The 72,089-nt window shown below is 35.1% G+C and overlaps 1 pseudogene; it reads left to right on the top strand.

The window, feature by feature from the left end:
* Window positions 1-15,142: 15,142 nt before the first annotated feature.
* On the top strand, window positions 15,143-48,673 carry LOC136120118 (protein lin-28 homolog A pseudogene; annotated as a pseudogene).
* The last annotated feature ends 23,416 nt before the right edge of the window (window positions 48,674-72,089 follow it).

The raw sequence follows: 72,089 nt of genomic DNA, 5'->3' as shown, positions 1-72,089 counted from the left end.
ATATTGTCTTGGATGATCATATTCTTTTACATTGCCATGCATATTGTGAAATCACCAAGTCCACTTCTGGAAAAAAAAAAAAGCTTCTGGGATTTATTTGGGATTTTTTAAATTTCTAGCCTAATCTGGGTAACATTCTTATCATTATAATACTGAGTTCTGATTCATATACTCTGTAAACCCTTTAACATTTTATTTCTTTTTAATATCTCATAACATTTCAAAATGTTCTTTGTAAAGATCCTACACATCTTCTGTTAGATTGTTTCCATGTCTTTCTTCAAGTTTTATAGAGAAATAATTGATATACTTCACTGTGTAAGTTTAAGGTATACAGCAAAAATGGTTTGATTTGCATATATTGTGAATTGATTACCACATTAGGTTCAGCTAACATCCATCTTTTCATACAAATACAATAAAAAAAAGAAGAAAAGGAAAAAAAAAATTCTTCTTGTGATAAAACTCTTAGGATTTACTCTCTTAATTTTCCTACATATCTTATAGCAGTATTAGCTATAGTCACCAAGCTGTATATTACATTTCTAGTACTCTACTTATAAGTGGAGACTGTACCTTTTGACTATCTTTCTCCAATTCCCCCTCCCTTCACCTTCTGCCTCTGGTAACCACAAGTCTGACCTCTTTTTCTATGAGTTTTTATTTTATTTTTTTAAATTCTACATATAAGTGAGCTCATACTGTATTTGCCTTTCTCTATCTAACATATTTAACTTAACATGATGCCTTCAAGATGTCCCCCACTTTTATGGCTGAATCATATTCCAGTGTGTGTATGTGTGAGTGTGTGTGTGTGTGTGTGTGTGTGTGTGTACAACTTCTTTATCCATTCATCTATTGATGGACACTCAGACTCAGCTTGTTTTCAAATCTTGGACATTGTAAGTATTGCTGATATGAACATGGGGTTACAGATATATTTTCAAATCAGTGTTTGCTTCTTTTGGATATATTCCCAGAAGTGGAATTGTTGGGTCAAACTGTAGTTCTATTTTTAAGTTTTTGAGGGTACTCCATATGTTTTACATAGTGGCTGTACAAATTCACAATCCCTCAAACAGTCCACAAGGGTTCCCTTTTCTCCTCATCCATGCCAGCATTTATTTCTTTGATGATGGTCATGCTAATGCGTTTGAGGTAGCATCTCATTGTGGGTTTAATTTGCATTTCCCTAATGACTAGTGATTTTGAGCATCTTTTCATTAACCTATTGACCTTTTATATGTCTTCTTTAGAGAAATGTCTATTCAGATTCTTAGGCCATTTTTTAATTGAGTTATTTGGGGTTTGGAGGTGGGGGTTGTTTGTATGTTTATTATTGAATTACATGAGTTCTTTATATACTTTGGATATTAAACCCTTATCAGATATATGGTTTGCAAATATTTTCCCCATTTTATAGGATGTCTCTTCCCTTTGTTGATGGTTTCTTCTGCTGTACAATAGTTTTTTAGTTTGATGTAGTCCTGCTTGTTTACTTTTTATTTTGTTGCTTGTGCTTTAGATGTAATATCCAAAAAATAATTATGAAGACCCATGGCAAGGAGACTATTCCTATGTTTTCTTCTAGGAGTTTCACAGTTTCAAGTCTTACACTTAAGTCTTTGATCTATTTTGAGTTAATTTTGTGAGTGGTGTAAGAAATGGGTCCAGTTTCTTTATATTACATGTGAATATCCAATTATCACAACACCATTTATCAAACAGACCGTCTTTTCTCTAGTGAGTATTCTTGGCTCCCTTGACAAATATTAGTTGACTCTTTATGCTTGTTTACTTCCGGGCTCTCAGTTCTGTTCCATTGGTGTATTTGTCTGTTTTTATATCAGTGCCATACTCTTTTGATTATTGTAGTTTTATAATATAGCTTGAAATCAGGAATTGTGATGTCCCGTGCTTTGTCCTTCTTTCTCAGGATTTCTTTGGCTATTCGGTGGTCTTTGGTAGTTCCATGTAAACTTTAGAAGTGTTTTTTCTATTTCTGTAAAAAAAAAAAATACCATTGGAATCTTGATAGGGACTGCATTAAATCTATAGATGGCTTTTGACAGTATTGACATTTTAACAATATTAATTCTTCCTATCCATGAATACAACATAACTTATCTTTATTTGTATCTTCTTTGATTTCTTTTTTCAATGTTTTTTAGTTTTTAAAGTGATCTTTCACCGTCTTAGTCAAATTTATTCCTAAGTATTTTTCACACTACTGTAAATGGGATCAATTTCTTTATTTCTTTTTCAGGAAATCCATTGTTAGTGTATGGAAAGACTGATTTTTATATGTTAGTGTTGAATCCTGGATCTTTACTAAATTCGTTTATTTGATCTAACAGTTCTTTGGTTGAATATTTAGGATTTTCTATATATAAAATCATGTCATCTGCAAATAGAGAAAGTTTTACTTCTCCCTTTCCAATTCTGATAGTTTTAATTTCTTTTTCTTGCCTGGTTGCTCTAGCTAGGACTTCCAGTACTATGTTGAATAAGAGTAGTGAGAGTGAGCACTCTTGTCTTATTCCTGATCTTAGAGTAAAAGCTTGCAATTTTTCACCATTTAGTATGATGTTAGCTGTGAACTTGCTATATGTAGCCTATTACATTAAGATATACTTCTTCAGTGGCTAATTTGTTAAGAGTTTTTAAAATCTATGAATGTTGAATTTTGTCAGATGATTTTTCTGCATCTGTTGAGATGATCATGTGATTATTTTTTTCATTTTAGTAATGGGATGTACCAATTTTTTGATTTGTGTATTTTAAACCATCTTTGCATCCCAGGAATAAACCTCACTTGATTGTGGTGAATGAGCCTTTCAATGTTCTGCTGAATTTTTTTTGCTAGTATTTTATTGAGAATCTTTGCATCTATATTCATCTGGGATATTGGCCTATAGTTTTTTTTTTCCTAGTAGTGTTCTTTTTTGGTTTTGGTGTCAGGATGATGCTGGCCTCATAAAATGAATTTGGAATTGTTCTTTCCTATTCAATTTTTTGGAAGAGTTTGAAAAGGATTGGTGTTAATTTTTGAAATGTTTGGTAGAATTCAGCAGTGAAGTCATCTAGTCTTGAACTTTTCTTTGTTGGGAGATTTTTGATTACTGATTCAATCTCCTTAGTAGATATTAGTCTATTTAGATTTTTTATTTCTTATGGATTCAGTCATGGTATGTTGAATGTTTCTGGGAATTTTTTTCATTTCTTTTAGGATGCTCACTTTGTTGACATACAGTTATACATAGTAGCCTCTTAATATTCCTTGAATTTCTGTGGTATCCATTATAATGTTTCCTTTTTTATTTATAATTTTGTTGGTTTGGGTTCTTTCTCTTTTTTCCTTGGTTGATATAAATAGGGTTTGTCAATTTTGTTTATCTTTTCAAAGAACCAATTCTTAGTTTGACTAGTGTTTTCTATTATTTTTATGTTCTATATTTTATTTATTTCTGCTCTGTTTTGTTTTGTTTTTTTTCTTCTACTAACTTTGGGCTTAGTTTGTTTATATGGGATCTTTCTTGCTTCTTAATGTGGATGTATATTGCTATGAACTTCCCTCTTAGAACAGCTTTTGCTATATTCTATAAGTTCTGGTATGTTTTATTTCCATTTTCATTTGTCTCAAGAAACTTTTTTATTTACCCTTTAGTATCTTCTTTGATCCATTGTTGTTCACTAGAATGTTGTTTAATTTCTACGTGTTCATGAATTTTTCAGTTTTCCTCCTGTTGTTGATTTCTAGTTTCATGTCATTGTCGGCAGAGAAGATAGTTGGGATGATTTCAGTCTTCTTGAGTTGGCTAAGTTTGTGGTCTAACTGTGGTCTATACTAGAATATGCTCTATGCATGTTCTGCTGTTATTGTATTCTGTATATGTCTGTTAGGCTACTGTACATAGGGCTATTGAATGGCCTACACAGTTTCCTGAGTTCTCTAGCTAGGTCCCCTGTTCAGACAGGCTTAAGGCTACCCAGAAATGAGTGGGGCTACAAATGAGTGCAGCAGAAGCAGCTCCAAAGCCATTAAAGCTCTTTGTCGTCTTAACTCAAGATGACCCACTCCCCAAGTTCTCTGGCTGAATAAGCCACTGGCTTTGCTTTGCAAACTATCAGCTCTGCCTGCCTTTCCACTTGAGTGCCACTGGGCCACACATGTACCAGGAGTTGTCACCAGTTCTTCTGGTCAGATAGGGCCAGAAGACACTTTTCACAGTGAGTGGAGCTGTGTCTCAGCTCCTAGTGGAGCTATGTCTCAGCTCCCTTGCCTAGGCAGGAGGGTGAAGGTCCACTCCATGTTACTATCAATTTCCCAAAAAATTCTTTCTAGTTGGGAGAGGCCCAGAGTTATCCTTAGCCTTGGCTATGAATTAACTCCCTTGCCTAGGCATAGCACAGGAATACTCCAGTCCTGATACTGAATTTGCTTTGGGGATGATCAACTCTGCCTGCCCTTCTCATGGCTTGAGCACCATTGGGCTGTACAGCTTCCAGGAGTAGTCACCAGCTCCCCTAGTTAGATGGGGTAGGAAGGCACTCTCTCCAGTGGGTGTGGCTGTGACTCAGCTTCTTGCCTGGGTATAGACATCCCAGGCTCTAGGGTCAGCAAAGCTCCTTGTTTGAAGATGTGAACAGGCAGATCTGCATCCTGTCAAGTTTCCTGGTCAAAACGTACCCCTGACTTGGTTCTGCAGATGAGCAAAGCCACTGGATGGGATTACTTACTACTTGGGCACTGCAGGTATGAACTTTGTCAACCAAGATCTGTGTGCTAGTTGTTGCAAGCCCCTCTCCCCTTTCTCCATCACAGTCAGATTCCCAGTAATTGCAACCCACAGGTTCCCCTACCATCCTTGTGGTATGAGACCAGAGCAGGGGCTCCCACAAAGCAACTCCAAAGCTAGGAAGTGTTGGTTGTTCCTCCTGGGTTCTCTTTTCCCATTGGAGGTACTGGAGGCTCAGGGGAGGTCAGGCTATGTGATGCTGCTGCACTGGCTTCAGGGAGGGACACTGTGGTCAGTGTGTAGTCACTTCACTTATCCTTCCACTGCAATCTGTCTTGATCTCTGTACGGAAAGGGTGGTGCTCCATTCTCACCCCTGTGTTCTAGGATTCTCTCAGTGGTGTCTTGTTTCTTTAACAGTTGTTAGCTGTTCTTCTGAGGGAGAATGAAGTCAAGCACAACCCATTTAATCATTTTGGTGATGTCACTCACCCCAATATTATTGACGATAAATAGTGTTATTTTTGACAGTTTTATTTTCTAATATTTTGTTTCCACTATATGGAAAAACAATGCTGATTTTTGTATATTGATTTGGAATTCAGGGACTTTATTGAAATCATGTATTTACTGTTGATTTTTATAATTTAATTGTAGATTATTTTGATTCTATGGTCACAGTTTTTGAAAATAATGATACTTCTATGTAGTTATATGTCTTTGTTAATCCTTTGATTTCTTTTTTTTTCTTATTGCAAAGACTAATACTGTGTGTACAGTGTTTAATGCTGATAAAATTTGTAGATTGTTGAACCCTTATTTGTGCCTGATCTTAAAGGAAAATTTTCAAACTGCTGATAAAAATTATGTAATATAGGTCAGTAACTGATACCTTATTACCAGATTAAAAAATATTTCTTTGGGTCTGAATATCCTAAGATTTTTTTTGAAACACAAATAGATGTTAAAAATTATCAATTTTGTCTGCATATATTGATATAATAACATTTATTTTTAATAATATTAATAGGGTGAATACATTGTTTCTTTGTGGTAAGTGCAACTTGTATTTTGAAATTAAAGTAAAATTGGCCATGACTTAGTCACCATTCTGTGTATCATCTGATTAGGTTTGATAATATTTTCTCAGGGATATTTCATCTATTTATCTTTAAGAATTAAAATGCCCTTCACAGGTTGTTGAATCAAGTTTACTTTGGCCTTATAAAATGAGATTAATAATATGATTCAGCTAAAAATATTTTCTATTTATATTTGAGTACTTTCATCTATGGTTTATCTGGTGGTGCTTTGTTTAATTTCAAACATTTGTAGATTTATTCTTAGTTAACTTTTTGCTATTTATTTCTAGCTTAGTTCCACTATGTATAGAGATCACAACTGTATGTTTTAAAACATTTATAATTAGATAATATCTACTATATGGCTGAAGAAAAGTCAGTTAGAGTAACTATTCTGAGTACATTTGTGTATTTTTTAGTTGTGGAGTGCGTTATTCAATATATGTCAATCTAGGTCGTTTGAGTCATCCATCTTTTTATAATTTGTTAATATACTTGCTTTGTGAGTTTTTAAGAGAGGCATGGTAAAAAATCTAACTTTTTTATATGCTTAAATATTTATCTTTTAGTTATTTCAAACATATATATAAATATTTCCTATATATATATATTAGGACCATGAGCATGCAAAGCTGTGGTATCTCCTAGTGGAATAAACTTTTTTTTTCTTTTTTGGAATAAACTTTTGATCATTAAGACACAACCCATTTTTCCCTCTAGTTAAATTTCTCCTTAACATCTTCTTGATCAGGTATTTTAAGAGTTAAACCATCTTTGATTAATGTCCATGAGCTATATTTCTCCATTCTATTAATTTCTCATTTTTCTTATCTTTTAGTAAAGTTGGTCTCTAATAAATTACATATGGTTGGGTAATGTTTTATATTCCCTCAGGAAAGCTTTGTCAATTTAATTGGATAATTTATTTCATTGAATAGGATGTAATGACTTATGTATCTGAGTAATACTATCTTTTATTTGCCCCACTTGTACCATACTTCTTTTTAATCTTCTTTCTTTTGGATTTTTAAAAATTGCATTTCAGTTCTATATGATTTTGTAGTTATACATTCTTTTACTTTTCTTAATGAGGTTAATTATAGATTATAACATGCATCTATGAGTTTTTTTAACTTCCTGAAAAATTGAAAGATATTAGAACATCTTAACTGTTTTCCATTCCCTCACTGAATATGCTATTATTGTTTTCTGTTACACCTATCTATATATATGCATATGTTTATATGTGTATGCATCTCTGTATATTTGTGTAATGTTATGTAAGTATAATTAAACTCCATAAAGTTTTGACAGTAGTATTCATTTAGAAGTGCCACATCTTAGAGTTTCTATTCCTCTTTATTCCTTCCTGTGTCTCAAAATTTCAATGTTAAATTATTTTTCTTCTGCCTAAAAGTCAACCTTTAAAAATGGTAGTATGAGGGCTTTCCTGGTGGCGCAGTGGTTGGGGGTCTGCCTGCCGATGCAGGGGACGCAGGTTCGTGCTCCGGTCCGGGAGGATCCCACGTGCCCTGGAGTCGCTGGGTCCGTGAGCCATGGCTGCTGGGCCTGTGCATCCGGAGCCTGTGCTTCGCGGTGAGAGAGGCTATAGCAGTGAGAGGGTCGCATACTGAAAAAAAAAAAAAAATATATATATATATATATATATACATATACATATATATATATATATATAGTAGTATGAGACTAAAGATGACAAATGTTCTTTTTTTGTCTATTTCTTTATTTAAAAAAATCTTTTTTAATATCTTTATTGGAGTATAATTGCTTTACAGTTTTGTGTTAGTTTCTGCTGTATAACAGAGTGAATCAGCTATATGTATGCATATATCACCATATCCCCTTCCTCTTACATCTCCCTCCCACCCTCCCTAACCCACCCCTCAGGTGGTCACAAAACACCGAGCTGATCTCCCTGTGCTATGAAGCTGCTTCACACTAGCTATATATTTTACATTTGGCAGCGTATATATGTCCACACTGCTCTCTCACTTCATCTCAGCTTACCCTTCCCCCTCCCCATGTCCTCAAAACCATTCTCTATGTCTGCATCTTTATTCCTGTCCTTCCTCTAGGTTCTTCAGAACTTTTTTTTTTTTTAGATTCCATATATATGTTTTAGCATACGGTATCTATTTTTCTCTTTCTGACTTACTTCACTCTGTATGACAGAATCTAGGTGCATCCACCTCACTACAAATAACTCAATTTCGTTTCTTTTTATGGCCGAGTAATATTCCATTGTTATATATGTACCATACCTTCTTTATCCATTCATGTGTCAATGGACACTTAGGTTGCTTCCATGTCCTGGCTATTGTAAATAGTGCTGCAACAGGGAGATCAGCTCGGTGCTTTGTGACGGCCTGGAGGGGTGGGATAGGGAGGGTGGGAAGGAGGGAGATGCAAGAGGGAAGAGATATGGGAACATATGTATATGTATAATTGATTCACTTTGTTATAAAGCAGAAGCTAACACACCATTGTAAAACAATTATACTCTAATAAAGATGTAAAAAAAATAAAATAAAAAAATAAGTAGTGCTGCAATGAATACTGTGGTACATGTCTGTTTTTGATTTATGGTGTTCTCAGGGTATATGCCCAGTGGAGGGATTGCTGGGTCATATGATAATTCTATTTTTAGTTTTTTAAGGAACCTCCATGTTATTCTCCATAGTGGCTGTATCAATTTACATTCTCCCCAACAGTGCAAGAGGGTTCCCTTTTCTCCACACCCTCTCCAGCATTTATTGTTTGTAGATTTCTTGATGATGGCCATTCTGACTGGTGTGAGGTGATACCTCATTGTGGTTTTGATGTGCATTTCTCTAATGATTAGTGTTGTTGAGCATCCTTTCATGTGTTTGCTGGCAATCTGTATACCTTCTCTGGAGAAATGTCTGTTTAGATCCTTTGCCCATTTTTGGATTGGGTTGTTTGTTTTTTTGATATTGAGCTGCATGAGCTGCTTGTATATTATGGAGAATAATCCTTTGTCATCTGCTGCATTTGCAAATATTTTCTCCCATTCTGAGGGTTGTCTTTTCATCTTGTTTATGGTTTCCTTTGCTGTGCAAAAGCTTTTAAGTTTCATTAGGTCCCATTTGTTTATATTTCTTTTTATTTCCAGTTCTCTAGGAAGTGAGTCAAAAAGAATCTTGCTGTGATTTCTGTCATAGAGTGTTCTGCCTATGTTTTCCTCTAAGAGTTTGTTAGTGTCTGGCCTTCCATTTAGGTCTTTAATCCATTTTGAGTTTATTTTTATGTATGGTGTTAGGGAGTGTTCTAATTTCATTCTTTTAAATGTAGTTGTCCAGTTTTTCCAGCATCACTTATGAAGAGGCTGTCTTTTCTCCATTCTATATTCTTGCCTCCTTTATCAAAGATAAGGTGTCCATATGTGCATGTCTTTATCTCTGGGCTTTCTATCCTGTTACATTAATCTCTATTTCTGCTTTTGTGTCACTACCATACTGCCTTGATTACTGTAGATTTGTAGTATAGTCTGAATTCAGGGAGCCTGATTCCTCCAGCTCTGTTCAGCCAGTCTATGTCTTTTTGTTGGAGCATTTAATCCATTTATATTTAAGGTAATTATAGATATGTATGTTCCTATTGCCATTTTCTTAATTGTTTTTGGTGTGTTTTTGCAGGTCTTTCCCTTCTCTTGTGTTTCCTGCCTAGAGAAGTTACCTTAACATTTGTTGTAAAGCTGGTTTGGTGGTGCTGAATTCTCTTACCTCTTACTTGTCTGTAAAAGTTTTAATTTCTCCATTGAAAATGAATGAGATCCTTGCTGGGTAGAGTAGTCTTGGTTGTAGGTTTTTCCCTTTCAGCATTTTACATATGTCCTGCCACTCCCTTCTGGCTTGCAGAGTTTCTGCTGAAAGATCATCTGTTAACCTTATGTGGATTCCTTTGTATGTTATTTGTTGTTTTTCCCTTGCTGCTTTTAATATTTGTTCTTTGTATTTAATTTTTGATAGTTTGTGTCTTGCCATGTTTCTCTTTGGATTTATCCTGTATGTGACTCTCTGAGCTTCCTGTACTTGACTATTTCCTTACCCATGTTAAGGGAAGTTTTCAACTATAATCTCTTCAAACATTTTCTCAGACCCTTTCTTTTTCTTTTCTTCTCCTGGGACACCTATAATTCGAATGTTGGTGCATTTAATATTGTCCCAGAGGACTCTGAGATTGTCCTCAGTTCTTTTCATTCTTTTTTCTTTATTCTGCTCTGGGGTGGTTATTTCCACTATTTTATCTTCCAGATCACTTATCCGTTCTTCTGCCTCAGTTATTCTGCTATTGATTCCTTCTAGAGAATTTTTAATTTCATTTATTGTGTTGTTCATCATTGTTTGTTTGCTCTTTAGTTCTTCTAGTCCTTGTTACATGTTTCTTGTATTTTATCCATTCTATTTCCAAGATTTTGGATCATCTTTACTATCATTACTGTGAATTCTTTTTCAGGTAGATTGCCTATTTCTTCTTCATTTGTTTGGTCTTGTGGGTTTTTACCTTGCTCCTTCATCTGCTGCATATTTCTCTGTCTTCTCATTTTGTTTAACTTACTGTGTTTGGGGTCTCCTTTTCACAGGCTGCAAGTTCGTAGGCCCCATTGTTTTTGGCATCTGTAACCAGTGGGTGAGGTTGATTTAGTGGCTTGTGTAGGCTTCCTGGTGGAGGCGACTGGTGCCTGTGTTCTGGTGGGTGTGGCTGGATCTTGTCTTTCTGGTGGGGAGGGCCACATCCTGTGGTGTGTTTTGGGGTGTCTGTGAAGTTAGTATGATTTTAGGCAGCCTCTCTGCTAATGGGTGGTGTTGTGTTCCTGTCTTACTAGTTGTTTGACATGGGGCATCCAGCAGTGGAGCTTGCTGGCTGTTGGGTAGACCTAGGTCTTAGAGTTGAGGTGAGGATCTCTGGGCGAGCTCTCACTGATTGATATTAAGTGGGGCCAGAATGTCTCTGGTGGTGGTCCAATGTCCTGAACTTCACTCTCCCACCTCAGAGTCTTAGGGCTAACACCAGATCAGAGCACCGAGACCCTGTCAGCCACATGGCTCAGGGTCGTGAAATAAAAGATTCATTTTTAAAAAAATTTAATGCTATGTGAGTCTGGAATTTTGGAGAAGTTTGTTTTGAAATATGTTTTCTTTGTTTGGGAGGATGAAATTATATGGTTATATACAGTTTTCAATTTATGTTATTCATTCATAAGTCAAGTTAATATTTTTTAAAACAAAAGCAAAATCAATCCTGCATTATTATTCACTATTTGATATTTTAAAGATAAAAAGTTTCATTTATGAAAGAGTTTTGCAAACTGTTATGAAAGTTGGAATGATTGGGCATTTGAAACCAAGAATATTTAAGAATTAAGTTAAAATAAGCCCAAGAGAATGCCATCAAAAGTCCAATATTATTAGAATAGTTGTAAAGGTCATACAGGTCTGCTATTAATTTTACTGGTATTCATTATGTAGCATCTGAAAAAGTAATTTTTCTGTAAAATTTTACTCTTTTTACATTAAATTAACTTGAAGCTAAAAATATATTTCTACATTTAAATATGGGATTTTACACTTCATTTTTTAAGTAATCATATAAAAGTCCTGAAAAAAACACTTATTCTAATTTTAAAAGGTGTACACCTACATATATTCCTGAACATTTTTTTTTTTTTTGTGGTACGTGGGCCTCTCACTGTTGTGGCCTCTCCCTTTGTGGAGCACAGGCTCCAGATGTGCAGGCTCAGCGGCCATGACTCATGGGCCCAGCCGCTCCGTGGCATGTGGGATCTTCCCAGATCGGGGCACGAACCCATGTCCCCTGCATTGGTGGACTCTCAGCCACTGTGCCACCAGGGAAGCCCCCTGAACATTCTTATAATGATAAAATCTTGATTGTCATAGGAAAGTCTAAGCATATTTTAATAGTCCATGGAAGTTATCAGATGTGTAAGTACATGTTATCAAGTAATATTTGATATGTAGGATACAAAAAATGTTGCTGGAAACTTTTTCACTCTGATTTTTAAAAAATCCTATTTTAGTCTAGCTAGTACAACAGTGACATTTCACTTTACACCTTTCCCTTTAATACAAGGTATGTCTTGCCTTCTCTGTTTATAATATTTATAAATATTTTCTTTCTAGCACTATTTTAGGAAATAAATTTAACTGCCAGCTTGGTAATACATTATTTATTAATACTTTTTTCTTTTAGAATAGTTTTAGGTTCACAGCAAAATTTAAGGGAAGGTAGAGAGATTTCTCACATACCCCCTAACCTAACACATGCATACTCTTCCCCATTATCAGCATCACTCATCAGAGTTGTAGATATGTTACAATTGGTAAAGCAACATTGATACATCATAATCTGGCAAAACCATAGTCAACCTTAGGGCTCACTCTAGTTGCTGTACAATTCTTTGGGTGTGGACAAACATATAATGACATAGATCCATCATTATGGTATCACATAGAGTATTTTCACTGCCCTAAAAATCCTCTGTGCTTTGCCTATTCATCTCTCCCTCTACCCAGTCCCTAGCAAACACTGATCTTTTTTACCTTCTCCATAGTTTTGCCTTTTCCAGAATGTCATATTGTTGTAATCATACAATATGTAGCTTTTCAGACTGGCTTCCTACACTTATGAATATTATGTATATTATATGGTATTATAATATATAATAGTATATATTATGTAATATATAATATATACTATATATAATATATATATTATATACTATATATATACAATATTATATATCAGTAATATACATAGGCATAAGTAATATGCATTTAAGATTCTTCCTGTCTTTTTATGGTTTGATAGCTCACTTCTTTTTAGCATTGAATAATATTGTATTGTCTGAGTGTACCACTGTTTTTTTATCCATTCATCTACTGAAGGACATCTTGATTGCATCCAAGTTTTTGGCAATTATGAATAAAGTTGGATTAAACATCCTTGTGTAGGTTTTTGTGTGAAAATACCTTTTCAACTCTTTGGGTAAATACCAACGAGTACAATTGCTGGATCATATGGTAAGAGTATGTTAGTTTTGTAAGAATCTAGCACACTGTCTTCCAAAATGGCTGTATTATTTTGCATTTCCACCAGCAATGAATGAGAGTTCCTGTTGCTCCACATCTTCACTATCATTTGGTGTTGTCAGTGTTCTGGATTTTGGCCATTCTAATAGGTGTGTAATGATATCTCATTGCTGTTTTAATTTTCATTTTTCTTGATGACATATGATGTGGAGCATATTTGCTTATGCTTATTTTCAGTGAGGTGTCTGTTAAAGTCTTTGTCTCATTTTTGGTCCTATGGTTTATTTTTTTATTATTGAGTTTTAAGAGTTCTTTGTATATTCTGGATAACAGTTCTTTACCAGATGTATCTTTTGCAAATATTGTCTCCCAGTCTGTAGCTAGTGTCTCATTCTCTTGACATTGTCTTTTGCAGAGTAGAAGTTTTTAATTTAGTGGAATCCAGCTTATCAATTATTTCTTTTATGGATTATTCCCTTTGGTGTTGTATCTAAAATGTCATTGTCAAATCCAAGGTCATCTAGGCTTCTTTCTATGTTACCTTCTCCAGCTTTTATAGTTTTGCTATTACAGGGCAGTCTGTGATCATTTTGAGTTAATTTTTGTGAAGGACACTAATATAAATTATATTGTGTTTTCAATTTTAGATTCCACTTGTTTATTGCTGCTTTTTAGGAAAGCAATGGACTTTGTATATTAACTTTGTATCCTACAAACTTGCTACACTTGCCTACTTCCAGGAGATGTTTTTGTCTATTTTCTCAGATTTTTCTACATAGACAAGCATGTCAGTGATTTGTTCAGTGGAGTGAGTGATTCAGTGATATCTGAAGAAATCTCACAGCTGCACCTTTCTCTAGAAAATGTACTAACTCTTACTAATTTGCAACTACATAAAGGGGAGCTGTTTTGTCCAAAAGATTATGCTGATGTGTGTGTGTGTGTCTTACCAAGGCATCCAGAGTACTTGCCACTTCCTCTGATCAGGTTTAATTAATATTATATCATAAATATAGAGGATCAATGTGATGTTCTGCAGAATATCTAAGTGTTGTAAGTATGGTGTAAGATAAACCATAAATATACTAAGGGGCCTACCACAGATGTGATATTTCAGGAGTTTTAGTATTTTTGTGGCATGCTGGGATATCCCTTGCAAAGTTAAAGACAAGATAGGACAATCAGTACTTCCTACCACTTTAAAAGAAACACAACACATGGTAGACTTCCTTGAGGTTTGCAGGCAGTATATTTAATGCTTTCAAGAAAACTCTGAAACTAAGATCTATTTATCAGGTTACATGAAGTGTTGCTTATTTTGAATATGGTTCTGAGCATGAAAGGTCTCTGCTGCAAGTCGACACTACAGCCTTGCCACTCAGGCCATGTGAATAAACTGATCCCAAGGTATGAGAGGTATATGTGGTAAGAAGTGAGGCTGGTGAAACCAATGACAAGGCCTAATAAAGAGATTCACACACTGATCCTTAGAGTTCTGGCACAAAGACCTGCCATCTCCAGAAGATAATTATGCACCATTTGAAAAGTATCTCCTTGCAAGAAACTTTACATCAATATACCAAGCAGTCAGGATTGACCACTAAGTTTAAGTTCAGGTGAGCCCAGAAGGCTATAGACTAGAAGTGGTCAATCTAGAACTGGGTTCAAGGGGTCCAGAGGGCACATGTAAACTGCACAAAAGATGATCAAACTCCCATGTTATTTTCCACTATTGTGCTGCTAATTTTTTGTCAAATGACATCTATGACCTTACAGGGATTTCCTATACCTAGCTGATGGAGAATAGAAAAGCCCAAGGTTAATGCAAGGATAAATTAGCTTAGTATGGGTGTGCATGTTATGGTCTGCTTATGTTCTATAGTACTAAGCAAGCTTGGCCCTGAAAGACTGTGGTGAAGGGTGTATTCTCAGTAGGCAGAGTTTGGGCAGTGTTACTGATCATCCACTTTGTATAGAAAGAGAATTGTCCTGAGGAAAGTATATACAAGAGGCATGTGGATGGACCTATAAGACACAAAATATACTGTGTGAATATTTGCATCAAGAGACAATTCCCTTCAGAGAGCATCAACTTCAGAAGAGGCATTAAACCACCAAGTGCACAAGACACCTTATTAAATTAAGTGTCATTAAATGTCAGCCAGTCTTCCTCACTGGGCATCCCAGTGCTTATGCCATAGATCATGAATGGAACAGCCATGGTAATATAGATGGAGGTCCAGCAGCTCGCAATCTTAAACCAGCTTGATGTCGTTCTTGCTGGTGCTGAGTATCTGACCTGTCAGTACCAGAGAACAATGCTGAGTCCACAGTACAGCACAATCCCTCAAGTAGGAGGACCAGTTATTTGGTGGCAATTTGGTTACAATGAACTCCTTAGAATCTGGAAAGGCCAATGACTTATCTTGAATTGTCACTCACTCTAGAAATAGTTTTGCTTTCTATTTGTGCTGTGGTTCAGCCAGCTCCACTACTTAAATACATACTAATGTGGGATCTCCTATAAAATATCCTCAAACTAAAGATTCCTAACAGCAAAAGTACTGCAGCAGCGTGCACATGACCATGGTTCAGCCACAAACTTCACGGTCCTGAAGCTGTTTGTCTGATAAAGCAGGTTCACAGCCTCTTGAAGAAACAGCTGAAATGCCAACTTGAAGACAAATCTCTGAAAGGATGAGATGCTGTCATTCAGTATGTAGAATAATCATTAAAGCAATGGCTGTGATACAGTGTGTTGTTTCCAATAGATGGAGTACATGGGTCTGGAAATGAAAGAATGGAAGGAGCAGTGGTTCCACTCACCAGCATTCCAGTGACTAATTTGTGCTTCCTGTCTCCTCTAGACTCTTTGAGTGTAGAGTAGGTCACTTCCACAAGGAAATACACTAAGATTTTAACTAGGCTTAAAGCTATAACTGCTGCCTGGTGTCTTTGAGCTCTTTATAGAAGTTGATCAGCTGGTTCAGAAGGAAGCTACTATACTACCAAAGGTAATTAACTGTGACTACCAAAGGTAATTAACTGTGACCATCATGAGGGCTGCTGTTTCCATAACAAGGGCAGGGCAAAAGGTACACGGCAGTCAGGAGATCCTGTGGGTATTTCTTGGTACTTCTCTGCTTAACTTTAATTGTAAATGGGTCAGTAAATAGACACACCTGATAAATACACAGTAACCAAGGCTCAGAATCCTTAGGGATCAGAATTTCCACTATGCAACCACAAAGACCAGTAGAAGTACTAGTTAAATGTAAGAGGGGTCTTGATTGGGTAGCAGAAAAACTAGATGATACGTATCAATTACAGCCTTAGACCAACTGCAGCAGCATGTGCTGCAGTTCATTGCAATAACTTTTCTATTGTAAAACTTCTCTTAAGTTGTGACCGATCTTTAGCCTGGATGAAATGAACTAAACGTGAGAAGGAAGCAGATTTGAGCAGTACAATGCATTGACCATGGTGGAGACTAATGATGTTGCCTTTAGATCACTTTTATTAGGACAGTGTATCCTAGCTGTTTTAAGGGTTGTCTGTTACTGGTTCATAGCTTCCTTCCTTTCAAAGGTTTACTGTTGTCCAAATAAAATAGGTTATGCTCGCTGCAGGGGGCAACTACAGTCAATGATTGGTTGACAGGGGTACTTAACGTCTTCCTCTTGCCTCAAGCTGAGGCCAATTTGTTGGACTCTTCATGCTCTGGGACATCTCATGAAATCAGACTGAAGCTACTCCCCTGCTACGATCTCATCCAACTTTTGCCCTCTTCTGTTTATTTCACTCACTTTCTCCTGAGATGAAGAGAGAATTCCTTCAAAAAAACCATGTGCAACTAAAATCCTGTATCAGTTTCTGTTTCCAGGAAAACCAAATTAAGACACTTTGTGACCATGAGATTTTAAATTAAAAGTACGAATTTTTCAGCTTTCTCAGTTGTAATCTATTAAAGGTACAGTTGACCCTTGAACAATGTGGGGGTTAAGGGTCCTAACCCCGGCGAAGTTGAAAATCTGAGTATAACTTTACAGTAGGCCCTCTGTATCTGTGGTTCTGCATCTGCAGGTTCAACTAGCCCTGGGTCATGTAGTACTGTAGTACATATATACTGAAAGCAATCCACATATAAGTGACTCCACACAGCTCAAACCTGTGCTGTTCAAGGGTCAACTGTATATGTTCCTGCTATTGCTCTGTAGGTAGCAGTTTCTACAAAATCAGCCACTCTGTAATTCCTAATACCCTGCCTTCGGTCAGCTGAGTAGTTGAATGTTGCAATAATGGTGTCTTCTATATGTTATTGTATCACACAGTACAATTTTCAAGTGCTGAGAAGAGAGTTAATTTGTTTGGCTCTGATGTGGAATATATATTCTGGCCTTTTTCTAACTGTATCTTGTACCACTGGTTCAGGCGTTTATAGAATAGGGTTATGGTACACCTGATCTCATGTCACTTCTGTAGACCACAGTCCAGGCTCCCAGGACTTTGGACTTCTTACCACAAAACTGAGCTCATCTCTAGGTCTGGCATTGGCTTTGTCCCAAAATGTGTTGCCCTGAGGGCAGATCATGGTACTGGTGAGTTAATTCCTAGGCCTGAGAGAAAGTTATGCAGCTGCTCCTTTGGAAGGTGCTAAAATGTGAGGTGCGGATGTCCACAAAGGCAAGTGCAAAGCCCCTTGTCATATATGGTACAGACCCAGGCTCAGGGTGCTGGCTCTCCTCATATCATGATGTTCCAGGACAGAATTCTTGGAAGTGAGGATTGGAAAATCACACCTGACCTTTCAATGACTGTAAAGATATGTTTTCAAGGTAGGAGAATTGAACATTATTTATTAATGGCTTTAGCTTGTTTAGATATTTTAATTATTTAATCAAATATATATGGATCTTATACTCTTGCAAATGTTAGGTTGGACTTAGTATTGCAATCATTAGTTTAGACCATAATTTCTATATTTGAACCCAGGTAACATACTTGTATAATGAACATTACAATATGTTCAAGTATTCCACATGCACGACTTTTCCCTTTGTTCATCTTCTTTATCTACACATTTTTTATACTTACATGCCTGAATTGTGAGATGCACATTAACTCATCTCTTTAACAAATACATTTCATTTTATTCAATAATATCCCCACTACTAACCTCATTATGTCTATTTGTATTATTTCTCTGTTTTTGACATAGTTTGTAACACCTCTCCATTTTGTATCATATGAGAACCTTATTAATATTCCATTTACTTGCTCTTCTAAAATTCTTAATTAAAATGCTAAACAGGATATTAAATCAGATGGAGGCAAAGAATGACCTCTGTGACAGACCAGAAGACAACTTCCTCAATGTAATATTGCTATTTATCATGTTTCTTGATATATTACTTCAGATAGTTTTCTGTGACTGTGAAATCAATTTAATATTTTCTTAAAATACAGTTTTGCTTTAAAACTTTATTTATGGATCTCAAGGTCATCATTACAACCTGCAAGAAATAGACTTCTTCCATTTTATAAAAATCATTAAATAAATGTTGTATGATGAATACTTGTCTTAATCAGGATTCAATTTAAGAAGTGTTTTGTTTTTCGAAACACTATCATGAGCCATAATTAATGTAGAAAACATAGACTTCTGGTTTAGTATATTTAAAAAATGGGATTTTTGTAGGAAAATATGAAAACCTTGTAGGAATTTGTTCAACACATGTCTATTATGTTCATTCTTTCCTTCTAAGCTCACTGTATTAGGGCACTGAGGCTTTTACTTAACAAACAGAGACTTACTTAACATTTTTAAAAATGGCTGAATAAAACTCACTCACTAACTCAGAAGAAACTTGGAAGATTCTGACACTCATTCAATATAATGTGGAAATCATCATTTCAAAACAGTGGAAAAATTTGAATTGTCTCATGTGTTCATATACGAATTTACTTGAACCACTCACTCCACTGAACAAAACGTATGTTGAAGGCATATTGTCCTCCTTATTTAAAAAATATCTCAACTAAGTATTCTATTTTTTTTAACACCACAAGAGGAGTGGTTTAGGGATGCCACATTTTCTGGTTGTTAGTTTTTCTTTAAATATAATTTGGGGTCATAGGGTACCTAACAACCATTTTTTTACACATTCCAATGTATATTACTACTTTAATATCCCTAAAATATATCAGTTAAACATCCTAACGTGTACAAAATACATTTAAAGGGACAGGGATCAGAATAAAAATGTTAAAAGGCACCCCATAATAATCAACATCTTGAAACATTTACTTAAAATTATTTAATTAAACATTTGCAAAATATAATTATATAATTAAAATGAATGCAATTAAAATAAGTTTTAAGTAAACCATAAAACCTATAAAATTTGAATAATTATAAAACATAGAACACGTATTTTGGAGATTATTGGAGATTATGAATACACATCTTTTCAAAAGCTTATGCCTAGTATTATGGAACACCATTACCATTCCCCATTTAAACCTATGATATATGAAGCTTTTAAAAGTGAATAATGGACACAATAGTGAATAATAAAGGACAATGTTCCTGCCCTCATAGGCCAAAATGGGCAAAATTTTACAAACTAATGAATATTATGAGAATTCCAGAGAGTGAGAGTATTGGAAATATAAGCAGTATAATTGGAGAGGATGTGATTGAGGGACTGAGGGAGTCTGTTTATTTAAGAGGATTAGGAAAACAGATACTTCATCATGATTTTCACCAAACTTCTGGAATTTAATGAGTTGTATGTGTATATCTTACAATGAATGAATCCACTATCTTATAAGAAACTTCAAATTGGACCCCCAGAACAGAGGAAGAGCCTCCAGAACTCTATGGTGATTTATGCAGAAATGTTTCAGCACTTGTCAGAGAACAGAACTAATTTGAGTTATTTTAGTAATTTAAGTTGTGAAAGCTTATTTTACACAATGAAAAGTAGGTAGTATGATACTGACTATGATGATAATTAAGTCTACGTTGAAGTATAGGTTAAGATACTATCTTCTCTGTGTCTATCATTATATGCAAGGTAATATTGTATACATATTTATAACATTTCCTTCTCTGTGTTTAACTATTATAAACATAAATAACTTTTTCAATTTCATCTTAACTCTATTAAATGTCTTCATTCAGTGAATAGTATCTATAAAAATATATGTGTGAAACAAAATAAATTGAAAATAGGTATCATAGTAAAAACAAGCAGAATTGCAATAACAATATAAGATATAGTATAAAAGTATCCCTCAGCATCTTCTCTTTATTTTCGATATATCTATCTTTTGTCACAAAAATAAGAAATTATGTAATAATGATTTACATTTTGTATATCAAAAGTGGAACCTTAAAAAAAGGTAGGTATCTACATTTCAAACTTATTGGGTCCAAAATATTTTGTCAACCCCATTACACTCCTTAAATTAGGTGCCTAATTAAAGTCACAGACACTCTGGCCAGGGCTTCAGAGTGTGCCAGTTATTCTTCCAAATAGATGCCAGTTGTTGAATTATAGATTTGTGCTGTGGAAAATTATTATGTAAGTGGTAGTCATATATTCATTGTCTTTATGTCTAAATGGAAAAACTGAAGGCTATTATACATCTTAAAGTAGGGTGGAAGAAATTATAGAACTTGACCATTCTCTTTTAAAACCAATATTTACTTCATCTTTTTATTGTGTGAATATAGCACCCATAGACTGTATCTGGCATCTAAATGTCAATTTAACCTTCAGGCTTTGCAAATTTCATCCACATTAAACTATATATTGTAAGTGCAGAATGTCACAGAGTCTAAGTGCATGCTCTAGATCTTTACTTATAATCACTCTGCTGTTAGAAAAAAATAGTTAATATTACAATGTTTATATTCTGGACACCTAGGGCATAAATAAATTTTATTTCTTAGATGAGTCACTTAAGAAATGAGCTTGTTCAGGAAATACTGGTTTCAAGTCTATGAAAAAGGAAAAAGAAATGTTTGGAAGGGAATCAGGGTATGGAAAGATCAAAATGAAAGTTCACACTAAATGATGCATCTTTTCATTCAAGTAAATGTCAGCTATCAGTTTCAGAGCACTGTCCTGATTTTTAAGAATAAAGCCACGAATACAGTGGAGAATATGATGAAAATCAAGATCATAAAACTTTGGGAATTAATAAAATTCTTCATTGCAGAAAAGAGGGTGATTTCTTTTAGCACACAGGACGTAGGGGTCATTTTCAGAGGCTGTCTTTGGAAAGGTAGCACTTTAAGTGGCATTTCATTCTGTAATATTAAAAAGCAATTTTTATAGACCAGTTTTTCTTTTATCTGAAGTCAAGTGGAATGTAGAAATAGTTCTACAAAATATTCAGAGAAGAAATATTCTTTTACCTCTTTACCTTTGGGGTAGGCACCCAAAGAGTTTTATTGATCTAAAACCCAGGAGCAATTTGATGGTCCCTAATTAGAGAAGTACAACTGAAACAACTGAACAATAAAAAAAGGTTACTAAGCTACCCTTTACTCCGAAATCATATGGCAGGTTTCCTGCAGGTAATCCGTATTATAAACCATCAGCGTCAGATAGTAAGTTGTACAGGCACTGGGTGTGTAGAAATCTTGCCTGACATGTTTGGATTTTATTTCTGATGCTTCCAGAAATGATATTTTACATCATTTGCAATCCTCATGGAAGCATTGATGTTTTAGATAATTTTGATCTAATAAAAATGTTTTGTAATTCATTTGGTTCATTTTAATTATTGGATAATCTTTTTTTTTTACTTTATTATTTTAATCAAATTAATGGCAAAACAAAGCAAACTTGAAGATTGAAATGCACTTTGTAATCAAGGGTTATCACAGAAAACACATAAGCTTTATATAAGAAAAATTCCCAGAGTAATTACTTTTATTAGAACACATTTGCTTTTGGAGTAAACAGTTTAAAAATCTAAAAATAACATTACATTATGTTTCAACTTAATTTAACATAAAATTTAATATAATTTTAAAAGAGGATGGACTAGTTTATAATTATTACATTTTAACAACATGATCCTACTTGGACCCAAATGTATACAATTCCTGATTAATGCTATCAATTTAGGATATTGATGGGTGTTCGTATTAATATCCCAACTCCAAATGGTTTGAACAGTAAGACATTCATTAGTCTACTTCAAAATCTGAAGGTATGACTATTTAAAGGTAGGTTAATTAAGAGATATAAAAAAAGACATCCATCCACTACACAGGATTTTTTTCATCCTCTACTCTGCCTTCCTCAGCAGTTTGACTTTTGTGCGAAGGAAGAAATTTTCCCCAGAGATCCCCCTGTAGATTCCACCTTGTGTCCTTTGACCAGAATGGCATTATTATATGTCCACTTTTAAATGAACTACTAGCACCCAGAAAGGAATGACCATGATTATTTTTACCTAATGAAAATTAATCACTACCCTTGGGGAGGATGGGGGGAAAGGGTGTGGACAAAGGAAGGGGGCCTCCATAGAAGAAAGGAAACAAGTACTAAGCGATAACGAAGTGTATTTTTCACACCAGTGATACTGGGAACAGTTGGTTTATTAGAAGAAACTTTGTGAATCAGTAAACTGATTTGACCCCTCCTGCAAACCAATAGGAAGGAAGAGAGAGAGAATTATTCAAAATGAGGAGATTACATGTATTTTCTCCAGAAAAGATAGCCTAGCATTGATTTTTAAAAGCTAGCTGGTCCCAGAAAGTAGGGCAGGATTTGAAGATATTTTTAATAATATTCTGTCTGTCATGAATTTGAAAAAAAACAGTACTAAAATATATTTGAGTGATTTGAGCAGTGCTGACATGCCTCCTACTTTTTACTTTAAATGATGACTATCTTTTTTAACCTTTGATTTTAAGTCTTTAAGAGAAACATTTTATATTTACATGGTATATTCAATTTAGGGTTCAAGAAACAGTCCATAAATTGATTTACTAACTATAGACCATGTTCTGCACTTAATTATTCACCATTATATTCCTCTTTGGAGTCTTAGGACAAAAAAATGTAGTTTCTCCCAATACTGAAATAAATTGTCATGTCTGCTGGGCTATTTGGAAGCTATTCAATTGTATAAATTAACACTCAGTAACAGCTTAGAATTGCTCGCAAACATTTTAACTATAGAAACACATAAAAACTCCCTTGCTGATATCTAACTAGGGAGAAGTAAGAGAGGAGAGGAAAGGAGAAGACAGGAGGGGAAGAGAAGTGAGGGGAGGAAAGGGAAAGGGTGGGCAGAAGAAGAAAAGAAATCAAGAAGTGTCTTAAGAAAAGTGAATAAGAAGTATTTTAATCTAGTTTTAAAAGTTCAATGCACTTAAATTAACTACTTTACTTAGAAAAAATCAAGTATGCCACTTTTCTTGTGAATTAAGCTAATTACAGAGCCCCAAAATGTATTTAAAAGGAACTGTCAATTTTGGATTAGAAACACATAATATTCATTATTATAATACTACATCCTTCATCTTTATTCAAGTAATTTCCTGTACTTTTTAATGTGGGCAATAAATTCTAATACAATGGAGCCTCTGAGATTAAAATAAGATCCTATAGTGTTTGAACCAATCAGAAACAAAATCAAATATTACCTCAGATTTAACACAGTTGTGATTTTAAGAAGAGGCAGTGAAGGATTCAGTTCTTAGTAGGCAGAACTTAGTTTGAATGTGCTGCTTGTTCTGCTAAAAAAAATTTTGTTTTTGATGTTGTTTAACAAATCTAAATTTCATTCATTTAGCTGAAGAATAACAATAGTAAAGCATATCTTTGTTAAATCATCTAGATGTACATATATATGTATTGTACACGAGAGAATGTGAGACTGAATATGTGTGTGTTTCTTGTACAGAGGTTTGTATATATACAAATAAACATAAAAATTTAATTCAAAATATGTTATTTTAAAACTGAAATCAGTGTGATTTATATTCATCAGTACCTTTATATTTCTGTCTATTTTCAGTAGTACCTAATAATTTTATAAAGCCTTTTACAGAATATGAAAAATGAATTCAAAATTTATTTTAAGCTTAACTAATATTATCTGAAATTTTCTATATACATACCAAAAAAACCCAAAAAACAAAAAACTAGTACTCAAGAAGAACAAACTAGAAACAAGCAGTTTAAAATGATAAACTATTTTACATAGTTCCAGTTTGCATGGGAAAAAAAATCAATTATTTTTAACTTCAATTTCTAACATGGTTAAGATACATTTAGGAAAATCTAAGAAGTTAGACATATAGTGACTTAATATTCATTTACATTCAATTATAGTATAAATTTGAAAATAACAAAATCAAAACCATGCTAGTATGTTTGCTGTACGTGTGAGAATTTGCAAGTAATATTTCTGGATTTAGATAGCATTAGAATCGATTAAATACTAAATATAAATACCTGTGTTGGAAAAGTTTTTTTTTTTTAAATATTAGTTAAAATGTAGAGAACTTGCTTCATAATCATTGTAATTTATCCAGGCAACATGTACAAACAATATGGGCATACATTGTTTATTGATGATTTTAAATAACTCGATTTGAAATTCAGATAATTTAAGTGGAAAACAGCCATTGACTCAACATTCTTTTATTAAAATTGTGGACATAATGACCAACCCCTGAACTGTCAGCTTCTTGTTGCCTGGTTGTTACACTACTATATGCAAAGGCCCCCCTCTGAATTGCATGTGTAGGTATCTGGTTTAAGCTTATTATTTATAAGTTTGGTTTATAAGTTTGGTAAACATATGCATAAGCTCTGAATTTATTTTTATACTATAGGCCAATTTGAAGCGTCCGAGCCCTATAAGTATGTCCTATAAGTATAATAATTTGTGTATATTAATAAGCCCATGTACCTGAATAATACAATCTGAAACTTTGAATTAAAATCTTGTTTACCAGTAGAGAGGCAAATTCTAGCCTCATTTAGCCATTGGTTTACTAGACATGTGACTCCAAATCTTAAAACCAGAGAAAGCTGAGAAAACTGTGTCGGCCTAGTGCCACATTTCAATGACTGAGTAATAAACTCACTTTGTTTACACTGATATGATGCACTTGAAAAACATGAACACATTTCATATAATCGATAAGTATACCATATGTTTTAGTGAAAATTATCAATAGTTTTCCTGAGATTCAGTTATTCATTCATACAATACATACATAATCAATGCCATATTTGTCAGATATTGTGACATAACAATGAGATACATAGTAATTATTACAGTATTTATTTGCTGATTTTACAGAGTGAGATAGCATCTTGACCAGCTTCACAAAAATAGCATGTACCCAGAAGTGGAACACAGATTTTTTTCCCATCATAGCCAGCAGGATACTTATGTTCCATTTCAGAAACACTGTCTTTAATGAAGATTGAGGAAACATCACTATCATATCAGCACATTTTTAAATGCCCACAATATAAGTGTGGAAATACCTTATTGTCTCTGTAATATAACCCTTTTTCAAATGCTTACAGTATTATTATCACGCTTATAGGAAACTGTAATCATATGTTGCTTTTCATTGTAACTATTCTCTCATAAGTATATGTTTTATTTCACCAAAGCTACAGGTTATCATACTGATAAAATAATGTGTTAATACAAAGTTAGAATTGAGAACTATTCTTTCAAAGACTCTGGTGGGCACTGATTTTTTTTAAAAGGAAATAATAATAAATCAAGAGGGCAGGAAGAAACTTTGAGAGGTGATAGATATGTTTACAGTATAGATTGTGTTGATGGTTTTATGGGTATATATACTTATCTCCAAACTCATCAAGCTGTGTAAACATTAAAAATGTACAACTTTTTGTAATTAATCATATCTCAATAAAGTGGTTAAAAAATTGTTCTTATTCTATTTATCACTTATGGGCCTTTCTTCCATCTCTTGCATAGTAGAGGGATTAACAGTACCCAAAGAACTTAACAAAACTAATTTAGGAATAAGTAAAGTGCTACAGAACAATTATAAGAAAAACTGAAGAACTACTTAGGAAGATTTCCACAAAGAAAGAAACTAGGACAAGGTGAATATCTTCCCAGATTTCATCAAACTCTTAAGGAAAAATGATGCCCATTTTATATCATCTTATCTTTCACATAAATCATCCTTTTAAAAGACGTTATCATTGTTACTTGAAAAAAATAGTACAATGAAAATAAATTATATAGAACCATCTAACTTATGAAGATGAATTCAAAAGCATTAACCAGAATATTGGCAAAGCAAATCTAGCATTAATATAATTTATGAAGTAATAACTTCCATGGTCCTAGTGATTTCCTAATTCTCATGATTAACTCAGAGAAGATATTGTATTATTTCCTTCATAACCTATATTAATGATACATACATTATTTTGTGTTTCAAATTTATATTTGATAAGTTAATAAAGAAAAAATTTGAACATCCTGCTATGAGTAGCTATCATTTATAGTGCTTGATATGTACCCATTTTATAGTAAAATAACGTCAAAAAGATGATCCAAGAGATCAGTGTGTCTTCTAAACTATTAGACAATCTAAAAATCTTATATGATATCATCAAATCAAAACATAAAAAAATTCAAATAACAGCCATAAACAACAACAAAATGAAGAAAATACGGAAAATATGTTTTATCAAGGGCAATCATATCTGCTTTAGAGAGCTATTTTTCACACATAAAAAATTAATAAATACCTAATGCACTTATGTATTCACTAAAACACAAGTTCCAAAATCACTTATTCCTAGTGGCTGGAGGTAATTAGATTCTATTTCTTTTAAATATTAAGTGTAAAGAGTGCTTTCCAAGAATTTAGGTATATACAAGAATTTTGGAGAAATTTAATATCCACTAGTTCACTAGGGTCACTGTTTAGACATGAATAACTGAAAGACCCACCCAGCAATGACTCATTATATGAAAAACGCCTAAACAAAGCACAAGCTTGGTTCAAGGAAGAGTGTCAAAGGGGCAGGTATCAAAGGAATGATTCTAAGATGCTCAGAACCTAGTATTCAGATTGTCTTTTTCCTTAGTACACAGTCATTATCAGACCTATGCCTGTGTCTCTTGCTGGTAGAAAGATCTACGATAAAAAGTGAACAAAAGGTAAATGTAGCTCTTTGAATAAAATATTTTGGGGGCAGTGCTATCAAAGATAAAAAGTATCTGTATTGTCAGCCAAAGCTGCAGCAGTGTCTGAAAACTGGATCCTCTACAATGAGCTGGAATTTTGGAGGGAATATAGAGGAATGGTGCCATTCTATAGCAAACATGACTTACACACACTATTGCACTGAGAGCAGCAGTGGGTAGTGTGACAAGTCTGAAAGAGAGCAATATATTGAAGGTCAAACCATACCCAAATGGTGATTGATCTTTCTTCAAACTTGATACCTTGTTTGTGGCTCTAATAGCTACTCAGTGTTTGGTAAAAGCTAACTATTTCTACATTCAAAATAATCTAAATGCATAATATTTTTATACACATATTATTATACTATAGGTATATTTTAGCCATCTATAATGGAAACTACAAGAAAATTACTTTTGACTTTACATTTTTACCTTTATTCTTTTTTTTTAAAAAAAAGGCTATGCCAGTCAAATGTCAAATAAAAGTGATCTTAAAGTAATTTTGTAGTTTATGAATTTTAGAGTATATATGTATATGAGGTATAACTGAATAGTACTTTCACAAATTATATCATTTGCAAAAGCATTTCAGGTGTATATGTGTTTACTCTTATAGCTTCATTTTATAATTATTCTATATTTATTATGAATCATTTAGTAATGATATAACAGCTTTTTGAACAAGACATTACATATATAATTAATAGAGATATGGAAAAATGTCTATGCATACTTGGCTTATATCATTTTTATTGTTGTTTTAATCTTTTATGTATAAAATTCTCTCAGTTAATATTCCTTTAAATTAGAGTTTTGAAAGTTTTTTCATCTCAGAAGCTTTTTATATTCTTAAAGAGAAAAAAATGATCCCAAAGATGTGATTTTTAATGTGAGATATATATATATATATGTATATATATATATATATATATATATATACATATATATATATATATATGATTTGTATTGTATTAGTAAATAAACGTGAGGAAGTTTTTAAATTTATGATTTAAAACTGATCTATGAATCAGTTTTAGAATACCAAGAATAAACCCATTACATACTAATGAAACTGCAGTCCTTCTCGTGTGGGACTCAAACCCAGCCAAAACTCAGATTGTGACTCGGACCCACAGGTTGGAACTTAACCCACCCGCACCTCAGATTCAGACTTGAACCCATGATCCCTGACTAGGAGACTTGAACCCCCTGTCTTTTGATTAAAACCCGCTCACCTCATGTCAGGATTTACTGAAGCTCAGGTTCTTTTGTCTGGTTACCGAAAGAATTCAGTGGGAGGGAAAGCAGCAGGCAAAGGGCGAGTTTATTAGCATAGGATGTTTGTGAGAGATACAAGCGGGCTGGCAAGGGAGTGCAGCAGCCTGGAGAACAAAGAGGGCTACATTTTTATAATCAAAGAAAAAGCGGGGAGGGGAGAAGACCACCTTCTTCCTCATTCTTGGGCAGACGTCAAGGCTTACATCATTAGTCTCTCCTTTGGCTCTATATGGTATAATGGAGACTGTCATGGTGCTTTTTAAATCATACGTATATTAGCAAAAGGGTGGTAACATATACCAAAATATGGTAATTTATCTCAGATTTTGGTATAATGTCCCCTTTCACCTAGTTTCTTTCCCCTTTCACCTATATTTTTGTCTTGTCTACATCAGAAGTGCTACTTTTCCAGGACTATTAACTCTTTGAATTCATGTAACAAGATTCAGACCCCATATGTATTGTCTTGTGTTTTAATTATCAGGACTTGTGACTTGAAGTGTATATGGAGCTTGGATGCGCCTGGTCTTCTTCAAGGTAGTGTAGATTGTTGTTACATTACTAGATTCTTTTCTCAAGTGGGCATTAGCTTACAACAGTCTCCCAAACTCCCTTAAAATTCCCTTCTGTCCTTAATCCCCTAGTGGGATTTGTAAACTGACTATTTAATTTATCCTACTCTATCCCTATCACTAACACAATCAACACATTAAAAAAATGATGTTCTCTAAAGCAACAGTAAATTACTCAGAGGAATTATATTGTTTTATGTTTTTGCACCTATCTTTAAGTCTGCTTTAATAGAAGATAACTTGACTCCTGTATCTGTTTCTGCATTCAATTTGTTACAAAATGTTTTAGTCAAAGGATATAAAGGAAATCCAAAAAAGGATGAAATCCAGGAAAGGATTAGCAATTAATTAGCTTCTGAGATCATTGTGCATATTCATCCTGATCCAAGCTAAAACAGTATAAGTGAAATATGAAACCATACCAATGAATTTGTCATACTCTACTGAAATCAATGTCTATGTTGTACTGTAAATGGACCTAATACACAAGTATAATTTTGTCCTTTGTTACTTTGGAAAATATTGTTTCAATAGTTATACAGGTCTTCTGAAAGTTGATATACATTTATTAATATTACCATTTATTTCATGGAAAATTCTTTCAGAGTTGAGGAACCATAGCTGACAATTTCTAAAATTCTAATTTTTGCCCCAGAGCATTTATTTTGCTAATAGCAATGATCAGAAAAAGTTGTTTTCCTTAAAGTGAGTGGCTCACTTTGTCTTCTCTGTAAAGTGTTTGCAAAACACCCAGGTCTGAATTACCATGATTTCTGTTCAAGACTTTGTTTTCGGTAAAAATGCTTTCCCTTGAGGAAAAAGAGTATTTAGTTTAGCTCACAACTCAAACAATCACACATATAGTTTTTGCTAGAGGCAAGAAGCAGATGCCCTTAAAGAGGACTTTCATAGTTTCTTTGGTGAGGATAATGGCAGACTCCAGGAGAGCTCACACCAAGGAGTACTTCCCAGACTTCTGCTGCCAGTGTCCTTGTGCCTGTAGTGAGCCACAGCCAGCCCCTGCCTCTGCAGGAGACGCTCCAACACTAGTACCCATGTGGTTGACAGAGTCTTTGTGCTCCAGCCAGGGTCAGGCCTCGGCCTCTTAGGTGGGAGAGCTGAATTCAGGATATTGGTCCACCAGAGACCTCCCGGCCCCACATAATATCAAATGGTGAAAGCTCTCCTAGATATCTCCATCTCACTGCTAGGACCCAGCTCCACTCAAAGACCAGCAAGCTACAACTAGCAAGAGAGGAACACAACCCCAGCCATTAGCAGAGAGGCTGTCTAGAAGCATAATAAGTTCACAGACACTGCGAAACACACCACCAGATATGGTCCTGCCCACCAGAAAGACAAGATGCAGCCTCATCCACAAGAACACAGACACCAGTTCCCTCCACCAGGAAGCCTACACAAGCCACTGAACCAGCCTTACCCACTGGGGACACACACCAAAAACAACAGGAAATACAAACCTGCAGCCTGAGAAAAAAAAAAAAAAACACAGTAAATTAAGCAAAATGAGAAGACAAAGAAATACACAGCAGATGAAGGAGCAAGAGAAAATCCACCAGACCAAACGAAGAGGAAACAGGCAGTCCACCTAAAAAAGAATTCACAGTAATGGTAGTAAAGATGATCCAAAATCTTGGAAATAGAATGGAGAAAATACAAGAAACATTTAACAAGGACCTAGAAGAACTAAAGAGCAAAAAACAATAATGAACAACACAATAAAAGAAATTAAAAATTCTCTAGAAGGAATCAATAGCAGAATAACAGAGGCAGAGGAACAGATAAGTGACGTGGAAGATAAAATATTGGAAATAACTACCCCAGAGCAGAATAAAGAAAAAAGAATGAAAAGAACTGAGGACAGTCTCAGAGTCCACTGGGACAACATTAAATGCACCAACATTCAAATTATAGGGGTCCCAGAAGAAGAAGAGAAAAAGAAAGGGTCTGAGAAAATATTTGAAGAGATTAGAGTTGAAAACTTCCCTAATATGAAAAAGGAAATAGTCAATCAAGTCCAGGAAGCACACAGAGTCCCATACAGGAAAAACCCAAGGAGAAACACACCAACACCTATTGATCAAACTATCAAAAATTAAATACAAAGAAAAAATATTAAAAGCAGCAAAGGAAAAGCAGCAAATAACCTACAAGGGACTCTCCATAAGGTTAAGAGCTGATCTTTCAGGAGAAACTCTGCAAGCCAGAAGGGTGTGGCATGACATATTTAAAATGATGAAAGGGAAAAAACTACAACAAAGATTACTCTACCTAGCAAGGATCTCATTCAGATTTGACAAAGAAATAAAAACCTTAACAGACAAGCAAAAGTTAAGAGAATTCAGTACCACCAAACCAGCTTTACAACAAATGCTAAAGGAACTTCTCTAGGCAGGAAGCACAAAAGAAGGAAAAGACCTACAAAAACAAACCAAAAGCAATTAAGAAAATGGTAATAAGAATATACATATTGATAATTACCTTAAATGTAAATGGATTAAATGCTCCAACCAAAAGACATAGACTGGCTGAATGGATATGAAAACAAGACCTGTATATATGCTGTCTACAAGAGACCCACCTCAGACCTAGGGACACCTACAGACTGATAGAAAAAGATATTCCATTGAAATAGAAATCAAAGAAAGCTGGAGTAGTAATTCTCGTGTCATACAAAATAGACTTTAAAATAAAGGCTATTACAAGGGACAAAGAAGGACACTACATAATGATCAAGGGATCAATCCAAGAAGAAGATATATCAATTGTAAATGTTTATGTGCCCAACATAGGAGCACCTTAATACATAAGGCAAATGCTAACAGCCATAAAAGGGGAAATCGACAGTAACACAATAATAGTAGGGAACTTGAACACCCCACTTTCACCAATGGACAGCACATCCAAAATGAAAATAATTAAGGAAACACAAACTTTAAATGACACATTAAAATGGTGGACTTAATTGATAGTTATAGGACATACCATCCAAAATCAACAGAATGCACTTTCTTCTCAAGGGCTCATGGAACATTCTCCATGATGGATCATACCCTGGGTCACAAATCAAGCCTCGGGAAATTTAAGAAAATTGAAATCATATCACATATCATTTCCAACTACAACGCTATGAGACTAGGTATCAACTACAGGAAAAAATCTGTAAAAACTACAAACACATGGGGGCTGAACAATATGATACTAAATAACCAAGAGATCACTGAAGAGATCAAAGATGAAATAAAAAAATACCTATAAACAAATGACAGTGAAAACACAATGACCCAAAACCTGTAGGATGCAGTGAAAGCAGTTCAAGAGGGAAGTTTATAGCAATGCAATCCTACCTCAAGAAACAAGAAACAGCTCAAATAAACAACCTAACCTTACACCTAAAGCAATTAGAGAAAGAAAAGCAAAAAACCCAAAGTTAGCAGAAGGAAAGAAATCATAAATATCAGATCAGAAATAAATGAAGAAATTAAGGAAATGATAGCAAAGATCAATAAAACTAAAAGCTGGTTTTTGAAAAGATAAACAAAATGCATAAACCATTAGCCAGACTCATCAAGAGAAAAAGGGAGAAGACTCAAATAAATGGAAATTATAATGAAAAAGGAGAAGTAAGGAGTGACACTGCAGAAATACAAAGGATCATGAGAGATTACTACAAGCAACTATATGCCAATTAAATGGACAACCTGAAAGAAATGGACAAATTCTTAGAGAAGCACAACCTTGCAAGACTGAATCAGGAAGAAATCGAAACTAAAAAGAGACCAATTACAGGCACTGAAAAGGAAACTGTGATTAAAAATCTTCCTTGTTTGTTACAAAAGCCGAGGACCGGAAGGCTTCAGAGCCGAATACTGTTAAACATTTAGAGAAGAGCTAACACCTATCCTTCTCAAACTCTTCCAAAATATAGCAGAGGGAAGAATACTTCCAAACTCATTCTACATGGCCAACATCACTCTGATAACAAAACCAGCCAAAGACGTCATAAAAAAGAAAACTACAGGCCAATATCACTGATAAATATAGATTCATAAATCCTCAACAAAATACCTGCAAACAGAATCCAACAGCACTTTAAAGGGATCATACACCATGATCAAATGGAGTTTATTCCAGGAATGCAAGGATTCTTCAATATACACAAATCAATCAACATGATACACCTTATTAACAAAGTGAAGGAGAAAAACCATATGGTCATCTCAATAGATGCAGAGAAAGCTTTTGACAAAAGTCAACAGCCATTTATGATAAAAACCCTGAAGAAAGTAGGCATAGAGGGAACTTATCTCAACATAACAAAGGCCGTATATGACAAATCCACAGCCAGCATTGTACTGAATGGTGAAGATGCGAAACAATTTCCACTAAGATCAGGAACAAGACAAGCTTGCCCACTCTCACCACTATTATACAAAGTAGTTTTGGAAGTTTTAGCCACAGCAATCAGAGAAGAAAAATAAATAAAAGGAATACAAATCAGAAGAAGTAAAACTGTCACTGTTTGCAGATGACATGATACGATACATAGAGAATCCTAAAGATGCTACCAGAATACTACTAGTGCTAATCAATGAATTTGGTAAAGTAGCAGAATACAAAATTAATGCACAGAAATCTCCTGCATTCCTATACACTAATGATGAAAGATCTGAAAGAGAAATTAAGGAAACACTCCCATTTACCACTGCAACAAAAAGAATAAAATACCTAGGAATAAACCTATCAAGGGAGACAAAGACCTGTATGCATAAAACTATAAGACACTGATGAAAGAAATTAAAGATGATACAAACAGATCGAGAGATATACCATGTTCTTGAATTGGAAGAATCAATATTGTGAAAATGACTATACTACCCAAAGCAATCTACAGATTCAGTCCAATCTCTATCAAACTACCAATGGCATTTTTCACAGAACTAGAACAAAAAACTTCACAATTTGTATGGAAACACAAAAGACCCTGAATAGCCAAAGCAATCTTGAGAAAGAAAAATAGAGCTGGAGGAATCAGGCTCCCTGACTTCAGACTATACTACAAAGCTACATTAATCAAGACAGCATGGTACTGGCACAAAAACTGAAAAATAGATCAATGGAAGAGGTTAGAAAGCCCAAAGAAAACCCCATGAACATATGATCACCTTGTCTTTGATAAAGGAGGCAAGAACATACAATGGAAAAAAGACAGCGTCTTCGATAAGTGGTGCTAGGAAAACTGGACAGCTACATGTAAAAGAATGAAATTAGAACACTCCCTAGCACCATACAGAAAAATCAACTCAAAATAGATTAAAGACTTAAATGTAAGTCCAGACACTATAAAACTCTTGAGGAAAACATAGGCATAGACATAAATCACAGCAAGATCCTTTTTGACCCACCTCCTAGAGAAATGGAAATAAAAACAAAAATAAACAAATGAGACCTAATGAAACTTAAAAGCTTTTGCACAGCAAAGGAAACCATAAACAAGGCAAAAAGACAACCCTCAGAATGGGCGAAAATATTTACAAATGAAGCAACTGACAAAGGATTAATCTCCAAAATATACAAGCAGCTCATGCAGCTCTATATCATAAAAACAAGCAACCCAATCCAAAAATGGACAGAAGACCTAAATAGACATTTCTCCAAAGAAGTTATACAGATTGCCAACAAACACATGAAAGGATACTCAACATCACTAATCATTAGAGAAATGTAAATCAAAACTACAATGAGGGGACTTCCCTGGTGGCACAGTTGTAGAGAGTCCACCTGCTGATGCAGGGGACACAGGTTCGTGCCCCGCTCCAGGAGGATCCCACATGCCGCGGAGCAGCTGGGCCCATGAGCCATGGCCGCTGAGCCTGTGTGTCTGGAGCCTGTGCTCCACAATGGGAGAGGCCACAACAGTGATTGGCCCATGTACCACACACACACACACAAAAAAAAAATCTACAATGAGGTATCACCACACACCAGTCAGGATGGCCATCATCAAAAAATCTACAAACAATAAATGCTGGTGGGGGTATGGAGAAAAGGAACCCTCTTGCACTGTTGATTGGAATGTAAATTGATACAGCCACTATGGAGAGTAGCATGGAGGTTCCTCAATAAACTAAAAATAGAACTACCATAAGACCCAGCAATCCCACTACTGGGCATATACCCTGAGAAAACCATAATTTGAAAACAGTCATATACCACATTGTTCATTGCAGCTCTATTTACAATAACCAGGGCATGGAAGCAACCTAAGTGTCCATCGACAGATGAATGGATAAAGAAGATGTGACACATATACACAATGGAATATTACCTAGCCATAAAAAGAAACAAAATTGAGTTATTTGTAGTGAGGTGGATGGACCTAGAGTCTGTCATACAGAGTGAAGTAAGTCAGAAAGAGAAAAACAAATACTGTATGCTAACATGTATATATGGAATCTCAAAAAAAAAAAAAAGTTCTGAAGAACCTAGGAGCAGGATAGGAATAAAGGTGCAGACGTAGAGAATGGACTTGAGGACACGGGGAGGGGGAAGTGTAAGCTGGGATGAACTGAGAGAGTGGCATGGACATATATCCACTACCAAATGTAAAATAGCTAGCTAGTGGGAAGCAGCAACATAGCACAGGAAGATAAGCTCTGGATGATTTTGTCCACCTACAGGGGTGGGGTAGGATTGTGAGAGGGAGACACAAGATGGAGGAGATATAAGGATATATGTATACATATAGCTGATTCACTTTGTTATACAGCAGGAAGTAACACACCATTGTAAAGCAATTATACTCCAATAAAGACGTTAAAAAAAAGAGGACTTTCATTCATTGTAGCATTATTCATGATAGACAAGATATGAAAAGCCAGATATTCATCAATAGACAAATGGATAAAGAAAATGTGGTATGCACATACAATAGAATATCATTCTGCCTTAAAAACGAAAAAAAAAATCCTGGCTCTACCTGTAAAGCATTATGCTAAATGAATTAAGTCAGTCACAGAAGGACAAATACTGTGTTATTCCACTTACAAGAGTTATCTAAAATAGTCAAACTTGTAGAAGCAGAAAATAAAGGATGGTTGCCAAGGCATGGGGAAGGGAAAATAAGAGTTACTGTGCAGTGGGTATAAAGTTACAGTTATACAAGATGGATAAGTTCTAGACATCTGGGGTACAACATAGTGCCTGCAATTAACAAACGGTGGAGTAGCTTGATCAAACACTTAAAAATTTGTTAAGAGGGTAGATTTCATGTTAAGTATTCTTAACATACACACAGAGCATGAGGAAACTTTTGGAGGTGATGTGCATGTTTATTTCCTTAATCTTTGTGATACACACACACACGGTGTATGAATGTAATCAAATTCATCAAATTGTAGACACTAAATTTGTGCTCTTTTTTGTACATCATTTATACCTCAATATAGCTATATTAGAAAGCAATTTGGAAAGATGTGTACTCAGGGTCAAGATATAAGTTAAAAATTGTAAGATGCTTCAGGGACATTTCCATGTATCCTTTGTAAAGGTATAACAATATTTGACTTTTAAAGCACAAACCGTGTCTATGTTTAATAGAGAGGACTCATTTTATCTTTCTTCAGCAACTTTATACATAGATGCTACAAATGTGAGTTGAGAAACCAAGTCGTCTAATCTCCCTTTCTAAGCCAAACATCTATTCTTAACTGCAAGAAAATATATCCTAACTAAAATTCTAAAAAATAAGCTTCAGATACCTAAAAGTTTCCTCAATTTTTAAAAAATATTGCAAGGCAAGAAAACTATGTATTGTTTGTATTTCCACATAAATGCAGAAAAATTGGGGGTTTCCAAATAATGATGAATTATTGGAAAATAATATTACAGAGATCATGCTAGTTATAATTGCACATAGCTAGTAAGAGTATGGCATGAACTCTGAAAAAAAATAGAATTAATCTCTGAAAACAATATATATATATTTCTACCTACATATCATCTACCTATGCACTATTTCAGAATATTCTAGGAAACATAAGAATATACTGTACACAATTCCATTCACATCCATTAGTCATGAGAGCAATTACCCCATCAAAGTCATGTAGCATTTAGATAGCTCCACTCTACAATTATGAGAGAATATTGTTGAAAACAAAAAATAATGTTTTAGCGTTATTTTAGAAATACATTTGACCTCAGGTCTCTCTGAAAGAATTCTGCATCAGACTTGTGAACCACTAATTTATGGAAAAATTTCCATTCCCAGAACGTTTATATTTATTTTAATTTCTAGGAAATGGTTCACGTTGCCAGCTTCCTTTTCCCTTCTCTGATATGTATATGTGTGAATTGAATATAAGTAAAGAAAAAGATAAACATGCTGAACTCTTTCATACAAGAAAGTATGCAAGCATAATATATTTTCTAACTCAGGCACAAAATCACCGAGACTCTGGTTTTATATTTTTACTGATAATAAAATTACACTTTGAATATTTCAAGTATGATAATTTTCTTCTAAGTTTTCAATTCACTTTTCAAATTATTTTTAAGTATTTATTGTTTCTTTTCTGAAATTAGAGTATAAATTGTGTGTTCTATTCATTGTAGAAAAATTGAAAAATAGAGTGTAAAGAATATTAAAATTATCTGAAGACTTGGTATACTCAGTGAATTCCCTTACAATTACAATAATATTATTTATTATTTATAGAACATACAAGAATAACCTCCATTTTAAAGTATTGTTATACTCTAGGGGTGTGTGTGTGTGTGTGTGTGTGTGTGTTTGTATAGGTTTGTGTGTGTATGAATGTCTGAGTATGTGGATATTCTCTTACATTTGTATTCAACAAAATGCTCTACAACTAGGTTCTCTATTATTTTCATTGATCTAATAGGTTTATTTTTTTGTTCTAGTACATCATTACTTTACCTTTTATAAAGAAATAACATATTTAAACATAAGATAGTAAAACTAGCCCACATTTTTTCAAATATGTTTGACATCTAGTATTTCTTTTGGGTTTGTGTTGAAATTTTGGAGTAACTTTATGTAATTGAAAAACAGGCTTATGGTGATAGAGTACATTTAAATAGAAATCTTACTCAGAATCATTTATAGTATTAATTTAGACAAGTATTCAATCATATTGTGTATTATATTTTGATCAGTATTGAATATTTATAATGGAATTAACTTCTAGGAAACTTTTAGGAAATAACGTGTCATTTGGGTTATTTGGTGAAATGGAATATTCATTCTATTTTAGTTTCTATCTTGTTCTAAACACATATAATTTCTATCCTATAATCGTTGATATATATGAGAGTTACTGACTTCTATAATTTTATGTTGTAGCAGAGTAGTGTGTCCAACTCTTATTGTATATGTTCTAATGATACGTTAGCTTCCTATAATCTTTCCAAGTAGAAAGTCACATCCTCTCTTAGTTAGAGCAACTAGCCAAAATCTATCAGTCTTTTCCATTGTTCTTCCTCTTCTTGCAGGACATCATTAAATAACTGTGGTGGGCATTCCCTTCTTATTTTCAAGTTTTTAGTAAACTGCTGCTAGTGATTTACCATTAAGTATGTTACTGCTTAATAGGTTGATTTAATCATCATGTTCAAGATTCTCTTTTATCTCAAATTATGGTATTTTCTTTTCTAAAATAACCCATTCCTTTATGTTTGAATATCTTTTCAGAAGTTCCCTGGTGATATGTATCATACAATTAATTTTCAGATAAAGTGAGATTAACCATAGTGTTGTATTTCCCAAAGGACAGCGTGTGAAGCCTGAACTTGGCTTAGATTTAACTTCTAGTATTACAGTGGGATCCTTTATTAAACTATAATTGTTGGGCAGGTTTAGATGCAGCCAATTAAGTTTGTACTTTTTAGCATTGTCCAGACATGCACTATTAAGATACTACTAAAATCACTATACTACTGCTTCATTTTCTAATTCTCTGAGTTGATAAAATACATGAGAAAATGCAATCCTTTGATACCCTGCTCCTAGGAATCTTCCTCTTTGTGCTGCTACCTCTTAATTTAATTAATATTTCTATAAATCTCACCATCCCCTACCTCTGCTTTGCATTCTTTTCCTTGGAAATTGCCATTTCTGAATAGGTTAATTTAAAATGATTTCAGTCACTATTCATTGTTTACTATTATTCAATAACCTGCAGGGGAGAAATAGCATCTGAGTGATTGAAAATCAACTTACATTGCAAAAAGATGGCCACTTAAATGTTTGGTTAGTATAATTTTATTCTTTTTGGTTAGAAGACTGAATGGTGAGGTGTAAATCATGACTCTTTCCCTTGTTTCAGTTAAATTCAATGTGTTCAAATTTGCATGCCATGAAATAAAATATGGATAGTTTAATGTTTTCCTCTAGTCATCTCTATAGTAGATTGTTTACAAAAATGACTTTAATTATCCTACTCTCTGTAATCATGTCCTTGCAAATTGATTTTGCAATGCTTTTCATCGAGAAAAGGAGTCTCCTCCACTTTTTGAATCTAAGTTGAGCTTATGATTTATTTTAGTTAGTATATTACAAAGTTTCAGGTTTCTAGTTTTAAGCCGTAGCCTTCAATATCTGAGTGCTTCAAGCCTCCCTTTTGGGCCTCTTCCTCTACTGTGGAACAGATGCTGGAGGAGAGCTCAGTTTTCCAGACATCCATTCTAGATCAGCAGTCAACAGAGCTGCCTACAGGTAGCCACAGACACATGAGGGATCAGAGCTGAAATCAGAAAAATCTACTCAATCTATCATTGTAATAATGAGTCTGACTGTTTGATATTTGGCTGCTGACAACTTTTGGGCCTTATCTCTTCGTCTTTCCCTTCTGTCTCAAATCTCAGAAAGCTGATAAGAATATCTGTGTACTTCCTCTTGTGGTGCTCACAGAATTTAAAACCATATAAGCCCTTTGCTGCACACAAGAAACACACCCTGGTGCCACTCCCTAACCACTGTGAAAACCCAAGCCAGTCTCCTTTCCATGCACTCTCCAGCCATTTTTAGGCCAGCTTGGAAACCTTTCCTGCCCTGCTCTTACCAAAATATCTCATTATATAAGTAATAAACTTTTTTATGTCCTCTTTTTCTGTGTGTGCGATCATCTGTCTTGACATTTGGGGGTGGGAGGAGCTGGCATATCCTGTTTCTGGAGAATGTCTAAAACAGCCATAGACTTATGAGTCATATAATTAGTATTGTTTTAAGCCATTGAAGTTTACAAGTGTCATTATGATTTATATTTAAGAAAGATTATATTTAGAAGCATATAGCATATTTTTGGTTTTGTTTTCAGAGTTGTGGTATATTTCTGTACATGAGCATGGATTATCTTTAAGAGTGTCTTATAAGCATTTTAAAATAACAATGAGGGACACTTCATGAATGACAATCAACCCAATGTCACTTTTAGTGAGAAATCTAAAATGAAAAACTAAGGAGCTCTATTATTTATCTCTTGTTACAATAGATATTTATTACTTCACAATTTTCTATGAATCAGAAGTCAGGCATTGGTTTATCTGGGTCTTTTGCTTAGGACCTCACATGACTTCAATAAACATGTAGGATAGGGTTGAAGTCTCATTTGAATTCTAACTAGGGATGGATCCACTTTCAAACTCACTCAAATTTTTAGCAGAATTCAGTTCTTTGCATCTTTAGAATTGAGGACTCAATCATCTTTCTTTCTGTCAGGCAGTGACTTCCCTCAGTGACTAGAGGCCTCTCACAGTTACTTGCCAAGAGGGTTTCCAAAAATGGCTGCTTGCTTGTTCAAACTCAGCAAGGAAGAGAGAAAGAAACTCCATCAAGATGGGTTCTCCAATTTTATGAAATGCAATCATTTAGTAGCAAAAACATAATCATATATATCCTGACATGATTCTCATTTTCTGTTGATTAGAAGCAAGTCACGTGTTCTGCCGACATTCGAAAGAGATCACATAAAGGCATGAATATCAGAAAATAGGGATCATGAGGGTCATCCTGAGAGTCTGGTTGCAAAAGGACAAATTTTCTGCAAATCCATTTGTTCACTTAAGCTAATATATTATTTCTAGCACAAAGGGAATTATTGAAACTTGATTAGATAATAGCTTTTTCAAATTATGTAATGGCTAGAATTATTTATTTTATTTTTTGTTTGTTTGATTATAGTACCATGGAAACTTCGATTACGATTAAAGTTTTGGTTAATGCTTACCTGATTTCAATTTCAGCTTTGAAACATGACCTCTTTTAACCATAAAAAATTATTTACTAATTCTAAATGTCTGTTTCTTTGGCTGAAAAATAGTGCTAACAATGATACCTGCTTCATAGCATACCATGAAGCTATCTTAGCTTTATTTTCAAAACAAAGCAAATTTGCAAAAAATGTTTATTATCATTTTTACATTACTCTTTTGGCATTTAACTCTGTTTTGGCCATAATATTATGAAGTCATATATGAAAGTGAATTTGGGGGCAGCAATTGTTAGGAATAGTGACTCTGGAAACATACCTAGAAGCATGCAGATAAGATCACAGCCTGTGCTTTGTTTTATATATATATATATATATATATATATATATATATATATATATATATATATATATATATAACCAGTGTTAATGTAATACTGAATAAGTAAGCTTTATAATACAGTATGCAAATTTATTAATAGATAATACAATAAAATGATATTTAGGAAATCCACATTTTTACATTTGTACTAGTTCTAAGTGAAATAACTAATTAGGCTCTTTTCTTGTTCCTTTGAAGAAGATACCTTTAATCTAAACTCATTTGGTAAATAAAAATATCTGGTCTGAAGACTGTAATTAATATTATATAACTTGTGTGTATTAAAGATCCAGTTTTTATTTATTACTCTTGATACAACCTGTTTCTAAGTTTATTTAATGTGTTTATGCTTTCTTATGACTTTTAATTTGAATAAAATAGAACCATATGTTTTATTTTTACATTACTTTATATAACTAATAATGTTCTGGAAAATGTGCCTCTAATATATTAAATCAATATTTAGAGTGATTCAAATTAGATGACTGAAACATTTAACTATAATACAGTACATAGAATTTCTAAGTATTGTGAAAAGTTTGATAATATTATGGTGAAAAAGAGAAATAAAGTCAGTCAGATATTAAGAAATAATAAGACAAAATTAGAAAGTTCTCTAAGACTAAAGAAAATAAAACATTATGACTGCAGTAAAGGCATTTTCAGGAAATAACTGAAGGGAATATAAACATACATTACAGAACTAGAACTAGATACTTGAGATGGAAAAATGTGAAAAATAAAAAATCTATTTGTTTTGAATTTTATAAGCACCACTTACCACACCTTCCTTTTCTTACCGTTTATGCTATATGATGGTTAATTTTATGTGCCAGCTTGACTAAGCTATAGCACCCAGTGATTTAATTAAACACTAAGTGTTGCTGTGAAGGCATTTTGCAGATGGGATTAGCATCTACATCTACAAGTTGACTTTAAGCAAAGTAGATTACCTTTGATAATGTGAGTGAACCTCACCCAACCATATGAAAGTCTTAAGAGCAAAAACTGAGTTTTCCCCAAGAAATTCTTACTCATGACTATAATGTCAGCTCCTGCCAAGTTTCCAGCCTGCCAATCTACCTAATTTTAGACTCAGGACTCCAACATCAATCCCTGCCTGAGTTTTGAGATTGCTGGCCTGATTTATGAATTTTGTACTTACCAGCCCTAACAATCACATGAGCCAATCCTTAAAAAAAGAAAAAAGAAAACTCTTAACACATGCACATATAAATACATATATGTGTATATATGTGTGCATAGATCTAGACATAGATTGACAGATATAGATATAGATACATATATAGATATATCATATTGGCTCTCTGGAGCACCCTGCTTAATACTGGCATCAATTCTAAACCAACTACTCATTTTTTCCAAAAAAACTCCAGACCTTTTTTATCTCCACTGACTTTTAGTTTTTATTACTACTTCTTGTTTGAGGTCTCACTCCATCTTTATAATTATTTATTTTCACTTGCTAATATGGATTGCCACCCCACTGTAATTTGGTGCTTTTTAGAAAACCTAGATTTCATAGCCTCACCTTTGGGCTAGAATCCATGGGAGAATCCTAAAGTCAAAACTTCCCAACTCTCTGATCATTCCTCAAATCAGAATATTCTAGTACTGCCCCCAAGCCAGTTTCTTTTGATCTATCCTGTATTTATTTGATATCACCCTATATGCATCCTTCATAACATTTCCCAGAATTTGTAATTGTGAGTAATTGCATATTTTTAAAGTTTAATATTTTACTCCACTAACCAGGCAATAATATCCATGAGCTAAAGATTCTTTTTTTTTATAACTGTGTGCCCTGTTCCTGTAGGGTTTGGACATTAAGTTGATGAAAATATTTTTACTGAAAGAGCAACAAGAATGTGTTTCATTGATAGAGAAATGTTGTGATTTTTCCTTTCCCCTTCAGTAGAATCTTCCTTGATTAAAAACACTGCTGTACTGAAATGTTACATTTCCTGGGCGATTGAAAAGATGTAGGAAAGGGCAAATGTATTTTAAAAAAAAAAGTGGTTTTGTTTTGCTTGCCTTAGCCAAGTCTCAGCAGCAGGTGTAGTTTGTTTGCATGATCCTTAATTAACATGACACCAGCTCTTGGGAGAAGGTCTTCCCCACAGCAAAGAGAAGAATAGCTCAAAAATATCAGCAAGGGAAACAGGAGGTGTTTACCCAGTGTTAGTGGTATGCATATGTGACTGTAACTCCATTGGGCTCTCTGAGGCTGGTTGGATCTTGGTCAGCATCCTATCTTTGTCTCTAAACCCTATTGCTTGCAGCTCCTTGGCCCAAACTAATGTCATGATTCATGTCTTTCTCTTCACAACTCCCAGTCCACAAATTCATCATCTTATCTCCAATGGGGCTGAAGGATTAGCTGATGACATTATTTTCTTTCAGAAAGAATATGTGTCATTTTTTTAATCACATGACATTTTATTTTTGATTTTCAAGAGTCTATTTTTTGATAATCAAGTTATTAGTATTTAAGGCTTTTACCTCTGTGTTCTCAGTAAGTCAACCATAATACACCTAGAGGCAATGTGGGTAGAATGGTATTTATATGAATGTTCAAAAAGAGTAACGTAAACATGAACATTTCAGGATACAGTCCAGTTACAAATGGATGAATGAATACATGATTGGCTGGGTGGGTGGGATGACTGAGAAGATGATAATGAAACACAAGTGTCACACAAACACAGCATATGTTCAAAATACAATTTGATACTGAATAATCAATAGGCAATATGGAAATCAAAGTTTGTTTTTCTTGTGTTGATAGTATTAAAACATTTTAACTCTGATGGATATTTGTTGAGAGTTTTAGGGAAATCATGTTTTTCATCCATTTCTCTACTGTTCTGCGATTTATTCAGATTTTGAAGTTTATCCTTCTGTTTACACTCTAAGAAAGATATTTCACTTGATTAAATAACTTGCTCAATGTTTTACAAAAAATAGGAGACAAATTTGGTCTCGGGACACTGGGCCTTGACTCTGTTCTTTTCTTTCCATTGTTCCAGGCTGTCACATTTATATATTTCTGAAGTAAAATTAACTAATCAGAAATAGTGGAAACTCTCAGTACTTTGGTTTTGAATCAAAGGCATAAATAGAGATACGGTCTGACACAATTTAAAATGTTTTATGGTTTTATTTTTTGATTCATTTCATAATATCTTCCCTAATGACATTTTGAATAACCTAAAATTTATCAAAATAATTATATTCCTAACCTATTTTACTGGATTATGTGACCAAACAGATTTGCAATACCTTTATTTATTACAGTTACAATTAAACAGTTTTCATTTATGAATGCATCAAAGTATACTTTCTTTAGTTATAAAGTACATGATTTCACAATTTACTGTAACCATTTGATATTTTTATAACAGAATTGGTGAGTAATGAAACACTTTAATAATTATAGAATTTACAATGGTTAAACTGCACAATATACTTGCAACTATTTTGAAAAGACATAGGAATAATTTGCATAATTTACACTCATATGATTCACTTCTAAGTGTAGTGTGATGCACAGTACTAAGCTGATTAATCTTTCCTTGGTTTACTATCCAGAATGTGGTCAGAGTTTTAGTGAATTAATTTGACCACCATTATGTGTAATGGGGCTGAAGTTAAATTAATCTACTAAGTGATATACCCATCAAAGCTTATGAAGAACTAATTCATCTGAATAAGAACTAACAATATTGATTATATTTTCAACACAAGGAAAGAACACTATGCATGGTTTTGTAACTTAAAATTAAACTTTAGTCTATGTAAAAAGATACATATTTATTTTTTCGAAACACTAGTTAATTTTTCATAGGGTGATGTTAGTTGAAGAAATGTGGTGGGTAGCATTTGTTAGGGAGAGTACATAATTATATTAACCCAAGTGTAACAAATGTCTAAAATGTACTATTATTAATTTTAATGCATAATAAAATATAAATTACAACTCCATGAAGAGAATTAAAATGGAAGATTATAAAAGATCATTATAGATTCAATTTCGTAACTCTTTCATATTCATTAATAATCCCCCAAGTGAGAAATCATCAGCACTGGGAATGTACCCTTAGCCAGAAAATCAGTTAAATTTTCTACCTTAGTTCTTAACTTTCTTTAATGTAAGTACATACAAACACACACATGTACACATCCTATGCACATGCACACCATACATACACAAACACCCCATATAATTTACTTAACATGAATAATGTTTTAAAAGAATATATAAATTAAATATAAAATTATTTCTGATACTCTTACTAGAATCAGTATGCATTTTTTAATTCAATGGTTATTTAAATAATTTTTAGAACTTTTAAATCTATGACGTGTTATGGACTGAATGTTGTATCCCCTCAAAAATTTTCTGTTGAAATTCTAATCTCTAATATGATGATGTTAGGAGGTGGAGCCTTTGGGAAATGATTGTCTTGAGGGTAGAATCCTCATGAATGGGATTAATGACTTTATGTCCTTTCTGTCATATGAGGACACAGCAAGAAAACAGTTTTCTACGAACCAGGAAGGGGGCCCTCACCAGACATCAAGTCAACAGGTGCCTTATTCTTGCCCTTCTCAACCTCCAGAACTATATGAAATAAATGTTCTTTAAGTCACACAGTCTATGGCGGTTTATTATAGAAACATGAATGGACTAAAATAGCATATATTTGAAAAATATGATCAGTGAGAAATGTATGGTTTAAGTTTGAATGAGTTTGATTATTATGAAAAGATATTTGTTATAATGCCACTTGAATGCAGAGTATACAGTTTTGATACAGTTGCTTAGAGTCAAATATTAAGGCATCAAACATTGAGGCATGTCCCTCAATTTATGCCAAAACAAATTCAGTTTTAAAACACTAATATTGAAAAAATCCGAAGACATATTAAAACATAAAATCCTAGGAAAGAATGAAGCTTGACAGATTTACTGCAGAGAAATTGAAAGGTTCTATGTCACAAAGACCATGCATAAAGCTAAAAGCAAATAATAAAATCAGGAAGATACTTGATTGTTTATATTTTCACATAATCTTTATTAAATTATAAAAAAGTAAATATGAATTTGGAATTGAATAACAGTCTCCATACACTTCAAATATGATAATTTGCCAGCTTCCTCTTACTTTCCCACCAAGAAAATCTACTTTCAGGGCCTGAGATTTATTTTCCTGCCTCCTCTCTCTCTTTTTCTCTCTCCTTCACTCTTCACAGACATATATATATATATTTTTTACAAATATATAATTATATGTATAAAGTATTACCCTTCCAAGTTGTTTCTTTGTCCCACTGGGAAAAAATATCTTAGACATTTATTTGTGTCCACAGATACGGATAAAAACTGCTATTTATGGCTGCATAATTCTCCATATATCCTAACATGTGTGGAACAAATTATTATGTATGGCTGTATAGTCATCCATTCACTGTAATTTAGTCAAATTTTGCCCTGTTGATGGACATCCACATTTTTTCTAGGTTGAATGTAATTTTATGACTTCTGAGCTCTGTGAGGTCCATCCTAGAATTGTCCGGTTTCCTGAAAGGAGAGCTCCTTTTGTAAAGGGTCTGTGGCTCATTTGCATACTGAAGCTTTGGCCCCGGGTTCTGTGACACTGTTGGCTTTGTCCTGCTTCTGCCACATCTCGGCCTCAGATCCCCAGACCATGCGACAGCTCTGCCTCCCGAAGCAGAGTTATCTTCCTCAACTTCAGCCCATCATTCCCTAATTCATTTCTTGTTTTTGTGCTATACAACTTCTGCGACTTTTGCTATGTTCTTTGTATTGTAGAATACCTGTATTGTGCTGACCGTTAACGTGCTCTACTTTCCCTGACGCTTTGAAATTCTGATCCCTCATTACCAGTAAAATAAACTACAGTAAGAACTGAATGCAAAGACTGCAGGATTATTTTTTCCATCATGAAACTCTCTACTACCATCACCAACTCCCCCTGCTGTATACATAAAAAGACAGAGTTATGCGATGCACACACACAAGACCTACATGCACAGAATATCTATAACAAGCTAAGGAGAAATGATCTAGTAGGAATGGGGCAGAGGGAGGATAGGAAACCTATAATAAAGCTATATATGCAGAAGAACACTGTAGTAACTCAGAATATATAGTACAAAGTAATTAGCAAGCAGCAACATTCTCCAAAGATACTTTATTCACAGATTTGAAAGACTGGAAAAATGAATCAATTGTCTATATCAGAAGTAATTACATGGGTGAGCCCTCCCACTTCTGTTGTGCTGGGGAAGATGTAGCAGCCTCTTCTCCAAGCCACCCCTTTGCCTCCCAACTTCTCTGGGGCCCTCGGCCGCCCGACCAGGGGCCCCAGGGCCGCGGGCTCAGCCGAAGACCACGGGCTCTGTGTCAAACCAGCAGTTTGGGGGTTTGCTGCGCCAACGCACCTGAGGAGGCACCGGAGGAGCCGCAGCTGCTGCACGGTGCCCGCACCTCTAAGTGGTTCACTGTGTGCATGGGGTTCGGCTTCCTGTCCATGACCTCCCGTGCTGGGGTCGCGCTCAACACCCCTCCCCTGGCCCGTGGATGACTTTGTGCACCAGAGTAAGCTGCACATGGAGGGCTTCCGGAGCCTAAAGGAGGGTGAGGCCATGGAGTTCACCTTTAAGAGGTGTGACAAGGGCCTGGAATCTCTCTGAATCACTGGCTCTGGTCGGGTATTCTGTATTGGGAGCGAGAGGCGGCCCAAAGGGAAGAGCATACAGAAAAGGAGATCAAAGGGAGACAGGTGCTACAGCTGTGGAGGTCTAGACCATCATGCCAAGGGATGCAGACAGCCACCCCATCCCAAGAAGTGCCACTTCTGCTAGAGCATCAACCATATGGTGGCCTCGCGGCCACTGAAGGTCCAGCTGGCTCCCAGTTCACAGGGAAAGCCAGCCTACTTTCGGGAGGAGGAAGAAGAGATCCATAGCCCTGCCATGCTCCCAGAGGCACAGAGTTGAGCCACAGTGGGTGGGGGCTATCCTTTTGTGATCAGGAAGTTTTGAGGAGCAGGCATCAATCGGCAGAGTGGAGACATGGGGACAGCGTGGGTAGGGGGCAGCTGGCACTGCCATATATCTCAGGCCGGGGTCCACAACATCCCCCTCTTCCCTCCTGGTGGGAGGAGGGGGGAGGCAAAGGAACTCCAATCATGCTCTATCCAAACGCACATGAGGGCTCTGGGGGGGTAACCCTACCTACATGCTTTATCTGAGTCTCCACCCGCAGAATCTTCAGCTTTTGAAAGTGGCCTGGATAGGGAAGTTGTTTTACTCTTAAAGAAGGATTTGGAAGAATATTTCCCAGCCAGAGTGAAAAGATTAAGCATGAGACCAGATTGATGGGCCCAACCCACAAGCCATTACATTCTGTGGGAGGGAATATCTCAGGCATAAGGCAGGGTTTTCCACCTGTTGTCTCCTCATAACCCCCTCTTGGGATAAAGTGCTGAGAACTGTCCCAAGCAGTGGGTTGTAATGATAGGCAAAAGGGGTGGTTATGGGAACAACTGTAGACCTGCTGCTTCTAAGCTCATTCCCACCCCATTCTGGGCCAATACAATTTTATTCATTTGCTTCCTTGGATGACTATACCTTGGGTCCCACTTTCTCTAGGATGCCAACTGCACTAGCTGTGTGCGAATGACATATCTTGTGCACTTTAACTTTTTTTCTGTAATATAAGTATTCTGGCTTTGTATTTTTGTGTATTTTAATCTAAGGCCCTCATTCCTGCTCTGTGTTCTCAGGTACGTGAGCAATCTCAGGGATAAGTCGGCAGCAGCTCCGTGTCTGCACAGCAGGAATACCTTTTGTTTCTATGTCACCAGAGAAAACAACTATTTGGAGCATAGAGCCTAATTGAGCTACCTCACTTTTGCCAATTAGAGCTGGCTTTTCTGCCATAGTGTTCTCTTGAAACTCTACCATCTTCAATGTTTCACGGGAGACTAGATTTAGCTGGGTTGCCCCATGACTTGGTCTCCTTCTACTGAAAGATTGGAAATTGGTCTGATCAGGAAAAGGTGGTGCAGAGAGGTTAGGAGAGGCTGGGCCAGGTAAAAGGTGCAGAGAGGGGCAGCCTAAATTAGGCAAAGGTCATCTGTACATGTGATAAAGGATTCCTTTTCCAGACCTCTAATCCCAGGACACAGGACTTGCTTTACATACCAGATGCATCCGTCACTGGATTGGGCTAGGCCTACCATGCACAGCAGGGTGTATGTGTGTGTTTTTGTAAAAAATGTGACTTGGTAAGGATAGGTTTTAAGAACGATGCCTCTGTACACATCTTGAGCTGCCCAGGTATGTATATATGAAGCAAGGACAAGATCCTTAGCTTTTAACAATTCTGGGCTTTTCCTCCTTGGCTTGCCAAGAGACCATCAGCCATGGCTTCTTTGTGGTTCTCAGAGCCAGTGTCCTGCCCTGCTGCAGCAGTGATTAGTGTCATGGATTAGCTAAAGGAGAAAAGGGGGTTTTGTTTACATGCTGTGAGCTCACAGCAAAACTACCTCACTTTGTTGTAACAGGGCAAATGCAGTAGAACGCATTGGGTGATGTGTGTCTGATCCTGGGTTCTTGTCTCCCCAATTTACTGCCCCCCTCTAGTTATTATATTTGTCTGGGCTTTGTAGGACTTCACAAGTAGCTGATTTGGTGATTGCTAGGTGGCTTAGTTTGTGTAAATATAATGTGTTGGTCTTCTCCATGTTCTTTTGGGGTTTTATTGTTTACAAACTTCTTTTTATATTGAGAAAAATAGCCAAAATATCTTTGACTAAAGGTTCTGCACCAGGCAAAAAGATCTGAAACATAGGCTCGGGGGCCCCTCACCTTGAAGTGAGGGGTCTTAAACCACACTTTTGTGTTTCCCTTCCCCTATTTCAAACAAGATCTTATGTCCTAAAAACTAGATTCCTACTCCTTTGTCTTTCCCCCTTCATGCTCCCCCAAAATAGTCCATACACCTCTGTTTAATTTGTGGGGTGTCTGTGATTAAATGATTTGTGCAAAAATCCTGAAGAAGCTAAGAACTCTCCATCCCTTGTTCCCAGTCTCCTGAGTCATGACCATTCCTTGATGTGATTCATGTCAAACAGACTGTTGCCTTTGGATGAATTAAAACCTAGTTTAATCTCTAATCCTAGGTTGGAGAGAAGCAATGAGGGGGCCTTCCATGTAGAAAGTGGGGTTGGGAGACCACAAAAGGAAAGATGAATATATATCCAAGTCACTCAGGAACTTTTATGAAGGTGCAAGAAACGTCAAAGTGGCCATGAGATTGTTTAATAGGAGATGGATGAATGTAACTCCATGTTTACTGCTAGAAACCAAAGCTTTCTGTGAAATCTTGAATTTACGTGGAGGAAGGGAGAGTAGAAAAACATGTACCTGTCTGCTCTTTCCCTCATCGCTTCCTCTCATTCCTGAACTGCAGGTGAATGAGCCTCTTTGGGCTTTGGCGATCCCATCTAGGCAGTGTTTATTTGACGGTAAATTTTGCTGTGCCAGGTACTTCCTTTCCCATTTACTATCATTTTATAACACACATGCTGACTCTTTTCCCTTCTCCTTTTTTTCCTGGGAAAATACAATGAATACTTACTGGTACTGAAAAAAAAAAAAAAAGAAGCAATTACATGACATTATATGAATATGCAAGTCACCAGAGGAATGATGTTCGTCATGGCTTGATTGATGTAAAATTATAGAATAAAAAACATTTTATTCTTTTTACTCTCAGATGAAAAACTTAGCTTACCTTCAAAGCTTAAAGGGCATAAATCTTTTGATATGATTGGAAACAAAAGCACTAATGAATATATTAGCTCCTTTACTGTTTATAACTCTTATAGCAACATTACCTGTTCAGTTCTCACTACCACTTCTCCTCAGATACTTTGTACATATCTCAGAAGCAACCAAGATGAGCAAAGAAAGTGTGGAATTTTAATAAAAGCTATACTTCTAAGTTCCTAGGAATAGACTTTTAATTTTAGTTCTCCTAAAGAAATTTCTACTTTTTTGCAAAGATTCATATATGCTACAGTGAATCTATCCTAAAGTAGAGACTACATAGGGTATTTGACTACCACAGATACAGCTGAAGATAACTAGAAAAAGGTAGTATTTTTTTATGCCTACTTTCTTACCAATTCTCTTACTATTAAGCATCATCACAGCTTTTCTTAATCATGTCTCCCAAGAAACTATTAAACAAACACAAGAGCTCACTCTTATTTCACCTGTCTTGATTCTTGATTCTTGATTGCAAGGTAGTTTCCCAAATGAATGCCTGAGTGCTGAGGGCCCAGTGTGTGTTGCCAGCCTCACTGAATGAATTTAAGAAGAGAGAATCCAAAGGAAGAAATGCCAGGAAAAGCTCTAGCTGCTCTACTGGACAAGCAGAGGCTCCTTGAGGTTTTCAGTTTCCCATGCAGAACTCAGCTGAGTGCAGATCACTGTAGGGAGGAAACCCATGAGAGACCGTTGCCTGATCAGTTCAAGGATTTGAAGACTATCAGGTAATACAGCCTAATGAAAAGAAAAAATGCACAGAGAGGGCTTCCCTGGTGGCGCAGTGGTTGAGAGTCCGCCTGCCGATGCAGGGGACGCGGGTTCGTGCCCCGGTCTGGGAAGATCCCACATGCCGCAGAGCGGCTGGGCCCATGAGCCATGGATGCTGAGCCTGCGCATCCAGAGCCTGTGCTCCGCAACGGGAGAGCCGACAACAGTGAGAGGCCCGCGTACCGCAAAAAAACAAAAACAAAACAAAACAAAAATATGCACAGGGAAAGCAAAAAAAAGTTGATTTGAAAGTCAATGCAGAGAATTCTGTACCAATTGCTGAAGAAAGAAGGAAGCATGTGTCTCTAAAGGGTACAGTGGCATGGCTGCAGTGGTCTGTACAAGTTATTAGATAAACAAATGTTTGTGTCAAACAGGGCACTGAGTGCCGGGTTGCAACTTAAAGTATCAGAAATGGCATCACCTGTAACAACTGCATTGGAAAGGAATGCATAAATAAGAAAATGTAATTCTATAGGCACTTAAAATTGTCTGAACACATTATACATTTAATTTTACTTTTCTCTAAGAGAGCAAAAATACCATAACTCGATTCAGATATTCCAGGTTATGTTCAGAATTATGAAAGAGAATTGAGTGCACAGAGATCATCTTCAAAGTCAGTCAACAGAGGACCACGTTTCCCCGAAGTTTTTACACTGGCCTGAGCTCACAGCCAGTAAACTCCATAATCCTTGTAAACGCCAACACTAATTAAAATTTTACATACATTAAATCAGCTAATCATACAAAAGACCTTTTACTTTTACTATAACTATTTTAAGATGAGATAACAGAAGCCCAAAGAATGCAACACCAGTGGTTGCATGGTAAGAATTAGAGGTGAAATTCAAACTCAAGTTTCAGCGTGTATACCCTTCACCATGACACAGTGCCATTGCCTTGAATGCTGAATGGCAATATAAGACAGGATAAGTAGAAAATAGTTGCAAGCATCCCTCTCCCATACACATTTTCATGATTCTTGAGAATGTAAATATGCAATCACATTTTAATAGCATTATTTTAGCATTTTAATGTGTGTTTGTAAAACATTTACAAATAAATATAAATTACACTTATGTCCATAATTCAGGGATAAATGCATTAATTTCCAATCTGTTATATCTTTTTCAGACTTTCCCTCACTATTCCTTCTTCTCTGTGAGTTGGGAAAATCATTTTATTACTTCAGAAAAACAATGATCAGAAGTGGTCCCTTTGTTATACAAATTCAAAGCAAATATATATTCATTGTTTCAGAGTAAGAATATAAGTCATGTTTAACCTGAATATAGCTATTAGTATTATGGTTTGGTAGTAGTAATATTTGTCAGATTCTGTTCTAAAACTGAGAATGACATTTTATTTTTATTTCAAAAATTCTGTTTTGTTGGGTGGGTGTTAGGAGACCAAAAAAAAAAAAAAGCAGACAAATGTTTAGATAGAATATAAATCTCTACAGCTTTGTGCTAAATACTTTTTCTTGTTTACTAGAAAATGAAGTTTTTCTTTTCTTTTTTTTTAAGGGTTTGGGTTTTTTTAGTTTTTTGTTTGTTTGTTTGTTTTTTGTTGTTTTTTTAGTATTTTTGTTGGTTGATTGACACTACAGGAAAAGATTGAAAAGGAAAAGCAGAAAAATTTTTTATGAATTTAGTAAGCAATGAAAATGAACAATGCTGCTTAGAAACCTAAATGACAATTTGTGGCAGGAAGCTGTGGAAAGATCCAGTTTACCAGCTCTACATGCAATCCAGCACCATTTTCTCACATTGGAGAGTTCGGGTACAGCATCCTTGTCATAGAACTGGGATTTCACAAGGGACATCATTAGCACTGGCTTCTCAGAGGGTCCTTCTGGAAGTCTCTGAGGCATAGTCATCAGCTATGGAAGGAGTTGGAGAAAATTATTGTGGCAGAAACCGCAGAGTTACTGCAGTGGACAAGCTGTGTGGCAAGCTCAAGTGGGCCTTCTCAAATGGGCAGCCAAAACAGGGAGGAAGGCTCCTCAAGGGTGGAGATTCCAGGCAACAGAAAGCACACCCTTGGGGATACAAGTCCTCTTATTTGAACATTAAGTGTGACTCATTTCGTAGACGTAGACCTGTGATGCCAGGATGTGTGCATTGTGTGTATATGTGTGTGTGACTGTGTAACATTTTTTTTTAAATCATATTCTTCTGTAATATACTGTTTCATTACCTGCTTCTTTTTCCTTAGAAGTATAATGTGAACATTTTCCCCAAACATTAACGCTTTGAAAATTAAAATGCAAAAAATAAGTTGATTCTTCCCTTCTCCCTCCATCTAAAGTTCCATTACCATTTTCTTCCATTTCAAAAGAACGTTGGATGGAAATTTCAGTTTCCCCTTCTTATAAGATGTATGGTACTAACATGTATATTTTGAAATTCACTGATCTTATCTAAAATAGCAGGCAATTACCTCCCTGCCTCTTCTCAGGGAATGTCTCTCCTATCTGTGGAAAGGGCAAGATAAGTGTCAGCTCATAGCAACTTAATATTACAACCTGATATTTTTTTTTCCACTGAAAAGAGATTAATTTATTGAATTGTTTCTTTAAATGTAATTGCATACATGGATGTTCCAGGGAATAATAGAAGTCATAGCTTAAAGTTGGTGTGTTTCCTTGAGTCATCCATTGTAATTTTGGTTGGTAATAAGAAGGTAGAGAAAAGAAACAGGTACTTACAAATTTTCTGAGCCGTGTCTGTGTTTTTTGCTCACTTGGTGTTCTTGAATATTTTTTATCTGAATTCTAGGAAGGGATGCCAGAAAGGCTGTGGTGGAAACACACAGGCTGGCTCACAACATATTGGGGGGTGTGAGGATAGATGAGGCTAGGAGCTAGCCAGAGAAGTAGTTCAATAAGTGACCCTAAAGTTCCTTGAACTTGTATAGTAATTGTGGTTTATCGTCTGTTTTATCTTCTTTTGAGCCTTCAATCAATTTTCTTTAAAAATTAAATCTTATCCTTTACTGGTCTGTGGAGTAATAAGAGAAAAGATGAGTTCTACACATAGGATATATTAATAAGAGAAATTAAGAAAGAAAATGCCTAAGATATATTACTTAAATTATTTTTAGATATTCCCTTTTTAGTAGATCATTCTCCCCAATTTTTATTTATGTCAGCTTGTTATTTTAAATAACTCACTCTCATTTGTTAGGAAACAATAAATGCAATGGCAATTTTTAAAAAAAATAATTTTAAAGAATAAAGTTATTTATGTAATATGGACTTGGCAATATTAAGAAATACACTACATAATAGTCACTTCTCAAATGTAGGAAATAATGAACTAAGAATAATTTGGGTACTATCCAATAAACTAAAATTTTAAAGATATATTTTTTTCAATGCAGGTGTTTGGAAATTTATAGAGCTGGAACTTTTTCAATTACCGATAAGCACAGCACATCAATGCAAGTTGCAGTTAGGCAATCCTGTGCATTTTAGAAAAGGTCAAGCTGTGCAGAGGAAATGAGTGCAGTTCATATGCGTGAGAACTGAGAAAGTACAAGCTGTGACAATGAATTCCAAATCTTAACTAATTACTGGTGGTTTCTCCATATAAAATGATACTGAATGTTCAAGCATGCTTAAGAGGAGACTTTCTACCTTAGTTGGAGTTTTAAGGAAAATGATGTTATTTTTTTAAGAAGTAATTTATACTTTGTAATATCTCTTTTCTAATAATCATGCCTTATGATTCTAATATACTGTGAGACAAATAGGTCATTATTCCTATTTGACTGAAGAGAAAAACAAAACTCAAAGAGAATTGGCAACTTGTCAAGGTCACACAGGTTGTACATGACATAATACATGAAAACTTGTCCTCCGTTTCTTGGAAATATTTACAAAACATGATCTGTTTTAAAGTCAGCATGGAATTTTGTTGGGGTCTCATCAACACATTCATGTAAATTCTTATACAGAGTTTCACAAATTTAGATAAGCTACAGAATGCTTCAGTATTATATTCAGATTGTTGCTTTACAGGGTTAATGTTTTTAAAAATCAAGTCAGTATTAAACCAGTATATTCTTATTTTCAGTAATTCTTAATCATCCTAAAACTCTTTTATCAGAATTCATGTGTGATTGACTCAGAGCCATAGAATTTTTTTAAAAACATGCAGACAGCCATTTCCACTAGTTAGAAGGATAACAGAACTTGGTGTCCATCCCAAACCTACCCCTTCGGGCAGAGAAAAGAGAACATGATAGAAAAATCTCTGGGAAAAAAAAAGAGAGAGAGAGAGAGAGAGAACAACGAAAAATAAGTTTGACTCCTCTCACTTATTTAGAATGGAAAGCAAAGAATAAGGAGGGTGCAGAGTTAATTTCAGAGTCATCACCTCCACTACCACCTTCAACTCTCAGAGTCAATTTCCAGATGATTATGGAGAATTAATTACCTGAAAGAAGTTGTACAAGCTTGACCTAGAAACTTAGAATTTCCCCACCAGGGACCTAAAGAGAATTAAGCCTTAATGTCTTAAAGTGTTCATTATGTATAACGGAAACTTCCTATGCATCTAGTATATGGTACTAGTACCATCCATGGGACACCTGAGGGACAGTCACTCAAACAATGTCCACTGTTCTGTAGTTCAGATGGGGAAGGCTAGTGTCAAAAGGCTTGCCATCAGACTGAGAGCCTTGTGTCAGAGAAGGAATATGCTTATTTGGATGATAAAATGCTGGTTTTGTCTCAGAGTCCACTCTGGGTGACCAAAGTTCCAAGGCTCTGATAAAGAGACATAGGGTGGTTGTTACAAGCTCTAGACATTAAATGCCTAAGGTATGAAAGAGAAGCCTGCAAAACTTATAGCACTTGAAGACGGATGGCCGTGCAGGACAGGTGTTCAGTGACAGAATATGACAGAACTTGACAACGTTTCCCTGGAGGCTATGTGGGACAAGCCAGCATACCAGCAGATTCAATGAAGACAAACGGCAGTGTGCAGATGTAGGTGGCATGGACACCTCAACCAGGAGATAGTGTGGGTTTTGAGCAACAAGATTTCGTTATTGTTGTTTCTCTCTGTTTGTTGTTGTTGCAGCTGCTGCTGCTGTTGTCATTCTTCAGTTAGAGCGAAATCTGTCCTAAAATCAAAACTAGTTATAAACAGACATAGAAGCTCAAGTTTGCATAGAGGTTCAGTTCTCTCTCTGTAAAGGATATAAGTCATTCCATCATTATCAAGAGACTGTTCATCTTCTGGTTGAATACTGACATCTCTTAATCCTAAATACATATTTTGCACTTTAATCATTTAAACCTTTTAATTATTCTCCTTTGTACTTGCCCAAATGATCCTAATTTATCCCAAGTTGCAGGAACTAAAACAAAATAGAGATATTTAGTATAACAACAAAAATTACTGACTAAAATTCTGATACCCTAATCTTGCCTACACAAATTGTTTCTACATTATTAGTATATATCTTGCATAATTTTTGTTTAAAGTTAACAACACAGTTAATGTTGATAACTCATATTTGGGACCTTGCTTCTAGACACTATTTGTCAGATTTTTGCTTGTTTTTCTTCTTCATTGTATCTTTTTCTGTTAGTTTTAATTTAAGAAATGCTGAGTATGTCAGGAAGCTATCAAATTCATTTTGAATTTAAATGCTCTTCCGTGAATGACAAGAATGTCTTCCATTCTGCGGTTATTTAAGTTCTCAAAAGAATGCTTTCTACTGTAAACTTATGAAAATTTCAAGTACTAAGTCAATGATGGTTTTCTACAGATGTCATCTGATGTATTTTTCTGAATATTTTACTCCAAAAGAGAGCTATCTTTTACCCCTCATTATTTAATGGTTATAGTGCTTCTTAGATATCTGTTGTGCTTATCATAAATTATATAAGATAAAATAATTCTGTAATTGTAATGTTTGACTGATTCATAGCATAATATTTTAATAATAGCTCAGTGATATCCTCTTCTATCTATGTGCATTACAGAACAATACTAATGATTAGCTTTTATTTCAAATCAACATCAAAGCATCTAAAGAAAAAAAAGAGACCAGGAAATGTTGTTACTGGAACATCAATGTCACACTTGTACCACATTAGCCAGTTCTGAAAGCTCTGTGACATAGACAAAGCTTATAGACTGATAGATAATATTTATGGAACAATATTTTCTCAAACTAAATTTTTCTGCTGCTTATTGCTAATGGTTTTTATCTGTGAGTGCTGCTCAGACCACAGGACAATGATCTACAAGTGGCTCCTTGGTGATGTCAGAGGAAAAGGTGATAATTTAACTTTGCACATGTATATCTCACATAATTGGAAGAAAATTTTATTGATTCTCTTGGACATTTTATAATGTTCTTCAAAATACACCTTGAAAGTATGTGCATTTCCTAAAGGAAGAACATTAGCCAATTGATCTCAGTCAACCTTGAATAAACAAAGTGTAAATTGTCACGTCATTTCTCCATTATCTTTAATTTTTATTACAGTATGCTCTATTATGGTTTGTGTTGTTTTTTATGTATTAAATCTTTATTTTTTTCAGTGCTATTACTGCCTCGTGGTTTGTCTTCTATTCATAGAAACTAGATAATTTATTAATAAATGTTCATTTAAATTTAATCTTTTGATTAAAATGGTAATATTAATATTGCCCTCAGAATGCCATAAATATAAATTATGAATAGATCTTAAGTTGGGAATGGATAATGTGAATATTTACAAATAATTGTGCAAGTGCAACTTCTTTGTAAAACAAGAAAAAGCAGAAAATGAGCACCTCAAAATTACAGTTTATTTTTCCTCTGATATATTTATTCTAGTGACCATGACCCTATATACTGTAAAATGTTGTCAAAAATCATCAAAATTGGGCTTCCCTGGTGGCACAGTGGTTGAGAGTCCACCTGCCGATGCAGGGGACACGGGTTCATGCCCTGGTCCGGGAAGATCCCACATGACACGGAGCGGCTAGGCCCGTGAGCCATGGCCGCTGAACCTGCACATCCGGAGCCTGTGCTCCACAACGGGAGAGGCCACAACAGTGAGAGGCCCGCATACCACAAAAAAAAATCATCAAAATCATCAGGAATCCATCAAATTTCCAAATAATTTTCAAAGTACAGTGACTTCTTTTTTGATATAATTAAAAATATTTTTTGGCAGTAAGAGACAAACTTTCTTTTTAATAAGAATAAAGAGTTAAAAATTAAATGAGATCAGACCTTCAAGAAGGTGGAGGATTAAGGCATGGAGATCACCTTCCTCCCCATAAATACATCAAATATACATCTACATGTGGAACAACTCCTACAGAACACCTGCTGAATGCTGGCAGAAGACCTCAGACTTCCCAAAATGTAAGAAAATCCCCACATACCTGGGTAGGGCAAAAGAAAAAAGGAAAAACAGAGATAAAAGAATAGGGAGTGGACCCGCACCTCTGGGATGAAGCTGTGAAGAAGAAAAGTTTCCACAACCTAGGGAGTTCCTTCACTGATGGGGATGGGGTGTGTGTGAGGGGAAGATTCAGAGCCACAAAAGAAAGCACAGGGGCGCAGAGGGCAAAGCGGAGAGATTCCCGCACAGAGAATCGGTGCCGACCAGCACTCACCAGCCCGAGAGGCTTGTCTACTCACCCGCTGGGGTGGGCGGGGTCTGGGAGCTGAGGCTCAGGCTTCAGAGGTCAGACCCCAGGGAGGGGACTGGGGTTGTCTGCGTGAACACAGCCTGAAGGGGGCTAATGTGCCATAGCTAGCCAGGATAAAGTCCGGGAAAAAGTCTGGACCTACCAGGGAGGCAAGAGACCTTTGTTTTGGGGTGCTCGAGGAGAGGGGATTCCTTCCCAGTGTGCCCACAGCAGGCAGAGCACCACCTAAGCGAGCTCCAGAGATGGGTGTGAACCGTGGCTATCAGCTCAGACCCCAGAGACAGACATGAACCACTACCATTGCTGCCACTGCCACCAAGAATCCTGTGTGCAAGCACAGGTCACTATCCACACCCACCCCAGGAACCTGTGCAGCCCACCACAGCCAGGGTCCCATGATCCAGGGACAAGTTCCCCAGGAGAACACATGGCACACTTCAGGCTGTTGCAATGTCATGCCAGGCTCTGCCCCTGCAGGCTCGCCTCAAATTCCACTTACAACAACCATACCCCTTCCTCCCCCTGGCCTGAGAGCAAGAGAGCCCTAATCAGCTTCTGTTTTAACCCCCTCTTGTCAGGGGAGGGGGACAGACTCTGACCAGAACAGACCAGAAGGTGGCCTACACACAAAAGCGGGGCCAAAACCAAAGCTGAACCCCAGGAGATGTGTGAAAAAAGAAGAGAAAGGGGAATTTCTCCATGCAGCCTCAGGAGCAGCAGATTAAATCCCCATAATCAACCTGTTAAACCCTGCATCTGAAGAATACCTGAATAGACAATGAATGTTCCCAAAATTGAGGTGGTGGACTTTGGGAGCAACTGAAGACTTGGGGTTTGCTTTCTGTGTCTAATCTGATTCTGGTTTTATGTTTATCTTAGTTTAGTATTTAGAACTTATTATCTTTGATGAATTTGTTTATTGGTTTTGTTGCTTGCTTCCTTTTTTATATATATATATATATTTTTTTCCTCCTTTTCTATTTTTGGAGTGTGTATCTGTATGCTTCTTTGTGAGATTTTGTCTGTATAGGTTTGCTTTTACCGTTTGTCCTAGGGATCTGTCTGTTCATTTTTTGTCTTTGTTTTTGTTTTTCTCTCTTCCTTTTCTTCTGAGCTGTGTGTCTGACAGGGTTTTTGTGCTACAGCTATGTGTAGGGCCTGAGACTCCAAGGTGGGAGGACTGAGTCCAGGACATTGGACCACCAGAAATCTCCTGGCCCCATGTAATATCAATCAGTAAGAGCTCTCCCAGATATCTTCATCTCAAACCAAAGATCCAGCTCCACCCAATGGCCAGCAGGCTCCAGTACTGGATGCCCCATGCCAAACAACTAACAAGCCAGGAACACAACCCCACCCATTAGCAGAGAGGCTGCCTAAAGTCATACTGAGTTCAAAGACCCTCCAAACACACCACCGGATGCAGCCCTGCCCACCAAAAGGATAAGATACAGTCCCACCAACCAGAACAAAGGCACCATCCCCTCCACAAGGAACCCTACACAAGCCACTGAACCAACCTCACCCACTGGGGAGAGACACCAAAAATAATGGGAACTACAAATCTGCAGCCTGCTAAAGGAGAATCCAAACACAGAAAGATAAACAAAATGAGAAGAAAGAGAAATATTCAGCAGATGAAGGAGCAAGGTAAAAACCCATGAGACCAAACAAATGAAGAGGAAATAGGTAGTCTACCTGAAAAAGAATTCAGAGTAATGATAGTAAAGATGATCCAAAATCTAGGAAATATGTTGGAGAAAATATTAGAAATGTTTAACAAGGACCTAGAAGAAATAAAGAGCAAAGAAACAATGATGAACAACACCATAAATGAAATTAAAAATACTCTGGAAGGAATCAATAGCAGAATAACTGAAGCAGAAGAACGGATAAGTGACCTGGAAGATAAAATAGTGGAAATAACTGCCTCACAGCCAAATAAAGATAAAAGAATGAAAAGAACTGAAGACAGTCTCAGAGACCTTGGGGACAACATTAAGTGCATCAACATTCGAATTATAGGGGTCCCAGAAGAAGAAGAAAAAAGAAAGGGACTGAGAAAATATTTGAAGAGATTATAGTTGAAAACTTCCCTAACATGGGAAAGAAAATAGTCAAGTACAGGAAGCACAGAGAGTCCCATTCAGGATAAATTCAAGGAGAAATATGCCAAGACACATATTAATCAAACTATCAAAAATTAAATTCAAATAAAAAGTATTAAAAGCAGCAAGGGAAAACCAACAAATGACATGCAAGGGAAACCCCATAAGGTTAACAGCTGATCTTTCAGCAGAAACTCTGCAAGCCAGAAGGGACTGGCAGGACATATTTAAAGTGATGAAGGAGGAAAACCTGCAACCAAGATTACTCTACCCAGCAAGGATCTCATTCAGATTTGATGGAGAAATGAAAACCTTTATAGACAAGGAAAAAGTAAGAGAATTCAGCACCACCAAACCAGCTTAACAACAAATTCTAAAGGAATTTCTCTAGTCAGGAAACACAAGAGAAGGAAAAGACCTACAAAAACAAACCCAAAACAATTAAGAAGATGGTAATAGGAACATACATATCGATAATTACCTTAAATGTAAATGGATTAAATGTGCCAACCAAAAGACACAGACTGGCTGAATGGACACAAAATCAAGACCTGTATATATGCTGTCTCCAAGTGACCCACTTCACACCTACGGACACATACAGACTGAAAGTGAGGGTATGGAAAAAGATATTCCATGTAAATGTTAATCAAAAGAGAGCTGGAGCAGCAATTCTTATATGAGACAAAATAGACTTTAAAATAAAGAGTATTACTATAGACAAAGAAGGACACTACAAAATGATCATGGGATTAATCCAAGAAGATATAACAGTTGCAAATATTTATGCAACCAACATAGGAGCACCTCAATACACAAGGCAAATGCTAACAGCCATAAAAGGGGAAATCGACAGTAACACAATAATAGTCAGAGACTTTAACACCCCACTTTCACCAAGGGACAGATCATCTAAAATGAAAATAATTAAGGAAACACAAGCTTTGAAAAACACACTAGATCAGATAAATTTAACTGATATTTATAGGACATTCCATCCAAAAACAACAGAATACACTTTCTTCTTAAGTGCTTATGGAACATTCTCCAAGATAGATCGTATCTTGGGGCATAAATCAAGCCTCAGGAAATTTAAGAAAACTGAAATTGTATCAAGTATCCTTTCCAACAACAATGCTATGAGACTAGATATCATGTACAGGAAAAAAACTGTAAAAAATACAAACACATGATGCTAAACAATACCCTAATAAATAACCAAGAGATCACTGAAGAAGTCAAAGGAGAAATAAAAAAATACCTAGAAACAAATGACAATGAAAAGACGATGGTCCAAAACCTATGGGATGCAGCTAAAGCAGTTTTAAGAGAGAAGTTTATAGCAACACAATCCTACCTCAAGAAACAAGAAATATCTCAAATAAACAACCTAACGTTACACCTAAAGCAATTAGAAAAAGAAAAAGAACGGCAACAAAAAAAACCCAGAGTTAGCAGAAGGAAAGAAATCATAAGGATCATATCAGAAATAAATGAAAAAGAAATGAAGGAAACAATAACAAAGATCAATAAAACTAAAATCTGGGTTTGGGGAAGATAAACAAAATTGATAAACCATTAGCCAGACTCATCAAAAAAAAAAAAAAAAATAGGGGGAAGACTCAAATCAACAAAATTAGAAATGAAAAAAGAAAACAACTGACACTGCAGAAATACAAAGGATCATGAGAGATTACTACAGGCAACTATATGCCAATAAAATGGGCAGCCTGGAAGAAGTAGACAAATTCTTAGAAAAGCACAACCTTCTGAGAGTGAAACAGGAAGGAATAGAAAATATAAACAGACCAATCACAAGCACTGAAATGGAAACTCTGATTATAAATCTTCCAACAAACAAAAGCCCAGGACCAGATGGCTTCACAGGTTAATTCTATCAAATATTTAGAGAAGAGCTAACACCTATCCTTCTCAACCTCTTCCAAAGTATAGCAGAGGGAGAAACACTCCCAAACATTCTACAAGGCCACCATCACCCTGATACCAAAACCAGACAAAGATGTCCCAAAAAAGAAAAATACAGGCTTGTATCACTGATAAACATAGATGCAAAAATCCTCAACAAAATACTAGCAAACAGAAACCAACAGCACATTAAAAGCATCATACACCATGGTCAAGTGGAGTTTATACCTGGAATGCAAGGATTCTTCCACATGTGCAAATCAATCAATGTGATACAACATCTTAACAAACTGAAGGATAAAAATCATATTATAATCTCAATAGATACAGAAAAAGCTTTTGACAAAATTCAACACCCATTTATGATACAAACTCTTCAGAAAGTGGGCCTAGAGGGAACCTACCTTAACATAATAAAAGCCATATATGACAAACCCACAGCCACCATTGTTCTCAATGGTGAAAAACTGAAACCATTTCCTCTAAGATCAGGAACAAGACAAGGTTGCCCACTCTCATCGCTGTTATTCAACATAGTTTTGGTAGTTTTAGCCACAGCAATCAGAGAAGAAATAGAAATAAAAGGAATCCAAATCGGAAAAGAAGAAGTATAGCTATCACTGTTTGCAGATGACATGATACTATACATAGAGAAGCCTAAAGATGCTGCCAGAAAACTACTAGGACTAATCAATGAATTTGGTAAAGTAGCAGGATACAAAATTAATGCACAGAAATCTCTTGCATTCCTATACACTAATGATGAAAAAATCTGAAAGAGAAATTAAGGAAACATTCCCATTTACCATTGCAACAAAAAGAATAAAATACCTAGGAATAAACCTACCTAAGGAGACAAAAGACCTGTATGCAGAAAACTATAAGACACTGATGAAAGAAATTAAAGATGACACAAACAGATCGAGAGATATACCATGTTCTTGGTTTGGAAGGATCAACATTGTGAAAATGACTATACTACCCAAAGCAATCTACAGATTCAATGCAACCTCTGTCAAACTACCACTGGCATTTTTTATGGAACTCAAACAAAAAAATTCACAATTTGTATGGAAACACAAAAGACTCTGACTAGCCAAAGCAATCTTGAGAAAGAAAAACAGAGCTGGAGGAATCAGGCTCCCTGACTTCAGGCTATACTCCCAAGCTACAGTAATCAAGACAGTGTGGTACTGGCACAGAAACAGAAATGTATATCAATGGAACAGGATAGAAACTCAGAGATAGAGCCATGCACATATGGTCACCTTATCTTTGACAAAGGAGGGAAGAATTTACAATGGAGAAAAGATAGACTCTTCAGTAAGTGGTGCTGGGAAAACTGGATAACTACATGTAAAAGAATGAAATTAGAACATTTCCTAACACCATACACAAAAATAAACTCAAAATGGATTAAAGGCCTAAATGTGAGGCCAGACACTATAAAACTCTTAGAGGAAAACATAGGCAGAACACTCTATGATGTAAATCACAGCAAGATCCTTTTTGACCCATCTCCTAGAGAAACGGAAATAAAAACAAAAATAAACAAATGGGACCTAATGAAACTTCAATGCTTTTGCACAGCATAAACAAGGCGAAAAGACAACCCTCAGAATGGGAGAAAATATTTGTAAATGAAGCAGCTGATGAATGATTAATCTCCAAAATATACAAGCACCCCATGCAGCTCAATATCAAAAAAACAAACAACCCAATCCAAAAATGGGCAGAAGACCTAAATATACATTTCTCTAAAGAAGATATACAGATTGCCAACAAACACATGAAAGGATACTCAACAACTCTAATTATTAGAGAAATGCAAATCAAAACCACAGTGTGTTACCACTTCACACATGTCAGAATGTCCATCATCAAAAATCTACAAACAATAAATGCTGGAGAGGGTGTGGAGAAAAGGGAACCCTCTTTCACTGTTGGTGGGAAGGTAAATTGATACAGCCACTATGGAGAACAGTATGGAGGTTCCTTAAAAAACTAAAAATAGAACTACCATATGACCCCACAATCCCACTACAGTGTATATACAAATTTACAAATACCATAATTCAAAAAGTCATGTACCACAATATTCATTGCAGCACTGTTTACAATAACTAGGACATGGAAGTAACCTAGGTGTGCATTTACAGATGAATGGATAAAGAAGCTGTGGCACATGTATACAATGGAATATTACTCGGTCATAAAAAGAAATGAAAGTGTGTTATTTGTAATGAGGTGGATGTACCTAGAGACTGTCCTACGGAGTGAAGTAAGTCAGAAAGAGAAAAATACCGTATGCTAACACATATATACGGAATCTAAAAAAAAAAGAAAGGTTCTGATGAACCTCGGGGCAGGACAGAAATAAAGATGCAGACATTGAGAGCGGACTTGAGGACACAGGGAGGGGGAAGAGTAAGCTGGGATGAAGTGAATGGGGATATATTTATACATATAGCTGATTCACTTTGTTATATAGCAGAAACTAACACAACATTGTAAAGCAATCATACTCCCATAAAGATGTTAAAAAAAATTAAATGCATCTTTCCAACTTGCATTTTTTTAATGTCACAAGCTTGTACAATCATTTGTCAATGTAATGACAAATACATTCAAAAGAGCGAGAGAGAGAGAGAAGTGATCATAACTAGTTTTTGACAAAATTTAACTTTACAAATGACAGTGTTGGACACCCCATAATATTAATAACATAAACTATGCAAAGGCAAATTATTTTATATGTACATAGTGACCAGTGTTCTAATTTTCAGGTAGTTGAAACTGATTTTCAGAGTCTGAATCAGTACTGTGAGACTATTAATATATGGTAATGCTTGAGGAACAAACGCTGGAGGAAAAATGAGTGCTTTTCACTGAAATTTCATTTGAGCATTCAAGTTCTGCTTCTGATAATGGTGGAGTAGTTTGATCAAACACATTCTTGGGGATCTCACACACATACACACAGAACACACACTGAAATGTAGTTTAAAGATACTTAAAATCCTAGAGAGTGACATAATTCAGGAGAAATCTGGAAAGTGAATGGGGTAGAAAATTAAGAAAACTGCCATTGGTGATATGTGATTACCTGAGGGAATTTTCACTCCTCATGATATAGGAATATTGGAACTCCATTAGAAGAAATGGTGATATTGTTTTAAAAGGCCAAAAGAGAGACTTTAAGACTACAGAGGCACCTAGATAGTGGGAGGAAATTCTGGAAAGTAGAGTCTTGGTATAAACTCTGTTCAAAACACTGACTTATCCCCCAAGTTCCCATGGATGTGGTAAATATCAAGGATAATTGTTTTAATTTTTGCTGCTATAAGAGTACCATGGATTGGATGGCTTAAAACAGAATTTTATTTCTTACAGTTCTGGAGGCTGGAATTAAAAGTTCATGATGCCAGCATGGTTGGGTTTTTGGTGAAGGCCCAGTTCCTGGTCTGCAGACAGTCATCCTCACATGGTGGAAGTGGTGGTGAGAGACCTCTGTGGTCTGCTTTATAAAAGTATTAATCCCATTCATGAGGACTCCATGCTCATAACCTAATCATCTCCCAAAGGCCCCACCTTCTAACACCATCACATTGGAAGGTAAGATTTCAACCTGAATTTGGGGCAAGACACATTCAGTTCATAACAGTAATGATGGAAGGTAATGGGTGGAAAGCAGAAAGAACAGAATAAGTATTTTAACTACTGCCAACTGCAAGGGAAATAGACCAGAAAAGTCAACCATCGGATATAAAAAAAATGAACACTGTCCTGGGAAAAATAAAATAATCCAGAATATCTACAACATATCAATATGTTCCAGTATATAATCAAACTTTGTAACCTGTGAAGGAAAAGATAAATGTAACCTATAGCCAATAAAAAAAGACAATAGAAATAGATTATGAGATATATAGATATGAAAGTTTTAGATAACTAGATTATGAGATTTTTAGCCATTATCTTTGAACATCTTTTCTACCCTTCTCATTCCTCATCTTCTGATATTGCTATTGTGTATATATTGGTGCACTAAAGAGTATCCCTCATTTCTCTTTTTTCTCTCTACTATTCAGATTGCATTATCTCTTTTGTTCTATCTTCAAGTTTGCTGACTCTTTCTTTCGTCAGTTCAAGTTTACCGTTGAGCCCCTCTAGTGAATTCTGTATTTCAGTTATTGCACATTTCAACTGCAAAACTACAATTTATTTTTATTTCTTTATTGTTATTTTATATTTAATGAGACTTTATCATCATACTTCCCTTTACTTCTTTAAACGTTGCTTTCTCTTGTTCTTTGAACATATTTATAACAACTGCTTTGTAGTTTTATCTCCTAATTCAGCTTTAGCTCTTCAGCTTGCATCTTTCAGAACAGAAATTTTGCTCTCCTAGAGGATTGGGGCAATAGTGATAGGAGGATGATAATTCTAAGTCTGCCCCATCTAGGGTAGACCCTTTGCCTTGGTGGAGGTAGAAAATCCAGACCTCTCAGCTGCTGTTGCCTGAAATAGTACCTCTGCAACACAGAGCTAGGAAGATGAGAATTACTGCCAGCTTACCCTTCCTGAGGAGAAACAGTGACATTAGACAGGGGGCTAAAGACAGAGGAAGCCCTGTATTCTTGCATGAATATTTCAGGGGTAAGGCTTCAATCAGATTGAACTGGGACAGGGTGGGAAGGGAGGGGGCCATGGCTCAAATGCCACAGGCTTCTACTGTTTTTACTGAGATTTAATATTTCTTGAAAAAATGTTTCCTCATTATATCTGTATGCCCTCAGGATATTATTCCAGAATTCATCTCAGCATAAGCATATGAAATGTAATATTACTTCATTAAATTGATATTATTAATACCATGTTCATGATTCCAGGCTTTTTGCTCAAGAGGCATATCTCAAGGATAAGCTCACTATTATGATAAACTTAACCTACTTCCTCTGCAATAATATTCAGTATATGTAATTTTAAGGATAATAAAGTCACAATTTTTAAAATTATAAAATTGTGATTTTATGGCTCAATCAACATAAATTTGACTCTTCAAATATTTGATTATTTTTCTTATTGGGAAAAGAATGAGGTTATTAAGTATTAAAAGAAAAAGGAAAAAAGGGAGTAAGAAAAGGTAAGTAAATTGGTAATTTTCCCCTTGATTAATTAATATTAAAAATTCCAAAATCTGAAAATTTAAATCATACCTAATGGGTATATCTACTCTAAATAGACACCTTTATTAGTTAATGTGATATAATAATAAATATATAACAAATGTAAATACATAATAAATATAATAATAGAAATATCAGTATTTCTCTTTGCTTACAATCTAGCGATCTATGTTTCATTTTAATGAATTGTTTTTTAGGGTTAATGCTCCTATCTATTAGAGTTGACTTCAACTCTTTAAAGTTTCCACTTTTATATTGGTCTACCTTATCAGATGCTTGTCACTGTTACTATGGATTTTGAAATTATAACTTAACTATATGACTTTTTAAATATAGTAAATAAGGTGGTCATTTGATAGAAATAAATATATCCATATTTTTGTCATATAAAGAAATCCCAATATACTACTTTAACTAATGATTTTTAGTTTATAGAGCAATAATGCTAAATATTAAAGATGAAGCATATGAGTTTGGAAAATATATCATCAACATTGTACTGTATTCTTTTAATTTCAAATTGCAATAACACTTTATACCATATCCATCTCAGTAGAATATATTTTTTTAGTGTTGTCAAATGTAACACATATATGGGGTGAAAATAGTTTTAGGGCTTTGTGAATATCTTCTCTAAAGTTTATAAATGGAAGACCTATTTTTCTATTGGCAATTTATCACTAAAAAATTGTGTCAGCTATTTAAAAGTTGTTCTGCAACATAATAAATGTTGTCATCTTATGTAGCACAGTTGTTAAACTATTTTAATGAAAACTAGGTAAAGCTTCTGCTGAGTATCAGCTGTAAGTATCCCTTTTATACTTTAGGGTAGCTGAAGGCTTTATAGGTAAATGCATTGCAATTATGTTTGTTAAGGTTGTTCAGAAGAAGGGATATAATACAGAACATGGCTGTAAGCAAAAGCAGTAAGATAATATGTATTTTTCAATTATTTTATGTTTAGAAAGTATAGACTATTACTCTACTGGAAATTATAGGATATCATAAGAATTCATATACAATCTTTGGATTCCAAGTAATAACCAAAGTTAACAACTGAGATCAAATAAAAAAACATAGAATACGTACAAATTCTGATGAACATATAATTTTTGTGTTTTAAATGACAATAAGTACTTTCACTAAAATACCTTATATTTTTGTTGTTGTGTTTTTAATTGTAGACCTGTAATGTCATTAAAGATACAAATTAACCAATTCCTCTCCCCAAAAACAATCTACTAATTTAGTAGGTAGATGACCACAGTGAACCTATAAATATTGAGCTATATGGAAAAATTATGTGAACTTTCTATAATTCTTCCTCCAAAAACAAATTTTATGAAAATTTTGGACACTTAAAACTTCAGCTGAAAAAATTATATATATTTTATAAAATTTTAAATTTTAATGTATTTTAGAAATGTTATCTATAGCTCAACACATATTGCTTAAAATGTTATTAAGGTAATTATCTCCATCTCAGTTTTGCAAGATGCAAACAAAATATATTAAAAAACACAAGAAAGTACTGACTTTAAAATTAAAAAAAGAAAGCTAAAGCAAATATCTATTTCATTATATAAATATTTGCAAATCAAAATTACAGTTTTTGTTTTTTACGTATCCCCGGTATTTCCAACTTTTCCAAAGGGCTCAAAAGTCTTCATTTGTTTTAAAAAATACTAAGCTTGGATTTATGTACCATATAATTCACTATCTTCATATAATACATTAGGGAAAATATCTCCAAGAAATAGTACAGAAGCAAGAAATTGCTGGTAACAAGACACAATTTCGTCAGTGTTGAATAAAATGCTTCAGAATATTCACTGAGAATATATGAAAAAGATTATGCTTATAAGTATATATAATATATATATGTATATATGAAAATATATATGTAAATATGCTTGAAAAGAGCATATTTAACAAAAATCTCTTTATTAGACAGTTCATCAACACAAGAATTGTGTAGCTTCACCAAATGGATCTTCTCTATTCCTAAATAACAATCTTTGCAGATTTTGGCTATTATACAAAAATTATTCCAGAAAATCTTTATTTCTTTATCTACTTTACGTTGTCTCTTCTACCAAGCTAGTTAAGTCACTTTGTCTAATAATACATCTTAAAGTCTTTATAATGGGGCTTTTATGCATGTTATTATGTGTATAAGCATGTTTCCTTCATCCTACATCATCTTCTTATTACTAGATTTATCACTCTATCAGTCCTATTTCCCTCAGATATAAGTTCTTCATTGAAATATTTAGACATATTGTTTATTTTTTAAATTATTGTTCAAAATACTTTATTCCTCAAATCCTACCTCCTTAGGTAGAGTACATTTATCACCCTGTCAACTTAAGCTTGGCTATGTGACTTGCCAGGTGGGATTAAGGTAAGGAAGGTGAAGCAAGGCCATGCACATTCAAGGCCAGATTAAAATAATAATTATTATAATAAATAAATAAATAAAATATGGTGAGAGGAAACTTTTGGAGGTGTTGGATATGTTTATGGCACAGATTATGGTGATAGTTCACAGATATATATTTATCTCTGAATTCATTATGTTGTACGCATAAGTATGTATAACTTTTTGTATGTTAATCATACCTTTATAAAATAAGTTTGCTTGATATTTTGTTCTTTGTGGAACTTTTTGCATTTTTAAAATATTGCGTTAAAATATTTTTCATCTTGCCCATTAAGGTTTTTGGCAGCCCCTCAACTTTTGTGCCCCAAGTGAGAGTCTCAGTTACCTCACCTTAATGGTAGTCAAGTTTTGGTTTTCTGAATGTGTTACCAAGTCGAAGCTTGTACTACTCACTGCTGACAAGCCAATACTGCTCACTGCTGACAAGCCAATAAATTGAGAGATGCGGTGTTGGGGCAGGTAATAGCA

Source organism: Phocoena phocoena, chromosome 3, assembly GCF_963924675.1.
Source record: "Phocoena phocoena chromosome 3, mPhoPho1.1, whole genome shotgun sequence".
NCBI lineage: Eukaryota > Metazoa > Chordata > Mammalia > Artiodactyla > Phocoenidae > Phocoena > Phocoena phocoena.
This window is presented reverse-complemented; position numbering and strand designations above follow the sequence as displayed.